Source organism: Erinaceus europaeus, chromosome 15 (genome assembly GCF_950295315.1).
Source record: "Erinaceus europaeus chromosome 15, mEriEur2.1, whole genome shotgun sequence".
Lineage (NCBI taxonomy): Eukaryota > Metazoa > Chordata > Mammalia > Eulipotyphla > Erinaceidae > Erinaceus > Erinaceus europaeus.
In genome coordinates this window covers 49,954,224-50,026,312 of record NC_080176.1, presented here as the reverse complement: position 1 = coordinate 50,026,312, position 72,089 = coordinate 49,954,224, and positions in this window count along the sequence as shown.

Below are 72,089 nucleotides of genomic sequence, written 5' to 3'. Positions count from 1 at the left end.
CCACCAGGTTTCAGATGCTAACATGATGCCAACCAGACTTCCCTGGACAGATGACCCCACCAATGTGTCCTGGAGCTCCAATTCTCCAGGACCCCACCCCATGAGGGAAAGAGAAAGGCAGGCTGGGAGTATGGATTGACTGACCTGTCAATACCCATGTTCAATGGGGAAGCAATTACAGAAGCCAGACCTTCCACCTTCTGCATCCCACAACGACCTTGAGTCCATACTCCCAGAGGGATAAAGAATAAGAAAGCTATCAAGGGAGGGGATGGGATAAGGAGTTCTGGTGGTGTGAATTGTGTGGAATTGTACCTCTCTTATCCTATGGTTTTGTTGGTGTTTCCTTTTTATAAATAAATAAATAAGATTTATTTTTTCAAGAGCCAGCTATATGTTTTAAGAGATGCACACTAACTATAAAGTCATATATTGCAACAAACGAGTTTAAAGTTACATGCTCTGCCAACTTTAGTCTTAACAAAAGTGGTCATAATGAACTGATATGGACATATTAACAACAAAGAAAGTATACTCCAAGACAAGCATTATTTCATAATCATAAATTTACAGCCAGCTTCATAATGATAAATTCCACAACATGAGATAATCTTAAATACATGATTCAAATGATACACCATAACATATAAAGAAATACATAAAGTAAAAATTGGTAGAACCAAACAAATCCTTTATCTTAATTAGATACCTCAAAATTCTTCTCAGGAACTTCTAGAACAAACGTTAAGTCATCAATAAAGATATAGAATGACACTGTCCAGCAAGTTTACCTAACTGACATTTATAGAAACTCCACACAACAAAGCACAATTTTTTATTGCAGTCAAGGTCTCCTCTATGTGTGATCTGACTACTACGAGATCACTTCATTATTTAGCAAGAGAGAGAGAGAGAGAGAAGAAACACAACAGCACCAGAGTTTCTCCTAGGGGCATAGCACCTTCCACAAGGTGCTAGAGGTCAAGCATGGGCTGTGCACAGGACAAGGCACGTGCCTTACCTTTTCCAAGAATATATTTAATGTTCACCAATACAAACCAAATGTCAGATCATCAAAGAAGTCAACACAATGCAAGAACTATTACCACGCACTACACAATGTTTTCTGACCTATGAAATGAAGTTGAAAATCAATCTTGTAAAATAAAAAAGTTTTTTACAAATCAGCATAGTTTCTTTACATCTAGAAATAGTGACTCAAATGCTAATTCTCCACTCTCTGGTAATCTGATATCCTCCTCTTTTTTAGGAAGCTCAGAGAAACAGAATGTGCAATATATATACACAGATATACACTACACACACGAAGAGAAGGAGAGAGAGAGAGAGAATGTGATTTTAAAAACTTGAGTCACAGGGGCTGGGTGGTGGTACACCTGATTTAGTGCATGTGTTGCAGAGCACAAGGACCCAGGTTCAAACCCCCAGTTTCCACCTGCAGAGGAAAGCTTTGCAAGTGGTAAAACAGAGCTGCAGGTGTCTCTCTTGCTCTCTTCTTCTCTATCACCCCCTTTCTTCTCAATTTCTGGCTGTCTCTACGCAATAAATAAATAAATATATATTTTAAATAGTTGAGTCATAATGTGATAAATGTGGATAAATCCAAAATCTACTGGCTGGCAATATAAACAGGACATGAGCTCAAATCCAGAGGTAATTGTTAGATGCAGTAGTTTTAAAGTATTAAGTATAGTTGCTTTTCTGCTTAGTGTGAGATGGAAAATTCCTTGCCCTTTCCTCTAGAAAGGACCTAATCATTAAGCCACCGGTTGTTTACCAAGCATCAGTAAGCCACCGGTTGTTTACCAAGACCCTGCAAACAGGCAAGGCTTATCAGGGCCTTTGCACAAGGAAATTATTTTCTAGGAAGGGGCAGCTGATGGCAGGAGGATGTGGTGACCCTACCTGGCTAGATTCTATTGGTTGTGTGATTTGGCAATGTTTGAAACTAGCCCGCGCTTTGCTTTGAATGGATCATGCTTTTGCTAAGTTTGAAATGATTGGATTTTGAGTTTTCTATAGCCTGTTATTGGATATAGGTTGATAAGGTGATGTGTTCCCCCTCCCTGAGTATAGTCTGAATTCCTATAAATTGTGTGGTTTGAGCCTTGTTCGGGGTCGAGCTGGTGGACTGCTGACAGTCACCACTCGGCCGGATTCGAATTCGTGAATAAACATCTTTTGCTTCCTTGCAGTGGATGGTGGTTTGATTTTAGCTCACTAACAGTAATTTGCTAGCAGAATTCTTTCTGGCTCAGTTGTTATATTAACAACTTCAACTAGGGTCCAGGTGGTGGTGCACCTGGTTGAATGCACATGTTACAATGCACAAGGACCTGAGTTCAAACTCCTGGTCCCCACCTGCAGGGGGAAAGCTTTGCAAGTGGTGAAGCAATGTTGTAGGTGTCTCTGTCTGTCTTGCTCCCCCTCTATGATTCCCCTTCCCTCTGGATTTCTGGCTGTCTCTATCCAATAAATAAATAAAGGGGTTGGGTGCACGTGGCATGAAATGCAAGGACCAGTGTAGGGATCCCAGTTCGAGCCGCTGGCTCCCCACCTGCAGGGGAATCACTTCACAAGCCATGAAGCAGGTCTACAGGTGTCTATCTTTCTTTCCCCGTCTTCCCCTCCTCTCTCCATTTCTCTCTGTCCTATCCAACAACGACTACATCAACAATAATAACTACAACAATAAAATAACAACAAGGGCAACAAAAGGGAATAAATAAATAAATTTTAAATAAAAAAGATAACAAAAAATTTTTTAAAAATTTCTGTAAAGAAATTATATGAATAAATGAAGTTCAGCTCACACTATGGAGTGTAATTTGCTTTGCTAGAAGACCACCTGTTTAAATGTTAAGCTAATTAAAAAAACTTTTTATTTTGAAGAATATTCCAGAATGCTAGTCAGCTATCTATACATTGTAGTGCAGTCAAACTGACACACAAAATCAATTATCACAGGAAACTAGAGGTGATTCTGCTTAGTGAAGTAAGGAAAGAATTGAAAGTCAACTGCAGGAATGCAGGGAATTCACACACACACACACACACACACAGACAGACACACACACACACACACACACACACACACACACGGGCTGAGCAATGGTACACCCAATACAGTGTACAGGTTACTTTGCACAAGCCCCTGGACTTAAACCCCAGTCCCTAACCACCAGGTGGGAGGACTTCAGTGGTGGTGAAGCAGTATAGCAAGTGTCTCTCTATCTCCCCTTTCTTTCTCAATTTCTCTCTGTCTCTATCAACATAAGAAAATAAATAAATTAATTAATTAAAAAGATACAGCCACCAGGGGTGGTGGATTTGTCATTCAGGACTAAGCCCCAACAATAACCCTGATGGTAAAAAAAAAAAAAAAAAAAAAAAAAAAAAAGGAGGGGGGGAAAACTATCTATTAGACTTTGTGAGAAATGTGATGATTATCATAAGAGTTCAGGGTTGGGGGGTGGTCACAGAACTTTGGTGGTGGATACAGTGTGGAACTACAGTCTTATGATCTTATAATCTTGTAAATCACTACTATATCATTAATAAAAAAAACTCTTAACCAACCACTATGATTTTCTGAAAAGTATGAGTAATCCTATGGTCTCCAGAATAATATTTCTCCTATATTAATCCAACCTACAAACTATCAAGACCTCTCACAAGTGCTGTCCACCCCATTCCAGGAAAAAGTAATGAACAGAATCCCAGTCCCATAAGTTTTTGTGGATATTGAAGATGCTAGTGAATATTAAACAAGACAGGGTGTTTTTTTTGTTTGTTTTAGCAACACAACCTCAAAATGCAAAATAAAACACCATTTTGACCCACTGTTTACTCAGCCCAATTTACTGTGTACTTCTAATAATCAGCAATCTAGAGAGTCCTATTGCTTCCTTTATGTTTAACAAACTGAACCTCCAGAACTTCATTTTTCATTCTGAGGTATTTTTCTAACAACAACACCTAAGAGGAATCTCAAGCCAGCTGTAGGCCATCAGTTCATCTGAAGCCTCTCAACAACCTGCTTTCACCTTCAGTCTTGGCTTCAACTGTCTCTCATTTTATTCTGTCCCCTTCCACATCATTCAAAAGAAAGAAGGAGAAAATAGGACGCCATTTACATTTAAAAACTACTGGGTTATTGAAAAAGGCCTGATGCATTTTTGCAAAGAAAAATACTTCTGAGCTTCTTTCCACACAAAGACCCCTAGTTTTATTTGCTCTATTCCCACCTTTGGGTGCCTATTTATTGAACAATTTGCTTTATATCATACTGCCTTTCAGCCACCAAGTTGCAGATGCTACCATGACACCATCCTGACCAACCCAGACTTCAACAATGTGTCCCAAAGTCTCACCTTTGAGACCCCTCCCCTACTAGAGAAAGACAGAAACAGGCTGGGGGTATGGATCAACTTGCCAATGTCCATGTTCAGCAGAGAAGCAATTACTGAAGTCAGACCTCCCATCTTCTGCACCCCATAAAGAATTTTGGTCCACACTCCCTGAGGGATAAAGAATAGGGAAGTTTCCAATGGAGGGGAAGGGACACAGGACTCTGGTGGTGGGAACCGTATGGAATTGTACCCCCTCTTATCCCACAATCTTGTTAATCATTATTAAATCACTAATAAAAATTATTTTTAAAAAATAGAGAAATACTTCATGACAATTCCAATAACCCAATGCTACAGCGTCAGGAAGAAGGCAGATGAAGACCACAAAACATTCATGTCTGAGGTCCAATAGGTGGTAGGTTCAGTCCCTGTCACTACCATATGACAGAGCTGATTTATGCCCTGGTATCTCTTTTCATAGAAAAAGAAATCTTGAAAACAAAAACAATAAAATTAAAATAAAAACTAGTACTTCGAGGTTCCAGGTTCAATCCCCCACACCTCCATAAGTCATAGCTGAGCAATGTTCTAGTAAAAATAATAAATCTGTAACTATGACATAAACTCTTTAAAAAAAAACATGAAAAAACTAGTAACTACATATATATAGAGAGAGAGAGAGAAGAGAGAAAACACTTCAAGCCCATGAGCATCATCAGCAGGTAGAGAGAGAGAGAGGGAATGAAAGGTGGCGTTGCCTACATAAGACTGGAGGCAGGTGTGGGAGATTCTCGCCAGATGACCAAGCAGCCTGAAGTTGGTGGGTACTGGCTAAAGCCACTCTGCCCCAGGGGGGCAGGTATTTGCAAAAAAAAAAAAAAAGTGGCCCCACACTGACCCCATCTATGAAAGCACAGAGGTCCCCTACTGGCCCCAACTTCCTGCCCCAGTGCCCAAACTGACTGGCTGATACAACAGTGGAAAAAGCGCGCACCCCCACCTCTGTGGGAATCTTCCCGACAGAAATTCACAATCTGATTTCACTTCGCCCTGGAGTCCCTGTCATGTTGGAAGCTAAAGTGATCAATGAGACCCGGCTGAAGCCTGCAGTGGTTTAATCTACCAGTTTGCAGAAAACACCCACATTTTAACTGGGCATCGTCTAAAAAAAAAAAAAAAAGTTTATTGTCCTGACAAGAATGCAGATCTGTCTGGCGGTGGCATTCCCCACCAGTACTCTCCTTCCTGGACATAGGTGGTGAAGAACAGAGTGTCCACAAAGTTCAGCGTAAGTGGACTGTGAAAGCAATTTGAGGTGAAGTAAGCCCTGCACGGACGCTGACCAGGGACTAAAAAAGGGGTGGGTGGCGGCTGTCACAGGCCACCCTGGCCGGCGTTGCACCTACCTCCTGCCCAGGCAGGGCCTACATGTGGTCCCTGGGTGTTCCCCCTGTGTAGAGTCCGGAGTCCCGGAGTCCCCGAGTCTTCAAGTCCCAGCAAGTTGGCGGTGCAGGCTCTGCTGTGGACCTGCGCCCCTCCGGCTGCAACACAAGACACGAGGGGTCGGAGCAGCGCCCGGGTCCCGTGTTGTAGCCCGAGGTCTCACGCCGTGTCATGGTGAGCCTGGCCTGCGCGAACCAGTCCGCTGCCTCTTCCAGATGGACCACACAGCTCGGGGAACCCGATTTGCTGCTGTGCTTCAGGGCTTGCGAGCAAATAGACGTGGACTAGAGAACAAGGCTGTGCTCTCATTTGCAGAAGGACAAGCCACTGGCAAAGGGCGGCAAGGAGCTTCTAGCACTAGCGGTGCATGGGAGCTACGTGGGGGCCACGTGCTCCAGGTCACCTGCACCAGGTGAGCCCTGAGCCTGCTGGATAAGCTCAGGGAACAGACAGGCACCCACCTATGGAACTGCCCACCTGCCTTTTCCTTCAAAGAATGAATTGCAGCTGTTTGCAAGTCACTAATTACAGTTTAGTACAGTAATACTTCCCAGGAAAGGGGCTGTTACTCTTACTCTATGATGAGAATTTTGTAAATGTCAAAGGCTTCCAATGAATTGCCCTGGTTTATAATAAATATCTGTGCTTTGGGAGGAAGGCAGTAAACACAACATTACTGCTATCCATCTCCACTGGGCTCCTGGAGGATTTATCACTTACTTATGACTTCTTTTTATTCAGAAACTCCTACATATCACTTTTATGTAGATTCTTTGTGGTGAGTCATTTCTGAGTTTCCTTACAAAATAAAACAAAGCCTTTTCAGAATTAAAAAAAAAGAAAGAAAGAAAGAAAGAAAGTGTCCCACCTTAGTTTCTCCAGAGGTGAGCTATTGCCATTTCTCCTCCAGATTCCCAGTCAGCTAAACAATGTGTGTATGCACTGGCTTCAGGCCTGAACCTGAAGCCTTCTCTCAGCTACCAGCTCCACTTAAGCCGATCTGTTAGTTTTGTTCAACCAGTTTTTTTCAAAAAGGCAGTTGACTTCAAGGACAGATTAGACATTAAATGAAATTACAGAAATTAAATTCCACCCAGTTTCTTCCCAATGCAAGAAGACAAGAATTCTACTGACACGGAACAGGACAAAGAGGGGTAGCAATCATATGCTTACACAAAAACTTAAGAGTTTAGAGCATACACTTCACCACACACCAAGTCTAAGGTTCAAGCCCCCAGTCCCCACCTGCAGGGCAGACAGAGCAGTGCTGCAGGTGTCTTGCCTTCTCTCTCTGTCTCTCTACTTCAGTATTTCTCTTTGTCTATCCCCCTCTATCAAAAAGATAGAAAAAGGACAAAAATGGCCACCAGGAACAGTAACAGTAAACATGATAAGTCTTAAAAATTGAACAATTTAGGAGGCCAGGTGGTGGTGCACCCAGTTGAGCACATATGTTACAATGTGCAAGGACCTGTGTTCAAGCCCCTAGTCCCCATCTTCATGGGAAAAGATTCACAAGTGGTAAAGCAGTGCAGCAGGTGTCTCCCTGTCCTCTCTCTCCCTCTCCCCGCCTTTCCTCCAGGATTATCGCTGGGGCTTGGCGCCAGCTCTGTGAATCCACTGCTCCTGGTGGCCATTTTTTCCATTTTTATTTGATAGTATGGAGAGAAGTTGAGAGGGGAGGAGAAGGCAGAGAGGAAGAGAAAGATAGACACCTGCAGACCTGCTTCCTCACTCATGAAGTGTCTCCTTGTGGGTGGGGAGCCAGGGGCTCGAACCTTGATCCTTGTGCAGGTCCTTGTGCTCCCTTCATACTATGCGCACTTAACTAGGTGAGTCACTGCCCATCTCCCCCTACCACCACACCCCTCCCTGGTTTTTATACCTCCTTCCTCTTGATTTCTGGCTGACTATATCCAATAAATAGATAAATGCAGATAATTTTAAAGTTTTTATATTGGACAATTCAGAAAAAAGGAAATCATTCCTTCTCTTGCCTGATATGACCTAGGAGGTTTTTCAGAGGGTCTTCTCTGATGACCTGAATAATCACCACTGTATCTGAGTGTGTTCAGTGCTTTGCAGGCCTGTGCTTCCTCAAAAAGTAATTTTCTCCTCCTCCTCCTCCTCCTCCTCCTCCTCCTCCTCCTCCTTCTTCTTCTCCTCCTCCTCCTCCTTCTTTTATGTGACTAGACAGAAATTAAGAGGGGGAGGGGAGATAAACAGGAAGAGACAGAGAGACACCTGCAGCACTGCTTCACTGCTCAGGAAGCTTCACTATGTGCAGAAGTGGGAGAGCTTGAACCCGTGTCCTTGCTCATGCTAACATGTTCACTCAACCAGGTGCACCACAGTTTGGCCCCCAAATTTTCCCTACACTCCTTTCAAAGCCCAGACAAGGAGGTCAAGAGAGAGCTCCCCAAATAAAGCACACACTTTGCCATGTGTGAGGACCCAGGTTGGAGCCCCCAGCCAACTCACAGGAGCATCTGCTCAGTGAGCAATAGAAAGGTGCTATGAGTCTCTCCTCATCTCTCTCTCTCTCTCTCTTTCTCGTGTGTTTCTCACTGTCTCTAAAAAAGGAAAGAAAGTCATCCAGAAGTAAAGGAAGTATGCAGGTATACAGTCCCAGCTATAACCCTGGTGGCAAAAATAATAACCCATATAAGTCTATGAATCTAGGACCACACTGAGTCCCAAGGAAGTAGGAGGAGGACACACAGTGGTTCAGGTGCTGCTGCCCATCATCCCATGTTACCACCTTGCATGCTCTCCAGCAGAGCCTGATTGGTTCTCAGTGGCCATGCCCCAGCATTCCTTGCAGCTAGTATCTTGAGAAGAAGGGGTTGAGCTTTTCTTTTTCTGTTGCCATGAGGGCATGACACATGACAGCACATACTTCCTTTACTTCTTTCTTTCTCCCTTCCTTCTTTTCTTTCTTTCTTTCTTTCCTTTTTTAGAGACAGTGAGAAACACATGAGAGAAACACATGACAGCAGTAAGCATAAGCTTCTTGTGTATTAGCTTTCACCTTCTTCCTCTCCATGTATGGATGGGTTGCCTGGAGGCCAGCTTGTGAGGTAGAAAGCAGCCTCTGTCCTCAGAGGACCATCCACCATTTCTGACTCCCCCACTTCCGTGCTTCTTGGTACATTCCCGCAGTCATCAAACAAGAGTACCACACTGGCTCTGATAGCCTGCATTCTAGATGCTGAGGATAATTCAGAAGCAAGTCAAAGACCCCATCCTTACAAAGGTTGTATTCTAGGAAGACAGATAGTATACATATAAAGAAGCAAACATGATGAAAGTGGGGAGTGCTCAAGAGGAAAGTTAAGTGGGACAAAGGGTTAAGGTGTTCACAGCAGGGGTGGAGCTGTGGAAAACATCACAGAAACTAAGGCCTGGCATGAGTGTCATCTGCCACTAGGGGGTAGGGGGGAGAACAAGTCGCCTCCAATTGCAAAAATCTGTGGGATTAGTAGAGACTGGGGGGTTAGTGTCTTCTTTTCTAAACTGAGCCCTCATGTGCTAAGTAGCATTGCACTGGACTGTACAGAACAGAGAGATGAACCCCCGTGACTTAAATAATCAAGGGGCTCTTTTCCTCACTGCCACACATGCCCATTCTGTAATGCTTTCTCTCCTCCCTGCCCACCTCCTTTGGGGAAGCTCCCCTGACCTTGCCTTCCTCAAGCTCCTGAATGAAGGGGTGTCAGTCCTCAAGGTTGTGTGTGAGTTTCCCAGAATCTAGACTTTGGTTTATTCTCAGGCTCAGGACAGGACCTCTGAGAAAGGAGAACCCGTCACAGAGTCACCAGGCAGAAGCTGACTTCTGGCTGCTAGATGAAGCTCTCCACTCCCCAGACTCTCTGCCTCAGAAGCCCAGCTATCTGATGTTACCCATGTCTAAGCAGCTAGATTCATGGGGCTGACCCATGCTGACAAACCCAGAAGATGAAATTCTGTACATGCTTATCTTGCCTTTGAGAAAGAGCAGGTTTGCCTTACTGTAAGGTTCTTTTGTTTGATTTTTTTTTTTCTGCCAGGATTATCTCTGGGGCCCAGTGCCTGTATAATGAATCCATCACTCCCATCAGTCTTTCCCCACCCCCTTATTTATTATTATTTGACAGGACAAAGAGATATTGATAGGAGAGAGAGAGCTAGAGAAGGAGAAAGAGTAGCACCTGCAGACCTGCTTCACAACTCTTGAAACTGTGGTGGGGAGCAGGGGCTTGAAGCCAGGTCCTTGTACATAGTAACATGTGTGCTTAAATGGATGCTTCATGGCCCAGCCCCCTGAGAGCTTTCTAAGAAAGTGGAGGCATCCCAGTACATAGCAGCAACTTCTGGCTGTGATACCCTATGGGGTATGTTGGAGAGCTAAGGGCTGCAGAGTAGAAAGCCCCACAGTAATACAAGAGCATAGAGGCTCCAAAGCTGACCCTGGCCAGACAGCAGCATGGAGTGAGGCCAGGATGAGCCAACCCCAGAAAGAGACTCATAGGACCCACATGCCCACACTGCCTAATGGAGCCACGCTTAGAGTTTTGCCCCAGGATTGCCATCCCTAGAGCTCTAAAAGCTATAATCTGACTGAACAGAGTAGAGCCTCAACCTGGCACACTCTAAGTGCTGTAGCTCAGGCCTTCTACCCTGTCAGGGGCTGGCTCACTGGGGTTCTCAAATAGAATAGCAGAGTAGTGGTGGCAGCCCCTCGTGAATGGTCTGTCAGAGCAGAGAGGACAGCGAGCCCAAGAGGAAGTGGGACCAGGCTGGAAAGCAAAGACAGAGTCTCATGTTGCTACCTAAGCCATCTCTCCCCAATCCTACTGCTCATGGTCCATCTCCTCCATTTCTACTCTGAGGAAGGTTGGCACAAAGCTTTGGTGGGAGGGGCAGTGACACACCCTGTATAGGTTAGATCTAACACTATACCTCTGAAATGTCATAATTTTATAAAGCACTGTAAATCACTAGTTATAAACACTTAATAATAGTGATGATGATGATGATGATGATGGGGTTTTCTAGCTTGTTTGTGGTGACAAAGGGTCAGAGTGAATGTTGGTATGCTTCTAAAAACCCCTTCTGTTTCATTAGTTTAATCCCCCCTGCTTAACACTATTCTATTTACATAACCACTTCATTCTATTTACATAACCGCTGTTAACAAGCACCACCCTCCCTCCAGGGCATTGGTGGTTCAGTGGTAGAATTCTTGCCTGCTCCGCCCCCTCTCCTTGTCACACCCTGATTTTCACCAGTCACTTTTCTCTCCACCTTCTCTATGTCACATCCTGTTCACACCCTACTTGGGAAGTATATATAAGACAACATTGTTCGTTTTAGTTTTAGTTTAGCTTAGCTCAGCTTAGATTGTGCTGTGTCCTGCATGAATAAAGAGATACTGCGTACAACCCAGCCATGAGTCCCGGGTCGTCTGTTACCCGCCCGTGAAGCCAGCTCAGTTAAAACAACAAGTGAAGAGAAAATGGGAATCAAAAAGAAAAACTAAGGGGTCTCTGGGGCAGTGGTGTACCCACTAGAGCACATGGGTTGCCATGCACGAGGACCCAGAAGGAAAGCTTCACAAGTGCCGTAGTGGTGCTGTAGGTGTCTCTCCTCTCTCTCCCTCTCTTCTCCTCTCTGTCTCTGTCAGAAAGGAGGAGGAGTGGGGGGAGGAAGAAGACTAGGAGAAGCAATGGTCACAGGGAGCAGTGGATTCATCATGCAGGCTCCAAGCCGCAGTGATAAACCTGATGACAGGAAAAAAAAAAAAAGAAAAAGAAAAGAACTTTTAAAAAGAAATAAAAGCCTAAAGCAAAACCCCAAATTTTATAGAGCTTACCTGAGGTAAGTAATAATAATGAGAGGCAGGGCACAGCAGGCTAAGAACAAAGGAGAAAAGGGATGTTTCAGTCGTTAGGTCAAATAGCATTCTATAGGCTGGGCAGATGACGTGAAGAGAGCACACAGAACTTGCAACATGCTTGTGAGAGGTCCTATGTTTGACCCTTGGCAACACCAATAGACACATCTGAGTGGTGCCAGGTGGGGGGAGGGAGGGGGCTACAATAGGAGTTTCTTGTGTTAATAGAGGGCCAGGCCGATCCTTAAGAATGATGCGATGCATCAGCTGGGGCCCTATTCAGGGAGACATGATGGGCCTAGACTTCCAATAAATCCCTCTCTCCATTGTTACCGGTCATTTCTATCAGGAACAACAAAATAGACCCCTTTGTGGGCCCCGCATAGGACCTTGCCCTCAACTTGGATCAACAATGGTAGAGAATGTTCCATCCTCCGAAGGGAGGATGGACAACATACTCTGTGCTACACCTGAAATTGGGGCAGCTTGGAATGGTCCTACTCATGACTACAGAATGTGAACTCACATCTACAGGGATGCAAAGGTCACATAGGCTCCTAAGCTGAATATAGGCCCCAGAGCAAATAAAATCAATAGGGTTTATAGTCAACAATATTTATACACATTTCCCATATTAGGGAACTACTCTCTTCTCTGATCCAGCCTTCTGTTCCTTTTCCAGCCATGACATCATCTCCCCAGACAATAACTTGTATCCACCTGCGTATCAGATTTCAGGCTCAGGGGGAAAAAAAAAAAAACAGTATAGCTACAGACCCTTTGAAATATAACTAAAATATGCCTACTAGCTATCTACAAAATGGAGGACCCCCCCCCCCAACACTTCATCTGCACTATTCCAGCTTTTAGGTCCATTATTATTCAACAATTTGTTTGGCTTTGTATGTTAACTCTCTTTTCAGCCACCAGGTTCCAGATGCTAGCATGATGCCAACCAGACTTCCCTGGACAGATGACCCCACCAATGTGTACTGGAGCTCTGATTCCCCAGAGACTCACCCTACTAGGGAAAGAGAGAGGCAGGCTGGGAGTATGGATCGACCAGTCAATGCTCATGTTCAGCAGGGAAGCAATTAGAGAAGCCAAACCTTCCACCTTCTGCATCCCACAGTGACCTTGGGTCCATACTCCCAGAGGGATAAAGAATAGGAAAGCTATCAGGGGAGGGGATGGGATATGGAGATCTAGTGTTGGGAATTGTGTGGAGTTGTACCCCTCTTATCCTATGGCTTTGTTAATGTCTCCTTTTTAAATAAATTTTAAAAAGTTAATAAAAAAAAAATAATGATGGGGGGATGGTGAGATCTGGAGTGGGCCAGGCAAGGGAACATCAGGAGAAAATGTTCTAGGGGAGAAGAGACTGCATAATGATTATGCAAAAGGATTTCATGCCTGAGGCTCTGAAGTCTCAAGTTTAATCCTTTGCTTCACCATAAGCAATAGTTGAGCAGTGGTGTATCTCTCTCTCCCCTCTCCCCCCCTCTCCATTCCTCACATTAAAATTAAATAAATCAAATATTTTTAAAAATAATAATGAGATAAAATGTACTTATTGGTGATCACTGGCTTTGGTGAAGTGTAGCTGGACTTCAGAACAGAAATGAACCCACACAAAATGTCCTCACTAGGAAGGGAGGGTTAAAAGGCAGCTGGGCTGACTGACTGGAGCCTGAAGTACAGCAGGGGAAACTGAGGTCACTGGACAAAACCCTTCCACTGGGCTGTTTGTTTGGGGAGTGTTCCCCTACAGAGGGAGAACTCATGACAGCCTGCCTGGAGATTTGGCCCAGAACAGAGTTCGTCGGAGATCAGAGCTCCTGAAGGGTCCTGATGTGTGAGTATGAGAGGAAGTGTGTCTTCCCTGAGAACTGGCCCTTCACAGGGCTGTCCACATGTCTTGAGCTGAACACAAAGACCATTCTAGTTCAGCAACCTGGCAGACAGAGGGAGCTCTGAGCAGCTGTGGCCATTGCCCTCACACAACACGCCCAGCGTCTAACTTTGGGGGAGAACCACAGATACTCAAGGGAGATGCTGAAGACTAGGCCCACTGGTGTGAAGGAAGGGAAGAGCAGAATACAGGCACTCTCCACTTGCTGGGTGTTGCAGACACCTCCTGAGACTGGTGACTTGAGTGAGAAGCTGTAGAGCTACTTGAACAATGCTGAGGTAGAAAACCTTAAAAATGGCCAGCATTATGCAGAAAGGCGGGTTGCAGCAGACCAATGAAACAGGCCCATTTGCCTTCCATTTGCTGCAAGTTTCTATTGTACTCTATCTTCCTCTGTTTACTTTTACACCCTACAAAAATGGGGGGGGTGAAAACCTATACATTGAATAGTCACCTTTCATTCATTTGCAATTCTCTCCCCTCGGGGGCACCATAAATTTTCTGTTATATCATTATCATATTAGGGAGCCTAATACATTCTCTCCAAGCCTTCAGAACCTGAGATGTTTTCCAAAGCAATACAGAGATCCAGCAGGGAAGTGGAGATAGGAGATACCGGTTTGTGGCATTTCATAGCCCATGTTAAAAATCTCTGTAGTCATTTTGGGAAGAAAACTAGTGAGGAAAGCATGTATGTATTTCTGCTTCTACTATTGAGAAGAGATATAGCAACAAAGAGAGGTGCTAGCCTCACAGTCAGAAAAAAAAAAAATAATAAGACCTGAAATTCTGTACTGAGATGTCCTTCCCCTGTGGCTGCAGTCAAGTCACGTAAACTGTCTAAGCCTCTGTTATCTCCTCTGCAAAATGGGAATGTAAAAGCCTGCTCTAGCATCTGCATGGGTCTTCTCTGTTACCCCCAGAAATAGGAATATATGCTGACAGTAAAATAATAGACTGGGTAACGTGAATGCTCAGTCTCATGTGCCACTACCCAGCCCCCTAAGAAGAGATACGCATGGCCCACAAGCACAAGAAGAAATGCTCCACTACAGTTATCACTAGAGAAATGTAAATTTAAACTACACTGAGATTTCATTTCACACCTGTAAGAATGGTCTACATCAACAAAACAGGAAATGAGAGGCTTTGGAGAGGTGAGGAGGAAAAGGAATTCTGCCACACCACTGGTGGGAATGCAAACTGGTGCAGCCCCTTTGGAAGACTGTATGGAAAGTCGCTAAACATATAAAATTGGAATTACTTTATGATCCAGCAGTACCACTCTTGGGCATTTGTCCAAAGAACGTAAAAACACTAATTCAAAAGGGCACATGCACCCTGTGTTTCTAGCTGAGTGATTCACAATAGACAAAGAGTGGAAGCAGCCTAAATGTCCATCAACAGATGACTAGCTAAAGAAGTTAGGAGATCCTGGATAAGGGCAAGAGACTGGATCACTTAATGATGACCTCTTTGGTCAATACCAGGCCACCCCATCATCTGGGGCCCTAGTCAGGGAATCCTTGTATTGTCATATAGATATGATGGACAATATTTTTAGTCCATCTAAATGTTAGCTATCAAGTGAAAGCAAAAATTGCTAAAAGTCCCCTAGTAACATACCTAAAATAGATATAACATACCTAGCTTCTTTTCTAACATCAAGTTCTTATTCTTATCTGCTCCATTCCTACTTTTTTTTTTTAACCTGCTGTGCTACCGCCTGGCCCCCATTCCCCTTCCTTCTCTCTTTTTATATTTATTTATTTATTTATTTTCTCTTTTGTTGCCCTTGTTTTTTGTTGTTATAGTTATTATTGTTGTTACTGATGTTGTCATTGTTGGATAGGACAGAGAGAAATGGAGAGAGGAGGGGAAGACAGAGGGGGAAGAGAAAGACAGACACCTGCAGACCTGCTTCACTGCTTGTGAAGCGACTACCCTGCAGGTGGGGAGCCAGGAGGCTCAAATTGGGATCCTTTTTTTTTTTATTTCTTTATTGGGGAATTAATGTTTTACATTTGATAATAAATACAGTATTTTGCACATGCATAACATTTCTCAGTTTTCCATATAACAATACAACCCCCACTAGGTCCTCTGTCATCCTTCTTGGACCATTCCTACTTTTTTGATTCCTGTTTATTATACATTTTGTCCTGCTCTGTACCTTACTACCTTTCAGCCACCAAGCTGCGGATGCTACTATGATTCCATTCTGACTTGCCTGGGCAGATGACCTCACCAATGTATACCAGAACCTCACCTCTCCAGAGTCCTGTCCCACTAGAGAAAGATAGAAACAGGCTAGGTATATGGACTGACCTACCAACACCCATGTTCAGTGGAGAAGCAATTACAGAAGCCAGGCCTTCCACCTTCTGCACCCCAAAAAAGAATTTTGGTCCATACCCCCAGAGGGGAAGAAATATTAGGGGAAGATGACCAGAGGTCTTTGAACTCCAATTCCTTGAGACCCAGAGAGAAAAGAGGAAAAAGTAGAAGGACATTTCAGAGTAGAAACAGGTGTAGGTGTGACTTAGAAAGGAAGAGAAGGCAGAATCATAGAAAAAAAATGGGCAAGTATATATTTAAATATGGATAGTTATAGAAATAATAGTCATCCTATTTTAGTTATATTCCAAAGAGCCCATGACTATACTACTTTTTTTTCCTTAGCCTGACATCTGATATGCAGGTAGATCCAAGTTATTGTCTGGGGAGATGATGTCATGGCTGGAAAAAGGACCAGAAAGATGGATCAGGGAAGAGAGTAGCTTCCAAATATGGGAAAGGTGTATAAATATTGCTGACTGTAAACCCCATCGATCTGATGTGACCTGGGGCCCATATTCAGCTTAGGAGCCTAAGTGACCTCTGTATCCCTGTTGATCTGAGCTCACATTCTATGGTCATGAGTAGGAATGTTTCAAGCTGCTCCAATTTCAGGACCCAGCTTCCTCAGTTGGAAGATAGAGTATGTTGTCCAGCCTCCCTTCGGAGGATGGAACATTCTCTACCACTGTTGATCCAAGTTGAGGGCAAGGTCCTATGGGGCCCACAAAGGGGTCTGTTTTGTTGTTCCTGATAGAAATGACTGGTAACAAGGGAAAGAAGGATTATTGGAGGTCTAAGCCCATCATGTCTGTTTGGGAATCTCAAGACTCCCCGACTAGGGCCCCAGCTGCTGGGGTGGCCTCATAGTGACTAAAGAGTCACTGTTAAAGTATGCCAGTCTCTTGCCCTTATTCAGCTTTTGCAGTCTTTACTTTGATAAGGTTAGCTTTGGAGTGAGTGAGGGAAATATAATAGAAAGTAGGTGAGGAGAGTATCTAAGTGTAAGTAGATACTATTTCATTAGGAACTGTATATTTTCTTTTTAAGACTTTCTACTTGCTTGATGCATATACTGATTCACTGAAAGCTATTGTGTACTTTTGCTTTCAGGTATATAGTTTGCCCTAGTTTATGGATTCATGTGAACATATGCCCTATCTCATGGGACCTGATCTATATCTAGATTTTGGGACTTTGTTAGGAAGTGAACCACCTGAGATGGAATTAGAGAAATCCTATGAAAGTTAAGATCTCACCCGAGTTATGAGGCTGTAGGGTTGACATTCCATGCCTGACGTCTCTGGACACAGTCTGAAGTGAAGCATGCTGACTGAGGTGGTACTCATTGTGTTGATTAGGTTGGGATCAGCAGATGCAATATCATTTGGTATGAACTGAGAGAAGCATGCAGGAAAGTGAGCCCCACTCTAGAAGTTCTAGGTCTGGGGAAATACAGGCTCTACAGAGGAAGTGGGAGGTTTCTGCTGTCTTGGGGTTTAAGAAGGCAGTAGATAGTTATTGCTGTAAGCAAATTATTTGGCAATTGGGTTAACTTTGAAAATCCCTTTGTTAGGGTTTGCTGTATCATCTACAGCCAAACCACCCTGAACATGCCCAATCTCGTCTGATCTCGGAAGCTAAGCAGGGTCGAGCCTGGTTAGTACTTGAATGGGAGGATTTGCTGTATCATACATAACATCACCATAATTTATGTCCTTTGACATTATTTGTACATATCTATGTCTTATAAAGTAATGCCACCGGTTGCTTCTGTTCTCCCTGGTCTAAGCTTTTACTACTATCTACAAAATGGATAGCCCCAAATCTTCATATGAACTATTCCCGCCTTTAGGTTCATTATTATTCAACAATTTGTTTGGCTTTATATGTTAACTTTTTTTTCAGCCACCAGGTTCCAGATGCTAACATGATACCAACCAGATTTCCCTGGATAGACAACCCCACCAATGTGTCCTGGAGCTCCGATTCCCCAGAACCCCATCCTACTAGGGAAAGAGAGAGAGAGGCAGGCTGGGAGTATGGATTGACCGACCTGTCAACACCCATGTTCAATGGTGTTAAAGAATAGGAAAGCTATCAAGGGAGGGGATGGGATACAGAGTTCTGGTGGTGAGAATTGTGTGGAGTTGTACCTCTCTTATCCTATGGCTTTTGTCAGTGTTTGCTTTTTATAATTAAAATAATAATAATAATAATAGTCAACCCATATCGGTGACCTTGGGAAAACTACTGCAGCTACCAATGGAAGGAATGAGGACACAGAACTCTGGTAGTGGAAGCAATGTGGAAGTATACCCCTGTTATCTCATAATTTTGTAAATCAATATTAAACCACTAATAAAATAAAGACATTATAAGATATACATACATATATAAATATATTCATGGGATACTATGCAAAAAAAATGCTATTGTGTCTTTGGGACAAAATGGATGGAACTAGTATTGATGATGCCTAAAGAAGTGAGTAAAGAGATGAAAGACAACTACCAGATGGCTTCACTCGTGGAATCTAAAGAACTGACACACATGAGCTTGCGAAAGAAAGAAAGGAAGGAAGGAAGGGAGGGAGGGAGGGAGGGAGGAAGAAAGAGAAAGAAAGAAAGAAAGAAAGAAAGAAAGAAAGAGAGTCGGGCAGTAGCGCAGCAGGTTAACCACATGTGGTGCAAAGCGCAAGGACCAGTGTAAGGATGACAGTTCGAGCCCCCGGCTTCCCACCTGCAGTGGAGTCACTTCACAAGCAATGAAGCAGGTCTGCAGGTGTCTATCTTTCTCTCCCCTCTCTGTCTTCCCCTCCTCTCTCCATTCCTCTCCGTCCTATCCAACAACGGCAACAGCAATAACAACTACAACAATAAACAACAAGGGCAACAAAAGGGAATAAATAAATAAATATTAAGAAAGAAAGAAAGAAAGAAAGAAAGAAAGAAAGAAAGAAAGAAAGAAAGAAAGAAAGAGCAGAATCGCAGTGTTTCTAAGACTGAGAACTCTCTTTGGGAGGTGGGATGGGAGGGTGCAGATATAGAACTTCGGTGGTAAGTTTGGATTGGAACTCCATACAACCTGAATCTAACAATCTTGTGACCTGCTATTAATCACAAATTTAAAATATGGGGGAAAATGTCAGACTAATGCAAGGTTTCAATACAAATATTATTGTTTAAGGAATTGATACACTTTGTACTCAATTAATTCACTGAGTCTTCAGTGGCCCTGTGTTAAGCACAAGAAATAAGGTGGCAAACACTTTCAAGTTCATGCTCATGTGGCCAAGTGCTGTTAGCTGCAGTCAAATGCAATCCTGTTTCACGCCTGAGTGACAACAGAGATGTTAAGGGTATGGGCTGAAGCAGGGCCTAAGTTTAGAAGCCAAATGTTCTGGGTTCAAATACACCTGTAAAACCTAGGGAATGTCACATAGTCCCTTACAATAATTTTTTCCATCTGTATGAGGGGCTCACAACTATGTCACATTTTCAGGACCACTATAGAGAGGATGTGGTTTAATGGCATGAAGAATTTGGGTCTAACCCACTAGGGACAGATATAAACAGGCTGGGGGGGTAGGGACTGACCTTCCAATGCCCTTGTCCAGCAGAGAAGCAACTACAGAAGCCAGACCCCCCACCTTCTGCAACTCAAAAAAAAATTATGGTCCATACTCCCAATGGGGGAGAAATGATAAAGGGAAGATGACCAGAGGACTCTCAACTCCAACTCCATCAGGACCTGTTGAGAGAAAAGGAAAAAGGGAGGGACATTTGGATGTAATAACAGGTGTAAGTGTGACTTGGAAAGGAAGAGAAGATGGGACCTTAAAAAAAGGAGGGAGGGAGTCAAGTGGTAGCACAGCAGGATAAGCACAGGTGGTGCAAAGCACAAGGACCAGTGTAAGGATCCCAGTTCGAGCCCCCGGCTCCCCACCTGCAGGGGAGTCACTTCACAGGTGGTAAAGCAGGTCTGCAGGTGTCTATCTTTCTCTCCTCTCTTGTCTTCCCCTCCTCTTTCCATTTCTCTCTGTCCTATCCAACAGTGACAACATCAGTAACAACAATAATAACTACAACAATAAAACAACAAGGGCAACAAAAGGGAATGAACAAATAAGTATTAAAAGGGGAAGGGGCAAATATAAACAAATCTATATTTGTTTATATGTACAGATAGCTGTAGAAATCATAGTTAACCCATATCTGCAACCTTGGGAGAACTGCTGTAGCTTCCAATAGGGATTGGAGCTCCAGAACTTTGGTGGTGGGGACAGTGTGGAGTTGTACCCCTGTTATCTTGTAATTCTGTAAATCACTAATAAAATAGATAAGTAAACTTGGATCACGGTGCCTGGCATGGACCCCGTATGCAATAGCTATTATTGGTGCTAAATGCATCAGTACCGGAGCATCCATCACAGTAATAACTTCAGCATTGGCATGACAGCTTTCTCTCCAGGTCCCTCACCTGCTCCTTGCCGGCATTTGAAACAGACCCCACCCCGCAGGTGAACCTCCAGTTCCTTCACCTCCTGGCAGAGAACCTGCTCATGAGGCAAACCCAGTGTGTGCCACTATCCTCCTGGCACAGGACTTCAGAGCAGGGCAGAGGTGCTATGGTTGACAGGAACAGAGGGAGCCTGGTTCCTTGCACATAGTAGGGCTCAGCATGCCCAGTCGAATGATGAATAGACCAATAGAGACCGAGTTTGAAGAGAACGATAGTTGTGAACTTCTGCCTCCATTGTGCACACACTAAGCTCCACATACACACTTGGCGTGTGGGAAGGGTCTTGCCCAGCTCCAGTCTTCAGTCAGGGGCTCACTGCCATGTGTGGATTACCTGCTGGGAAGAGGCAGGGTGCTTCTCATGAAACTGCATGACTGGGGGAAGCTGCAAAATTGCCCCATGTCAACCTGCAGATAAGACAGATGTAACAAATTAGTTGCCAAACACTGAAGCCAGGGGAGCTCTTCCAGACAGAAAAGGTCTGAGAGGCAAGTCCCTTTCCCTGTGTAACCCCCACAGCTTCCCAGATACTTTACACAAGACTAGGTAGCGGTGTAAGTGACTTGTTCCAACCTGCTATCTTTTGTCCAAGAGTGAGGCTTAGCCTCCATTGGACAGTCCTCAATGAAGCCTTGCTAGGCGCTCTGAAACTATTTAAAATCTCCTATTTCTGATAAAAGAGATAGCTCACCAGGTACAGCTTGTGCATTGCCGTGGGTGTCACCCTAGTCTGAGCCCAGGCACGAAGACATGGAAAGTATGATAGCCCTAGTACTGTGGTGTCTCTCTGAAGGGAAAAATGGCCCAAAAGGACTGGAAAACTAGCTCACAGGAATAGTGTGCTGCTTTGTCATGTGTGTAACCCAGATTCAAGTCCAGTTCCTTCCACGCTGATGGAAGCTTCAGCACTACGGTCTCAGTCTCTCCATCTCCCCCCCCCCCATTGGTCTCCCCCTTCCTCTTGCTCTATCTCTGTTTCTATCTGAAAAAAAATCATTGGAACAGTGAACCCCTAGAGATGACTAAAAATAAGTGATTCCAGCTCTGCTTAAAAAAAAAAAATCATAAACTGTAGTTTTTCTGTGGGTTGATAGAAAAAAAAAAAAAAGGAAATAGGGCTAGAAAAATGGATCATGGAAGAGAGTACCACCCAAATATGGGAAAAGAAAAAAAAAATCAAGGGGCCAAGTGGTCTGGTTGAGAGTACTTGTTACAATACACAAGGACTCAGGTTCGAGCCCCTGGTCCCCACCTGCAGGGGAAAAGCAGTGTTGCAGGTGTCTATGTGTCTCTCTCCCTATCACCTCCCCCTCTTAATTTCTGGCTGTCCCTATCCAATAAATAAATAAAAATAATAAAAAATTTAAAAAATATATTTATCAGTTAACCCAATTGCCAAATAATGTCATTATACCAATAACTATCTACTGCCTTCTTAAACCCTAAGACAGCAGAAACCTCCCACTTCCTCTGTAGAGCCTATATTTCCCCAGACCTAGAACCTCTAGAGTGGGGCTCACTTTCCTGCATGCTTCTCTCAATTCATACCAAATGATATTGCATCTGCTGATCCTAACCTAATCAACACAATGAGTACCACCTCAGTCAGCATGCTTCACTTCAAACTGTGTCCAGAGACGTCAGGCATGGAATGTCAACCCTACAGCCTCATAACTCAGGTGAGATCTTAACTTTCAAAGGATTCTCTAATTCCATCCCAGGTGGTTCACTTCCTAACAAAGTCCCAAAATCTAGATATAGATCAGGTCTCATGAGATATGGCATATGTTCACATGTATCCATAAATTAGGGCAAACTATATACCTGAAAGTAAATGTGCACAATAGTCTGCAGTGAGTCAGTATGAAGTTCCTAATGAAATAATATCTAGGGAGTCGGGCTGTAGCGCAGTGGGTTAAGAGCAGGTGGCGCAAAGCACAAGGACCAGCATAAGGATCCCGGTTCGAACCCCGGCTCCCCACCTGCAGGGGAGTCGCTTCACAGGCGGTGAAGCAGGTCTGCAGGTGTCTATCTTTCTCTCCTCCTCTCTGTCTTCCCCTCCTCTCTCCATTTCTCTCTGTCCTATCCAACAACGACAACAATAATAACTACAACAATAAAACAACAAGGGCAACAAAAGGGAATAAATAAATAAAATAAATATTAAAAAAAAAGAAATAGTATCTAATACTCTCCTCACCTACTTCCTATTATACTTCCCTCACTCACTTCAAAGCTAACCTTATCAAAGCAAGGACTGCAAAAGCTAAATAAGGGCCAGAGACTGGCATACTTTAGTCACTATGAGGCCACCCCAGCAGCTGGGGCCCTAGTCAGGGAATCCTGAGATTCCCAAACAGACATGATGGGCCTAGACCTCCAATAAATCCCTCTCTCCATTGTTACTGGTCATCTCTATCAGAAACAACACAACAGACCCCTTTGTGGGCCCCCACAGGACCTTGCCCTCAAATTGGATCAACAAAGGTAGAGAATGTTCCATCCTCCGAAGGGAGGCTGGACAACATACTCTATCTTCCACCTAAGGAAGATGGGTCCTGAAATTGGAGCAGCTTGGAACGTTCCTACTCATGACCACAGAATGTGAGCTCAGATCTACAGGGATACAGAGGTCACATAGGCTCCTAAGCTGAATGTGGGCCCCAGATCACATCAAATCAATGGGGTTTACAGTCAACAATATTTATACACCTTTCCCATATTTGGAAGCTACTCTCTTCCCTGATCCAACTTTCTGGTCCTTTTTCCAGCCATGACATCATCTCCCCAGACAATAACTTGGATCCACCTGCATATCAGATTTCAGGCTCACGGAAAAAAAAACAACTAGTATAATCACAGGCCCTTTGGAATATAACTAAAATATGCCCACTAGCTATCTAAAAAACAGAGACACCCCCCCCCAAACTCTTCATCTGCACTACTCCAGCCTTTAGGTTCATGATTAGTCAACAACTTGTTTGGCTTTATATGTTAACTCTCTTTTCAGCCACCAGGTTTCAGATGCTAACATGATGCCAACCAGACTTCCCTGGAAAAACAAGTCCACCAATGTTTCCTAGAGCTCCGATTCCTCAGAATCCTACCCAACTAGGGAAAGAGAGAGCCAGGCTGGAAGCATGGACTGACTGACTTGTCAACACCCATGTTCAATGAGGAAGCAATTATAGAAGCCAGATCTTCCACCTTCTGCACTCCACAATGACCTTGGGTCCATATTCCCAGAGGGTTAAAGAATAGGAAAGCTATCAATGGAGGGGATGGGATATGGAATTCTGATGGTGGGAACTGTGTGGAGTTGTACCCCTCTTATCCTATGGTTTTGTCAGTGTTTCCTTTTTTTTTTTTAATTTCTTTATTGGGGAATTAATGTTTCATATGTTTCCTTTTATAAATAAAATAAAATAAAAAGATATTTATTTAAAAAACTAAATAAATAAAGAAATTTTGCTATTTCTCTTCTCTAGGCCTTCTACCTGGAGTCTGCAATGATGTTTGAATTGGAAACAATTGTAAATCCCTCCTTTAAAAAAATTTTTTTAACTTTATTTGTTGGATAGAGACAGCCAGAAATCAAGAGGGAAGGGGGTGATAGAAAGGGAGAGAGACAAAGAGAGACACTTGCAGTCCTGCTTCACCACTCATAAAACCTTCCCCTTGTAGGTGGGGACCAGGGGCTAGAACCAGGGTCTTTGAGCATTGTAATACATGCGCTCAACCAAGTGTGCCACCACCTGGCCCCCTTGTAAATAAATCCCTTCTAACAGGCCTCCTTTGATCCTCTGCTAGTGACCTCACCTCCCAAAGGATGACACTTAACTCCTTAGCCTCCTATTCAGAATGCTGTACCATCAGCTCTCTGCCCTTGTCCAGCTAATCCTCTGCAGTATTTCATAGGCCAAGAAGCTTCCCCGCCTTCCTCTGCCCACATATCCCCTCCCCGGGACATGCTTCCCTACTCCTGCCAGGGGCAGTTCAGGAGTACCTTCTCATTAGACACCTTGCTTCTAACTTCCTCACGTGCTGACACTAACTCCATTTTTTGACACTTCTTTATAGAGTAGTCCTTTTAAACAATAAATCTTTTTTAAACTCCTGAGTTGTAAGCTCCATCAGATTAAAAACTGAATCAACTATGACTCTCTGTATCCTATAGTCCCTAATAAAATATCTTGTATATTGAGCATAGGTAACAAATAATTGCTGGGCTATTTAATATTTAATTACTTCATAAAAGTCCCACCTATTTATCATAAAAATGTACTTTTTCTTCCATCACCACATAATACGACGACTCAGTATTTCAGAAGCTTTGCTGATAACACTTTCTTGAGCACAGTTATTAATGATTTGTCTGAAAGTGCTCATTTAAGTGCCCGACATGAAGATGAGAGGGCTGCTTTTCTGTTGAGACTCATAGCTCAGCCGTAATTATCTGTCATAAGAGGCATGAAGAGGTGTGAAGATGAAAGCTCAGGAGGTCGGAAGGGCCACCTCAAAGTCCTGAAATGGAGAAGCAATTATCAGCAGCCTTGAGTGCTGGGGCACGATTAACCATGTGTGAGGACATTTGTTCTGAACATGGTAGAATTCAGCCTCTTGACCCCATCCCGTACACAAGGGGGGGGGGGGGGAGAAGGAGATTCTTTTCTTTTCCCACTGGAAAAGCTGCCTACAAGTAAAAGCAACCAAAATGTGTTTACTCAAGAGTCAGAAGTCAAGGGAGCCTGGTGGTGGCACACCTGGTTGAGTGCATATGTTATAATGCACAAGGATCCAGATTCGAGCCAGGTCCCCACCTGCATGGGGAAAGTTTTGTGAGCGGTGAAGCAGGGTGGCAGGTATCTCTCTGTCTCTCCTCCTCTCTATAGCCCCTCCCCTTTTGATTTCTGACTGTCTCTATCTAAAAAATAAATAAAGGTTATTTAAAAAGTTTTTTAAAAAAGAAACTACTCATAAAAAAAACTTAAAAAAAAAAGTCAGAAGTCAAAACCAGATGAGTCCATGTAGTCCCATCTAGTCTTCTAGCTATGAGATTCTAAGCCAGATCTCATCTTTCTTCCATTGCTCAGGGTCATTAGTGTGAAAATGTATAGAGCTGTGCAGTCATACAGTGAATTTCCACTCAACAGCTAAAACACTTGGTTTTTGTTTCTGCTTTTCATAATTTTCCAATCTCACCATGACTGTCAGATTCTTTGTTGGAATTTCATGAGAAGACAGCCTGCAGAAGCAGTCCTCCACCTGTTTTATTAGGGAAATAATGATTTACAAGACAGTTGTTATTACCTGGGTACAATTTCTCACCCTTCCATAATAAGTATCTGCACAGCAATCCCACCAACCACTTGGATCCTCCTCTCCCGGTGTGTATAGGGTCTCTAGTGCCTCCTACCCTCCTGCCCTGCCCCTGGCCCCATGTCCTTGGCTTTGCTGCAATAGACCTTTTCTAGTTGAAGTTTCTCCCTCTGTTTTGCCTTTCCTTGTTTCTTGAGAATATAGATTAGTTCAATATCTGTGAAAGACAGAAGACACCTCCAATTATTAGAAGTAGACATGCCCTCCTTCCTCGAAGTCTGTCTACAGAAAACAAAAACACCTGTTTAAAGAGATCTGTGCTCTCCGACATCACTAGTCACTTCCATCAGGAACGTCATCATAAGCCCTCTTGTGGGTCTCTCCAGGACCTAGAGCAGCAATGGCAGGGACTGCCCCACTCTCTGAATGGAGGCTGAGCCAGCCTACTATGCCACGCAAGGAAAACTAGTCCTGAAATACAGCCTAGAATGTTCCCAGCTGTGACCATGAACTGCAAACACAGACTGGCAGGGACTCAGAGGTTACACAGGCTTCTGTGCTAAATGTGAATATATATGGGCCCTATGTCAGATCGATGGGATTTACAGTTAGTGATATTTATATACCTTCTTCATATATGGGAGCTACTTTCTGCCCTAATTCAGCTTTCTAGTCCTTTTTCAACTCTGACATCACCTTCCCAGACAACACTTTTAATCCACCTGCATGTTGGCTATCAGGTTCAGGCAAAAATTACCAAAGTCATGGGCCCCAAGGAACATAACCTAAAATAGACTTCCTAGCTTCTTCCCGCATGAAGACCCCTATTTCTACCTTTGGGTTCTTGCTTACTAAACAATTTGTCCTGCTTTATACCTTATCACTTTCAGCCATTAAGTTTCAGATGCTACCATGATGCCATTCTGACTCCCTTGGGCAGGCAACCCCACCAATATGTCCTGGAACCCCACCTCCCCAGAGCCCTATCCCACTAGGGAAAGACAGAAACAGGCTGGGAGTATGACTCTACCTGCCAATGTCCATGTATAGCGAAGAAGCAATTATAGAAGCCAGAACTCCCACCCTCTGTACCCCATAAAGAATTTTGGTCCATACTCCCAGAGTGATAAAGAATAGGGAAGCTTCCAATGGAGGGGATAGGACATGGAACTCTGGTGGTGGGAACTGTGCAGAACTGTACCCGTTATTATACAATCTTGTTAATCATTATTAAATCACTAATAAAATTAAAACTAAATAAATAAAGAGATCTGTGTACATCTATGTTCACATCAGCACTACTTGGGACAATCCAACCCTGTTTCTAAACCCAGGAAACTAGATATTAAAAATGTCAGGACTGTATCTAAACAAGACACATGGGACTCAGGTAGAGATCCAGTGAATTCCTTAAATTTATCCTAAAAGTTCTGAGGCTTTTTTCTACTTGCTCCTGTTTCCTTAGGAAGTTCCTGTTGTAAGGGAAAAAATTCCAGTTACAAGGGCCAGGAGGAGGCACACCTGGTTAAGCACTCACCTTACAGTGTAAGGACCCAGGTTTTAGCCCCTGGTCCCCACTTGCAGGGGGAAAGCTTCACGATTGCTGGAACAGGGCTGCAGGAGTCTCTCTGTCTCTTTCCCTCTCTACCTCCCCCTCCCTTTTTAATTTCTCTCTGCCTCTATCCAATAATAAATAAGTAGATAGAAATATTTTTTTAAAGATTTAAAGAAAACCCTTACAAAATAACAAAAAAAGGAAGGATGAGAGAAAGGAAGGAAGGAAGGAAGGAAAGAAGAAAGACAAATAAATTCCAGTTCCCTTTTTCTTCTTTTTTTTTTAACCAGAGCACTGATCAGCTCTGGATTATGGTGGAATCGGGGATTGAACCTGGGATTTTGGAGCCTCAGGCGCCAAAAGTCTGTTTGCATAACCATTATGCTACCTCCCCCATCAAACTCCAGTTCCTAGTGAAGATAGTGAGCTAGCTCAGCAGCAGTGTTAGTACAATCACAACTTTGTGATCAGCAATTCAGTTCCAGCACAATAGCAGCTTGCTTGTCACACTGAATAAATGCCACTGATTTGACTTTTACTGGTTTGGGAAGGTTTTTCTGTTTGTTTGTTTGTTTGTTTGTTTTCCTTACTTTACTCAGTGTAAAGTCTGTTTTGGCTTTTTAGCTATATGTGAATTTAAATGTATTTAGTAGTATCAGAGTAATAAAGTCATCTCTGGGGTTTTACAAGCATTTTTCTCAATTCTGCCTTGCAAAATCTTGCCCAATTTGTACTAGGCCTGCTCACTAGGGAGGCTTGTCCTTGACTCTGTTCTCACTTAGTTGTTATTGCTTGGTGCTAAGTGACTGGGAATCAACATTCAAGACAAAGAAAACATTGATGAGCCACTGGGGAATGAAGTTATAAGACTATGAAAAGATCACCCAGATTATTCAGAATGTACCAGTACTTGCATTCCTACTACTATCTCCAGACATGCACAGCTGTAAGCAGAGGACTCAATTCTCATCAGCCTTAGTGAGAAGAGGCATTCTCTCTATAGGCAGGAATAGACTTGATAATGATGATAATCCCGTATAGACTCACCATAGACTCACATCTTCTTTGACAAAAATGAATCGTATCAGAATCTGTAATGAATCCTGGAATATAACGTGATGGCTATGGTGATTATATAGATTGGCGTGATGACTATGGTGGTTATATAGATTGAAAGTTGCACCCCATGATCATAGCGACTTTATTCACAACAGCAAAAGCTTTGGAAACAAACAAAATGCCCATCAATAGACAACTGGATAAAAAAGTTATGGGACATACACTCAATAGAATATTACTCAGCAATAAAAAAGATTATATTATGTCCTTTGGGGTAAAGTGGATGGAATTAGAGAAGATATGCCAAGTAAAGCAAGTAAGGAGGTGAAGGACAACTATAGAATGGCTTCATTTATATGCAGACTATTGAGAATTTAACATATAAATGTGGGGGGGGAGAGAAAGTGAACCTATATCTAAGACTGAGAGAACTATAGTGGTTATCTATGGGAGTAGGGTGGGGACCTTTGCTGACAGGAGTGGTGAGCAGAAAAAAAGGAGATCAAGTGAAATTATCCACAATATTCTTCAGTATTAATTGTATTTTAGCAGTAATTTTTGAAACATAAAAAAATGTAAGTAAAAGTGGTCTGGGAGGTTGTGCAATGGATAAAGCATCGGGCTCTCAAGCATGAGTCCTGAGTTCAATCCCCAGCAGCACATGTACCAGAGTGATGTCTGGTTATTTCTCTCTCTCCTCCAATCTTTCTAATAAATAAAATCTTTTTTAAAAAAATGTAAGTAAAAGATACACTTTAAATAATGCAAAAAATGTTTTTGCTTGTGTAAAGGCTTTTTGTTAGTAAAAAAAACTTTGCACATGTAGAAATATATGTGATTTATTTCTTATGTGCATTTATTGGTTATTGTCAAGCTGTGATCTCCTGAAAAAAAATAGATAAATAAATTTAAAGCAAGAGAAGAAGAGAAAAGGAAAGGGAAAAAAAGAAAAGAAAAATGACCTCCTTGTATCGCACCAAAGTAAAAGACTCTGGGGTGGGTGGGTGGGGAGAATACAGGTTTAAGAAGTATGACAGAGGACCTAGTGGTGGTTGTATTGTTATATGGGAAACTGGGGGATGTTATGCATGTTCAAAATATTGTATTTACTGTTGAATGTAAAAAATTAATTCCCCAATAAAGAAATTTAAAAAATGGCCTCCAGAAGTAGTGGATTCATTGTGCAGGCACCAAGCCCCAGCAATAAAAAATAAGACTTTCCTGTATGTTCAAACATGTCCTGATAACAATAATAAGCTCTATGATGTGGGCCATGAATTACCCCCACACTGAGGGCATCTCTGAATCACATGGGCTTTGTACCTCAGCACCTCAGATCACCCCACAGCCCATTTAAATACATCTGACACAGCTTGTCCTGATGAAAGCTGTAGCTTCCAGTGCAATAAAAATCATTCAGCCATGCTTGAGAAAATAACACTAACTACAAATTATGCCAAATGGATACTACTATATTGGAAACCCAGTGGTGGCACACCTCACTGAGTGCACATGTTACCATACACAAGGACCTGGTCCTTGTCCATGTTACCATACACAAGGACCTGGTTCAAGTCCCTGGTCCCCACCTACAGGAAAGAAGTTCCATGAGTGGTAAAGCAGTACTTCAGGTGTCTGCCTTTCTCTCTTCTTCTCTATTTCCCCTTCCCCTCTCAATTTCTCTCTGACCTATCAAAAATAAAGTTTATATTTAAAAAATATGGAATGGGGCGAGGTTAGATAGCATAATGGTTATGCAAACAGAATCTCATGCCTGAGGCTCTATAGTCCCAGATTCAATCCCCTGCACCACCATAGCCAGAGCTAAGCAGTACTCTGGTAAAAAAAAAAAAAAAAAGTAAAAAAAAAAACAGAATATGATAAATGATCAAAGAATATATAGCCACACCCCAGACAACAACTTGGATCCACTTGCATATCAGATTTCAGGCTCAGGGGGAAAAAATGAAAAAAGAAAAAAAACTAGTACAGCCACAGGCCCTGTGGAATATAACTAAAATATGCCCACTAGCTATCTACAAAACAGAGCCCCCCCCCAACTCTTCATCTACACTATTCCAGCCTTTAAGTTCATAATTGATAAACAATTTGTTTGGCTTTGTATGTTAACTCTCTTTTCAGCCACAAGATTCCAGATGCTAGCATGATGCCAACCAGACTTCCCTAGACAAACAACCCCACCAATATGTCCTGGAGCTCCGATTCCCCAGAACCCCGCCCCACTAGGAAAAGAGAGAGGCAGGCTGGGAGTATGGACTGACTGACCTGTCAATGCCCATGTTCAATGGGGAAGCAATTACAGAAGCCAGACCTTCCACCATCTGCATCCCATAATGACCTTGAGTCCATACTCCCAAAGGGTTAAAGAATAGGAAAGCTGGTCTCACCTCTCCTTTCCTCTCCTCTCCCGGATCAACTAGGAGACCACCTGGGACTGAAACAAGAGAGGACTAGAACGACTTCAGGAACACACCAAATCACCGGTGAGTGCAAACACATGTGGCTGGTGGACAGACAGAAACCTAGGGAGAGATTAAGTGGCTGGTAACAGTCCGGCAGTTTATCAGTTGAGACACCACCTCCAGTCTGTTCCAACAACAAGGGGATGGCTGAAGGGAGGAGAGGACTCCCCTGAGACTCACAAAGCGCAACTCTGAGTCTCCATTGCTACTGCCCTCAGAATCTGGAGCAGCGGCAGGGAGGCCCTGGACTGAAACCAGGGGACAGAGATCTAACCAGGAAACTCAGAAGAAGACCTATACCTCTGTGGCATAGCAGTGGGACTGTGAAAGTCTCTTTGCATAACCACTGGATTATCTCTGCCACACCCTGCTTTATCTCTTGGTCAGGAGTCAATGATTAAGCTAAGAAGCCTATTGACAGTTTAAAAGCCCTCAGGCTCCCATAGCCTACAGGGAAGAAAAAGCACAAAAGAGGATTTTAAGCCACTGAGCTCCAAATCAAGAATTAAAATGCTATTGAAACAACTGTTAACTTCCACAACTGTGAACACTTTAATTACACTACTTAGACACAGTCAATCCAGGCAACAGTGATCAGTAATTTGAAAAGTACTGAGAGAGGTAACTCATAACATAATATATAAAATGGTTAAACCGGGGAATTGGGCAGTAGTCCAGCGGGTTAAGCGCATGTGGTGCAAAGAGTAAGGACCAGCGTAAGGACCCTGGTTCGAACCCCCAGCTCCCCACCTGCAGGGGAGTTACTTCACAGGCGGTGAAGCAGGTCTGCAGTTGTCTATCTTTCTCTCACTCTCTCTGTCTTTCCCTCCTCTCTCCATTTCTCTCTGTACTAACAACAACGACATCAATAACAACAATAATAACTACAACAACAATGAAAAACAACAAAGGCAATAAAAGGGAAAATAAATAAATATAAAAAATAATGTAAAATTTTTAAATGCTTAGACCAACAAAAGAAATATTGGAGAAATGAACCAGGACAAGAGTCCAGCTAAAATCCCCCCAAAGGGTGAAGCACAAAATAATGAGGTCAACATCCAAACACTAGCTAAGGAAATAATCACAGGAGTGAGTAAAGAGTTTGAAAGAATTATCATCAGAAATACAGAAACAACAAATGAGACTCTGGAAGAAAACACCAATGTTATTAGAGAGCTGAAACCTGAAATAGCTGAGCTAAGAACAAAACTAGCTGAACAAGTTAAAACAGTATCGGAACAGGGTAACAAAATAGATGAACTGCAGAAAACAGTAGAGGGGAGAGAGAATAGAATCAATGAGGCTGAAGACAGAATTAGCAAGATCAAGGACAAATTAGAGACAACTGAAAAATAAGTAAGAGATCTCAAAAAGAGATTAAGAGATGCTGAAAACAACAACAGAGACCTATGGGATGACTTCAAAAGACACTATATACGAATTATTGGCTTACCAGAGGAAGAAAGAGAGGGAGAGGAAGAAACCATTCTTTAAGCCATAATAGCTGAAAACTTCTCTAGTCTAGACAACATCAAAGACATAAAGATTCAAGAAGCCCAGAGGGTCCCAAAAGAATTACCCAGACTTAAAGACACCAAGACACATCATATTTAGAATGGAAAGGAATAAGGATAAAGAAAGGATCCTGAAGGCTGCGAGAGAAAAACAAAGAGTCACCTACAGAGGAAAACCCATAAGATTAGCAGCAGACTTCTCCACACAAACACTACAGGGCAGAAGAGAATGATAAGATATCTACGGAGTACTCAATGAGAAAGGCTTTCAACCAAGACTACTGTATCCTGCTACACTGTCATTCAGACTAGATGGAAGTATCAAAACCTTCTCAGACAAGCAACAGTTGAAGGAATCAACTATCACCAAGCCTGCCCTGAAAGAAGTTCTGAAAGGTCTCCTATAAACAACCAGACCACCATAAATAGGCCATATATCAGAACACTCTAAAACTCTACAAGAATGGTGTTAAAATATCTTTAGTCTTTGAAATCAATAAATGTCAATGGCCTGAATTCACCTATTAAAAGGCACAGAGTAGGAAGATGGATCAGAAAACACAATCCAACAACATGTTGTCTACAGGAAACCCACCTAACTCAACAAGACAAACACAGACTCAAAGTGAAAGGATGGAAAACTATCATACAAGCCAATGGCCCACAAAAAAGGGCAGGAGGGAGTTCGGCGGTAGCTCAGTGAGTTAAACACAGGTGGCACAAAGTGCAAGAACTGGCAGAAGGATCCCGGTTCAAGTACCCAGCTCCCCACATGCAGGGGAGTTGCTTCATAAGTGGTGAAGCAGGTCTGCAAGTGTCTATCTTTCTCTCCCCCTCTATGTCTTCCCCTCCTCTCTCCATTTCTCTCTATCCTTTCCAACAACGCCATCAATCACTACAACAATAAAGGAACAAGGGCAACAAAAGGGAACAAATTTTAAAATAATTAAAAAAATAAACGGCAGGAACAGGTATTCTCATATCTGACACGATAGACTTTAAAATAGATAAGATTTAAAAAGATAGGAATGGATACTACTTAATGCTCAGAGGATCAGTCAGTCAAGAGGACTTAACAATTATTAACAACTATGCACCCATTGAGAAGCCATCTAAATACATCAAACGACTACTGAAAGAGCTACAGCAATATATTAACAGCAACACAGTCATAGTAGGGGAATTCAAGACCCCACTCTCTCAATTTGACAGATCATCCAGGCAGAAAATCAATAAAGACATAAGGGAGCTAAATGAAGAGAAATATAAACTAGAACTATTGGACATCTTCAGAGTCATTCATCCCAAGAAACTGGAATACACATTTTACTCAAGTCCACATGGGTCATTCTCAAGGATAGACCATATGTTAGGCCACAAAGACAGCATCAGCAAATTCAAGAGCATTGAAATCATCCCAAGCATCTTCTCAGACCAGAGGAATTAAACTAACACTTAACAATCAACAAAAGATTAGTAATAGTCCCAAAATGTGGAAGCTCAAGAGTACACTCCTTAACAACTACTGGGTCAAAGAGGAAATAAAGGAAGAAATCAAAATGTTTCAAGACTTCAATGAAAATGAAGACACAAGCTATCAGAATATTTGGGACACAGGTAAGGCAGTACTGAGACAGAAGTTCATAGCCATACAAGCACACATTAGGAAACAAGAAAAAGCACAAATAAACAGCCTGATTGCACATCTTAAAGGCCTAGAATAAGAAGAACAAAAGAACCCTAAAGCAACCAGAAAGACAGAAATCACTAAAGTTAGGGCAGGAATCAGTAACATTGAAAATAAGAAAACCATACAAAAGATCAGCGAAAGTAAATGTTGGTTTTCTAAGAGTGAACAAAATCAACAAACTTTTAGCCAGACTCACAAAACAAAAAAGGGAGAAGACCCAAATAAATGGGATCTTAAATGAAAGAGGAGAAATCACAACAGACACCGCAGAAATTCAACGTATCATGCGAGGCTTCTATGAACAACTATATGCCACCAAGCTAGAGAACCTGGAAGAAATGAATGATTTCCTAGATACCTACCAACTTCCAAAACTAAGTAAAGAGGAAGTGGATAACATGAACAGGCCCATCACAGCTAATGAAATTGAAACAGTTATCAAAAATCTTCCTAAGAATAAAAGTTCTATAGAACCTTCAAAGAAGAACTAATACCTCTACTTTTAAAAGTCTTCCAGAAGATTGAAGACACTGGAATACTCCCTTCCAGCTTCTATGAAGCCAACATAACTTTGATACCAAAAGCAGACAGGGACACAACCAAAAAAGGAAACTACAGACCAACACAGATGCTAAATTATTGAACAAAATTCTAGCCAACCGGGTATAGCAGTATATTAAAAAGATCGTTCATCATGACCACGTGCAGCTTATCCCAGACATGCAAAGTTGGTTTAATATATGCAAATCAATCAACATGATCCAGCACATCAACAAAAACAAGACCAAAAACCACATGGTCATAGCAATAGATGCAGAGAAAGCCATTGACAAAATAAAACATCCCTTTATGATCAAAACACTACAAAAAATGGGAATAGATGGAGAACTCCTCAAGATAGTGGAATCTATATATAGCAAACCTACAGCCAACATCATATTCAATGGTGAAAAACTGGAAGCATTTCCACTCAGATCAGGTACTAGACAGGGATGCCCACTATCACCATTACTATTCAACATAGTGTTGGAAGGTCTTGCCATTAGCAATCAGGCAGGAGTAAAGAATTAAAGGGATACAGATTGGAAAAGAAGAAGTTAAACTCTCCCTATTTGCAGATGACATGATAGTATACATAGAAAAAAAAAACCTAAGGAATCCAGCAAGAAGCTTTTGGATATCATCAGGCAATACAGTAAGGTGTCAGGCTACAAAATTAACATTCAAAAGTCAGTGGCATTCCTCTATGCAAACACTAAGTTGGAAGAAATTGAAATCCAGAAATCAATTCCTTTTACTATAGCAACAAAAACAATAAAATATCTAGGAGTAAACCTAACCAAAGAAGTGAAAGACTTGTATACTGAAAATTATGAGTCCCTACTCAAAGAAATTGAAAAAGACACAAAGAAGTGGAAAGATATTCCATGTTCATGGGTTGGAAGAATTAACATCATCTAAATGAATATATTACCCAGAGCCATCTACAAATTTAATGCTATCCCCATCAAGATCCCAAGCACACTTTTTAGGAGAATAGAACAAATGCTACAGATGTTTATCTGGAAACAGAAAAGACCTAGAATTGCCAAAACAATCTTAAGAAGAAAGAACAGAACTGGAGGCATCACATTCCCAGATCTCAAATTGTATTATAGGGCCATTGTCATCAAAACTGCTTGGTACTCGAACATGAACACTGACCAGTGGAATAGTATTGAGAGCCCAGAAGTAAGCCCCCACACCTATGGACATCTAATCTTTGACAAAGGGGCCCAGATTATTAAATGGGGAAAGCAGAGTCTCTTCAACAAATGGTGTTGGAAAAAAATGGGTTGAAACATGCAGAAGAATGAAACTGAACCACTGTATTTCACCAAATACAAAAGTAAGTTCCAAGTGGATCAAGGACTTGGATGTTAGACCACAAACTATCAGATACTTAGAGGAAACTATTGGCAGAACTCTTTTCTGCATAAATTTTAAAGACATCTTCAATGAAATGAATCCAATTACAAAGAAGACTAAGGCAAGTATAAACCTATGGGACTACATCAAATTAAAAAGCTTCTTCACAGCAAAAGAAACTACTACCCAAACCAAGAGACCCCTCATAGAATGGGAGAAGATCTCTACATGCCATACATCAGACAAGAGACTAATAACCAGAATATATAAAGAACTTGCAAATCTCAACAATAAGAAAATGGGGGGAGGTCATGGACAGAATATTCACCACCGAAGAGATCCAAAAGGCCAAGAAACACATGAAAAAATGCTCCAAGTCTCTGATTGTCAGAGAAATGCAAATCAAGACAACAATGAGGTATCACTTCACTCCTGTGAGAATGTCATACATCAGAAAAGGTAACAGCAGCAAATGCTGGAGAGGGTGTGGGGTCAAAGGAACCCTCCTGCACTGCTGGTGGGATTGTCAATTGGTCCAACCTCTGTGGAAAACAGTCTGGAGAACTCTCCGAAGGCTAGAAATGGACCTACCCTATGATCCTGCAATTCCTCTCCTAGGGATTTATCCTAAGGAACCCAACACATCCATCCAAAAAGATCTATGTACACATATGTTCTTGGCAGCACAATTTGTAATAGCCAAAACCTGGAAGCAACCCAGGTGTCCAACAACAGATGAGTAGCTGAGCAAGTTATAGTATATATATATACAATGGAATACTACCCAGCTATTAAAAATGGTGACTTCACCATTTTCAGCCAATCTTGGATGGACCTTGAAAAATTCAAGTTAAGTGAAGTAAGTCAGAAACAGAAGGATGAATATGGGATGATCTCACTCTCAGGCAGAAGTTGATAAACAAGATCGGAAGAGAAAACACAAGTAGAACCTGAACTGGAATTGGCAGGTGGGTGGGGAGAAACAGATCCAAGAAGGATGACAGAGGACCTCGTGGGGGTTGTATTGTTATATGGGAAACTGGGAAATGTTATGCATGTACAAACTATTGTATTTACTGTTGAATGTAAAACATTAATTCCCCAATAAAGAAATTTTTAAAAATTTTAATTAAAAAAATAAAAAACAGGCAAAGAAAAAAAAAAAGAATAGGAAAGGTGGGAGTCAGGTGGTAGCACAGCAGGTTAAGTGCACGTGGCGCAAAGCGCAAGGACTGGCGTAAGGATCCCGGTTCGAGCCCCCAGCTCCCCACCTGCAGGGGGGTCACCTCACAAGCAATGAAGCATGTCTGTAGGTGTCTTTCTCCCCCCCTCTGTCTTCCCCTCCTCTCTCCATTTCTCTTTTTCCTATCCAACAATGACAACATCAATAACAACAACAATAATAACTACAGCAATAAAACAACAAGGGCAACAAAAGGAAATAAATAAATATTTTAAAAATTTAAAAAGAATAGGAAAGCTATCAGGGGAAGGGATGGGATACGGAGTTCCGGTGGTGGGAATTGTGTAGAGTTGTACCCCTTTTATCCTATGGTTTTGTCAGTGTTTCCTTTTTATAAATAAAAGGAAAGGAAAGGAAAGGAAAGGAAAGGAAAGGAAAAGAAAAGAAAAGAGAATATCTAGCCACAAAAAAAGAAAGGGACAGAAAGGTATACCAAGATACCATTATTTGGTCATTGAGGTTCTAGAGATTAGGATGTAGACATCTTTGGAAGTCATGAAGCTGCCTACCGTAACATCCAAGATGTTGTGTGACCCTACCCAAAATGTCTACCTCTCTGAGTCTGTCTCATCTGGTATATCATGAAGAGTTGAACTAATCAATATCACTTAAGCTCTAACATTCTGATTCTATGATTCAAGGTCCACCATGTGAAATGGGCACTCAGATCAAGTGCCATCTCTCTGGGTGAGAATGTCTCCATGGAAGACAAACAGCCTAGAGCTGAGCCCAGTGCCTGTGGCCTGTCACTGTGTTCCCTGCCCAGATAAGTGTTGTATATTAAACTGTGTTCTAAAGAAACTTGGAGGAACATCCAAAATATTTTTAGGAAATTAAGTTTTCTGCTTTTTTATCTCACTTCATCTTGAGTAAAGCTGTCTCAGGAAGCAAAGATAACTCTGTGCTATTCCTCATGAATTTAGCTTTGCAAATTCAGTCCTCAAAATATTGTGAGGTTTTTTCTTCCCCCTTTAAATTCTTCACTAAGCACTAACAAAGCACGTTGTGCTCTCTCATATCTATTGCCTTCAGCTACCTCAATGCAGTGGCTCTGTGTCCTCCCTCAATACTATTCTGGTAGAGTTCAGTCCACTACACAGCCTCTAGCAAAGTTCCTTTCTCTTTATTTGGCCAGACTCCCTTGAGGCATCAGTAGTGGGGAGGGGTCCACATGGAGCCTTAACCTCCTCCCTCCTTCCCCTGGGTTGCCTCAGCTAGAGGAATGTTGAACAGAAGTTGAGAAATAGAAACAACAGAAAGGGAAAAAGACAAAGTAGAATTTGGACTGAGTTTGGTATATTGCACCAAAGTAAAGGACTCTGCGGAGGGGTGGGGGGAGTTCAGGTATTAGTACTGATGGTGAAGGAGGACCTAGGCTGGGGTTGAGAGTGTTTTGCAGAAAATGGGGAAATTTTACAGATATATCAAATACCGTATTTAATGTAAACCATTAATTCCCATAATAAAATTTAAAAATAAAGAAATAAACAAGTCACCTCTTCTGTTCAATAAATAAATAAATAAGGTATCCAAGCTATCTTTATGACTTTGGCAGAACTATGCTGGTTATTGGGAATATTCGGCACAGAACTTGGGTGGTGGGTGTAGTATGTAACTATTCCCCTGTAATCTATAACTTATAAACCATTATTAAATAACTAATGAAAAAATGTTAAATAAATAATAAAAGTGGCTATGGAGTAGCAGCAGACTTGCTTTTCTCTCTCCAGTGAACTAGAAAAAGCAACGAAAATCACCTGAAAACTCAACAAAATAAGACCAGGATTTCTTCAGAAACTCACCAAGTCACAGGTGAGTACACACACACACGTGGTTCATGGACAGAAAGGGGTGAGGGAAACAGTCCCAGGACTAAAGGCCAGACTTAGGGTTGGCTGGCACCAAATTGGGAGATTGGCAGCTAGGGCTTACCACTTCCAGGTCCAAGGAAGAAAGGGGAAAGAGAAGACATGTGGCTTGTGGACAGAAAGGGGTTGAGGGATTCCCAGGTCTAAAAAGCGGTGCTCAGGGACAGTTGTCACCAAACTGGAAGATTGGCATCTGAGGCGTACTATTCCTGGGTCCGAATTTACACAACAACAACAAAAAAAAAACAGTTAAAAAGAAAAAAACATCACCTAAAAACTCATCAATTTACAACTGTGGCTTCTTGAGTTTCCAGTACTGTTGCTCCACAGAGTCCAGAACAGTAGTGGGAGACCCTATGTTGACATCAAGGTCACTGAACTGGCTGGTGACTCAGGATAAAATCTCCCCTCCCTGACCAAGATATATAAACAGGGAAATTGTGCATCTTAGTCACAGAGCCTCCTGCTGGCATGACAATGAAAGCAACACTAAATGTAGAAATTGAGAAATACACAGACAGCAATGACAGAAACTCCTAATGACTAGACAGACACAGATGGCAGACATAGAGTTCAGAAAACTCATGAAACCAATTCAAGAAACTAAACTTAATATTCAACAGCTCAGTGATCATTTTACCAAAGAATACAAAGTACAGGAAAAAGAAGAAGGAGGAGGAGGAGGAGGAGGAGGAGGAGGAGGAGGAGGAGGAGGAGGCTGGGTGGTGGTGCACCTGGTTACCAGAGCACATGTTACAGTGCACAAGGAACCATGTGCAGGGGAAAAGCTTTGCAAGTGGTATGGCAGTGTTGCAGGTGTCTCTCTGTCTCTCTTCCTCTCTATCTCCCCCTTCCCTCTTGATTTCTGACTGTCTCTAGCCAATAAATAAATAAAGATAATTCTTTAAAAAAAATTTCAGGGAGTCAGGCAGGAGTGCAGCAGGTTAAGCACACATAGTGCAAGGACCAGCATAAGGATTCCAGTTCGAGCTCCCTGCTCCCCTCCTGCAGTGGAATCGCTTCACAAGCGGTGAAGCAGGTCTGCAGGTGTCTATCTTTCTCTCCCCCTCTGTGTTCCCCTCCTTTCTCCATTTCTCTCTGTCCTATCCAACAATGATGACACCAATAACAACAATAATAACTACAATAATAGAACAACAAGGGCAACAAAAGGGAATAAATAAATAAAATTGTTTTTAAAAAATTCCAAACAGAACTGCAGACCCAAAAGGACACTTTGAGTGCAGTTCAGGTTGAGGTCAGAGACTTTTAAGTAGACTTAATCAGGTGGAAGAAAGAATATCAACACTAGAAGACACAACCACCACACTGTTAATTTAAAACTCTTGGAGAGGAAAAGCTTAGGAAAATTAAACACTTCTCTATAAAACAGCAGATCCCATCAGAAAAACAAACACCACTGTTATTGATATCCCTGTGGAATAAGAGAGGAGCAGAGAGCATATTCAAAGAAATTTTAGCAGAAAACTTTCCATACCTGAGCAATATTTAAAACATAGAGATTGAAGAAGGTGAATGCATACCTAAATTCTTGAATCCAAAACAACACACAAGGTACATCACTGTAAAATTATCCAAAACCAGAGACAAGGAAAATATATTGCAGGCTGCAAGGAGAAGAAAGAAAGTCACATAAAAAGTCAGAACAATGAGATTTTCATCAGTATTCTCATCATAAAGCTTAGAGGCAAGGATGGAGTAGAATGGTGTATATACAAAGTATTAAAAAATAATAATTGCCAGCCATGAATACTGTATCCTGCTAAATTATCCTTTAAATATGAGAAAGATCTTTTCAAACATTAAGAAATTGAAGGAATTTGCCACTGCCAATCCTGCCTTATAAGAATTACTGAGAGGACAATCGGAAGCTAACTTTGTCAGACAAGGTAAGGAATACAAAAGATGGATAAGGTCAAGAGGCTAGCATACCTGAATGATGACTCTTTGGTAACTATACCAGACCACCCTATCACCTGGGGCCCTAGTCAGGGATTCTTGGGATTCCCACACAGACATGATGGACCTAGACTTCTAACAGATCCCTCTCACCACTGTCACTGGTCATCTCCATCAGGAACAATATAATGGACCCCTTTGAGGGCCCTCAGAGGACCTTGCCCTCAATGTGGATCAACAATGGTAGGGAATGTTCCATTCTCCAAAGGGAAGTTGAGCAATATACTCTACCACTCAAGGAAGATGGGTCCTGAAATTAATGCAGCCTGGAATGTCCCTAACCATGACTACAGAATGCGAGCTCAGACCAACAGGGATGCAGATATTACATAGGCTCCTGTGCTGAATATGGGCCCCATATCAAACCAATAGGGTTTACAGTTAAAAATACTTATACACTTTTCCCTTATTTGGGAGCTACTCTCTTCCCTGATCCAGCTTTCTAGTCCTTTTTCCAACTATGACATCATCTCCCCAGATAATACCTTGGGTCCACCTGCATGTTAGCTGTCAGACTCAGGAAAAAACTAGTTGGGTCATGGGTCCCTCAGACTATACCTAAAATAGACCTACTAGCTTTTTCCAAAATGGAAACCCCCACATCTTCATCAGCAATATTCTTGCCTTTAGGTTCATGATTAGTCAACAATTTGTTCAACTTTAGATCTTAACTCTTTTTCAGCCACCATGTTCCAGGTGCTAACATGATGCCAACCTGACTTCCCTGGGCAGAGGACCCCACCAATGTGTCCTGGAGCCCTGCCTCCTCAGAGCCCTGCCCCACTAAGGAAAGAGAGAGATCAGTGAGGGGAGAATATGTACCTTAAGTGGGAATGCATAATAGTCTGCAATGACTCAATTAAGTGCAGCAAGCAAGTAGAGGGACCTAGAAAAGACACCATAAAGTACTTAATCAAGTGTTTCCTACTTAGACATAGATACCCTACTTAGACATAGATACCCTCCTTACCCACTTCCTATTTCACTTCCTTCAATCACTCTAAGTCCAGCTATGTCAGATAAAGTAAAGACTAGAAAAGCTGGGTAAGGGCAAGAGACTAGCACACTTTAATGATGGCCCTTTTGATCACTACCAGGCCACCCCATCATCCAGGGTCCTAGTCAAGGAATCCTGGGATTCCCACATAGATATATGATGGGCTTAGTCCTCTAACAGATCCCTCTCTCCACCATCACTGATTATTTCCTTCGGGAACAATATCATAAACCCTCTTGTAAGCCTCTACAGGACCTTGTCCTCAATGTATAACAATGGTAGAAACTCTCTGAAGGGAGGTTGGGTCAACATTCAAGAAAGACTGGTCCTAAAATGAGTGCAGGCTAGACTGTTCCTAGTGATGACCATGGAATCTGAGCTCAGACTAACAAGGATGCAGAGGTTACACAGGCTCCTGTGCTGAATATGATTAGATATGGGCCACAGATCAGATCAGTGGGGTTTACAGTTAACGGTATTTATATACTTTTCCCATATTTGGTCTCTACTCTCTTCCCTGACCCAGCTTTTTAGTCCTATTTCCAACTCTGACACCTTCTCCCCCAGATAATACCTTTGGCCCACCTGCATGTTAGTACTGGTCTCAGGCAAAAATTAGTAAAGTCGGTAGTCGGGCAGTGCACGTGGTGCAAAGTGCAAGGACCAGCATAAGGATCCCAGTTCGAACCCCCAGCTCCCCCACCTGCAGGGGAGTCACTTCACAGGTGGTGAAGCAGGTCTGCAGGTGTCTATCTTTCTCTTCCCCTCTCTGTCTTCCCCTCCTCTCACCATTTCTCTCTTCTCTTATCTAACAACGACGACATCAAGAACAACAATAATAACTACAACAACAATTAAAAAAAACAAGGGCAAAAAAGAGAAAATAAATAAATAAATATTAAAAATTATTTTAAAAATTAGTAAAGTCATGGGCTCCTTGGAATATACCTAAAATAGACTTCCTAGCTTCTTCCAACATGAAGACCCCAAATCTCATATGCTATATTCTTACCTTTAAGTTCCTGATTATTAAAATTTTGTTCTGCTTTATATCTTAATGCTTTTTCTTCTTAAAAAATATTTATTTATTCCCTTATGTTACCCTTGTTGTTTTTTATTGTTGTAGCTATTATTGTTGCTATTACTGATATCATTGTTGCTGGATAGAACAGAGAGAAATGGAGAGAGGGGGAGAGAAAGACAGACACCTGAAAACCTGCTTCACCGCCTGTGAAGCAACTCCTCTGCAGGTGGGGGAGCCTCAGGTTCAAACTGGGATTCTTATGCTGGTCCTTGCACTTTGTGCCACCTGCACTTAACCCGCTGTGCTACCACCCAACTCCCATCTTAATGCTTTTTCACCCACCAAGTTGCAGATGCTACCATGACACCAACCTGATTTCCCTGGGCAGACAACTTCAGCAACGTGTCCTAGAACCCCACCTCCCCAGAGCCCTACTGCACTAGGGAGAGGTGGGAACAGGCTGGGAATATGGAATAACCTGTCAACACCCATGTCCAGTGGAGAAGCAATTACAGAAGCCAGACCTCCCACTTTCTGCACCCTATAATGATCCTGGGTCCATTCTCCCAGAGGAATAAAGAATAAGAAAGCTTCCAATGGAGGGGAGGAGATACAGAACTCTGGTGATGGGAACTTTATGTAATTATCTTATGTAAAAATCTTGTCAATCATTATTAAATCACTAATAAAAAATAAAATAAAAAGATAATAACAGGTAACATGGAAGTAGTGACATGTACACACATCTGTCTAAACATTGTCAGGAAAGCTCCACAGCCCTCCAGCTACCCGAAAGTTTGAACCTTCAAGTCAACTAATGATTTTGAGCTGATCCTTTCCCAGGCTGTGTGAAAAGATGATTAATAGTCAACAACTGTTTCATTTATTAAATTATGACTACCAACTGTTATATTTTATGGAACTGAACATAGCGCCCACACACACACACAAAAATGGTCAAATTGTTTTGTGTTTTTACTTTACCCCAGGAGCAGGGCAGGAGCTGTGTTTGCAAAACATTCCCTGTTTCATCAGCACATAAAACTGTTCAGACAAAAAAAAAAAACTGTTCAGACAGAAAGTAGATGAGTGTTTGCCTAGGCCTGGAGATAAGAATGAGGTGTGAATACAAATGAAAAGTAGTTTCTTTGGGGGGTGATGGAAATTTTCTAAAATTAGACTGTGGCATCTATTTATACCTCTCTAAATATACTAACACCATTGTGTTGCGACACTTAGAACAGGTGAATTGGGGGGGCTGGGCAGTGGCACACCAGGTGAAGCACACATAGTACAAAGCACAAGGGTCCTGACTTGAGCTTCCAGCTCCCCACCTGCAGGAGGGGTCACTTCACAAACAGTGAAGCAGGTCTGCAGGTGTCTATCTTTCTCCACTCTCTATCTTCCCCTCCCCTCTCAATTTTTCTCTGTCCTATCCAAAAAAAAATTTTTTTTTAAATGGACACAGGAGTGGCAGTGCAGGCACTGAAAATAAAAGGTAAATTTGATGCTCTATAAATTACTCCTTGATTCGACTTCCGGAGGCGGAGCTACGAGCAGCAGATCGCTTTCTCTCCTCTCCTCTCCTCTCCTCTCCCGGATCAACTAGGAATACCAAAGGAGACCACCTGGACCGAAACAAGACAGGACTAGAATGACCACAGGAACCCAGTAAATCACCCGTGAGTACAAACACGCGTGTCTGGTGACAGAGAGGAGAGAGGAGCCTAAGGAGAGATTAAGTGACTGCTAACAGTTCAGCAGTTTATCAGTGGAGACACCAGCTCCAGTCTGCTCCACAACAAGGGGACAGCTGAAGGGAGGAAAGGACTCCACAGAGACTCACCAAGTGCAACTCTGAGTCTCCATTGCTACTACCCTCAGAATCTGGAGCAGCAACAGGGAGGGACACCAGGGTACAGAGATCTAACCGGGAAACTCAGGAGAAGACCTATACCTCCTCGGCATAGCTGAGAGGCTGTGAAAGTCTCTTTGCATAACCACTGGATTATCTCTGCCACACCCTGCTTTATCTCTTGGTCAGGAGTCACTGATTAAGCTAAGAAGCCTATTGACAGTTTAAAAGCCCTCAGGCACCCATAGCCTACAGGGAAGAAAAAAAAGAGGCTTTTACACCACTGAGCTCCAACTCAGGAATTGAAAAAAAACTGTTAACTTCCACCACGGTAAACCCTTTAATTAAATTACTTAGACACAAGTCAATCCAGGCAATAGTGATCAATAATTTGAAAAGTACTAATAAAGGGAACTCATAACATAATATATAAAATGGTTAAAACAACAAGAAAAAATATTGGAGACTCGAACCAGGACAAGAGTCCAGCTAAAAGTCCTCCAGAGGGTGAAGCACAAAACAACGAGTTCAACATCCAAAAATTAGCTAAGGAAATAATAACAGGAGTGAGTAAAGAATTTGAAAAAATTGTAATCAGAAATGCAGGAACAACAAATGAGAATATGGAAGAAAATTCTAATTATCTCACGGTTATTAGAGAGCTGAAAGCTGAAATCGCTGAGCTAAGAAGGCAACTAGCTGAACAAACTAAAACAGTATCAGAGCAGGGCAACAAAATAGATGACCTCCAGAAAACAGTAGAGGGGAGAGAGAATAGAATCTATGAGGCTGAAGACAGAATTAGCAAGATTGAGGATGAATTAGAGACAACTAAAAAAGAAGTAAGAGATCTCAAAAAGAGATTAAGAGATGCTGAAAACAACAACAGAGTCCTATGGGAAGACTACAAAAGAAACAATATAGACATTATTGGCTTACCAGAGGAAGAAAGAGAAGGAGAGGAAGAAAGCATTCTCCAGGCCATAATAGCTGAAAATTTCTCTAGTCTAGACAATACCAAAGACATAAAGATTCAAGAAGCCCAGAGGGTCCCAAACAGAATTAACCCAGACCTAAAACACCAAGACATGTCATACTTAGAATGGAAAGGAATAAGGATAAAGAAAGGATCCTCAAGGCTGCAAGAGAAAAACAAAGAGTCACCTACAAAGGAAAACCCATAAGATTAGCAGCAGACTTCTCCATACAAACACTACAGGCCAGAAGAGAATGGCAAGATATCTGTCGAGTGCTCAATGAGAAAGGCTTTCAGCCAAGAATACTATATCCTGCTAGATTGTCATTCAGACTAGATGGAAGCATCAGAACCTTCTCAGACAAGCAACAGTTGAAGGAATCAACCATCACCAAGCCTGCCCTGAAAGAAGTTCTGAAAGGTCTCCTATAAACAACCAGACCACCAAAAATAGGACATATATCAAAACACTCTAAAACTCTACAAGAATGGCATTAAAATATCTTCAATCTTTGATATCAATAAATGTCAATGGCCTGAATTCACCTATTAAAAGACACAGAGTAGGAAGATGGATCAGAAAATACAACCCAACAATATGTTGTCTACAGGAAACTCACCTAACGCAACAAGACAAACACAGACTTAAAGTAAAAGGATGGAAAACTATCATTCAAGCCAATGGCCCACAAAAAAGGGCAGGAACAGCTATTCTCATATCAGACATGATAGACTTCAAAATAGATAAGATTAAAAAAGATAGGAATGGACACTACTTAATGCTCAGAGGATCAGTCAATCAAGAGGACTTAACAATTATTAACCTCTATGCACCCAATGAAAAGCCATCTAAATACATCAAACTTCTACTGAAAGAGCTACAGCAATATATTAACAGTAACACAATCATAGTAGGGGACTTCAACACCCTACTCTCTCAACTTGACAGATCATCCAGGAAGAAAATCAGTAAAGACATAAGGGAGCTAAATGAAGAGATAGATAAACTAGAACTACTGGACATTTTCAGAGTCATTCATCCCAAGAAACTGGAATACACATTTTACTCAAATCCACATGGATCATTCTCAAGGATAGACCATATGTTAGGCCACAAAGACAGCATCAGCCTATTCAAGAGCACTGAAATCATCCCAAGCATCTTCTCAGACCACAGTGGAATTAAACTAACACTTAACAATCAACAAAAGATTAGTAACAGTGCCAAAATGTGGAAGCTCAACAGTACACTTCTTAACAACTTCTGGGTCAAAGAGGAAATCAAGGAAGAAATCAAAATGTTTCGAGAGTTCAATGAAAATGAAGACACAAGCTATCAAAATATTTGGGACACAGCTAAAGCAGTCCTAAGAGGGAAGTTCATAGCTATACAAGCACACATTAGGAAACAAGAAAAGGCACAAATAAACAGCCTGACTGCACATCTTAAAGACCTAGAAGAAGAACAACAAAGGAATCCTAAAGCAACCAGAAGGACAGAAATTACTAAAGTTAGGGCAGAAATAAATAACATTGAGAATAGGAAAACCATACAAAAGATCAACGAAAGTAAATGTTGGTTCTTCGAAAGAGTAAACAAAATTGACAAACCTTTAGCCAGACTCACAAAACAAAAAAGGGAGAAGACCCAAATAAATCGGATAGTAAATGAAAGAGGAGAAATCACAACAGACACTGCAGAAATTCAACATATCATGCGAGGCTTCTATGAACAACTATATGCCACCAAGCTAGAGAATCTGGAAGAAATGAATGATTTCCTAGATACCTACCAACTTCCAAAACTAAGTAAAGAGGAAGTGGATAACATGAACAGGCCCATCACAGCTAATGAAATTGAAACAGTTATCAAAAATCTTCCCAAAAATAAAAGTCCTGGACCAGATGGTTTTACAAATGAATTCTACAAAACCTTCCAAGAAGAACTAATACCTCTACTTTTAAAAGTCTTCCAGAAGATTGAAGACACTGGAATACTCCCTGCCAGCTTCTATGAAGCCAACATCACCCTGATACCAAAAGCAGACAGGGACACAACCAAAAAAGAAAACTACAGACCAATATCTCTGATGAACATAGATGCGAAAATATTGAACAAAATTCTAGCCAACTGGATACAGCAGTATATCAAAAAGATTGTTCATCATGACCAAGTGGGGTTTATCCCAGGCATGCAAGGTTGGTTTAATATACGTAAATCAATCAATGTGATCCACCACATCAACAAAAGCAAGACCAAAAACCACATGGTCATATCAATAGATGCAGAGAAAGCCTTTGACAAAATACAACATCCCTTTATGATCAAAACACTACAAAAAATGGGAATAGATGGAAAATTCCTGAAGATAGTGGAGTCTATATATAGCAAACCTACAGCCAACATCATACTCAATGGTGAAAAACTGGAAGCATTTCCACTCAGATCAGGTACTAGACAGGGATGCCCACTATCACCATTACTATTCAACATAGTGTTGGAAGTTCTTGCCATAGCAATCAGGCAGGAGCAAGGAATTAAAGGCATACAGACTGGAAGAGAAGAAGTCAAACTCTACTTATTTGCAGATGACATGATAGTATACATGGAAAAACCTAAGGAATCCAGCAAGAAGCTTTTGGAAATCATCAGGCAATACAGTAATGTGTCAGGCTATAAAATTAACATTCAAAAGTCAGTGGCATTCCTCTATGCAAACACTAAGTTAGAAGAAATTGAAATCCAGAAATCAGTTCCTTTTTCTATAGCAACAAAAACAATAAAATATCTAGGAGTAAACCTAACCAAAGAAGTGAAACACTTGTATACTGAAAATTATGAGTCCCTACTCAAAGAAATTGAAAAAGACACAAAGAAGTGGAAAGATATTCCATGTTCATGGGTTGGAAGAATTAACATCATCAAAATGAATATATTACCCAGAGCCATCTACAAATTTAATGCTATCCCCATCAAGATCCCAAGCACATTTTTTAGGAGAATAGAAAAAATGCTACAAATGTTTATCTGGAACCAGAAAAGACCTAGAATTGCCAAAACAATCTTGAGAAAAAAGAACAGAACTGGAGGCATCACACTGCCAGATCTCAAACTGTATTATAGGGCCATTGTCATCAAAATTGCTTGGTACTGGGACATGAACAGACACACTGACCAGTGGAATAGAATTGAGAGCCCAGAAATGAGGCCCCACACGTATGGACATCTAATCTTTGACAAAGGGGCCCAGACTATTATATGGGAGAAGCAGAGTCTCTTCAACAAATGGTGTTGGAAACAATGGGTTGAAACATGCAGAAGAATGAAACTGAATCACTGTATTTCACCAAATACAAAAGTAAATTCCAAGTGGATCAAGGACTTGGATGTTAGACCAGAAACTATCAGATACTTAGAGGAAAATATTGGCAGAACTCTTTTCCGCATAAATTTTAAAGACATTTTCAATGAAACAAATCCAATTACAAAGAAGACTAAGGCAAGTATAAACCTATGGGTCTACATCAAATTAAAAAGCTTCTTCACAGCAAAAGAAACCACTACCCAAATCAAGAGACCCCTCACAGAATGGGAGAAGATCTTTACATGCCATACATCAGATAAGAGTTTAATAACCAACATATATAAAGAGCTTGCCAGACTCAACAACAAGACAACAAATAACCCCATCCAAAAATGGGGGGAGGACTTGGACAGAATATTCACCACAGAAGAGACCCAAAAGGCCAAGAAACACATTAAAAAATGCTCCAAGTCTCTGATTGTCAGAGAAATGCAAATCAAGACAACAATGAGATATCACTTCACTCCTGTGAGAATGTCACACATCAGAAAAGGTAACAGCAACAAATGTTGGAGAGGGTGTGGGGTCAAAGGAACCCTCCTGCACTGCTGGTGGGAATGTCAATTGGTCCAACCTCTCTGGAGAACAGTCTGGAGAACTCTCAGAAGGCTAGAAATGGACCTACCCTATGACCCTGCAATTCCCCTCCTGGGGATATATCCTAAGGAACCCAACACATCCATCCAAAAAGATCTGTGTACACATATGTTCTTGGCAGCACAATTTGTAATAGCCAAAACCTGGAAGCAACCCAGGTGTCCAACAACAGATGAGTGGCTGAGCAAGTTGTGGTATATATACACAATGGAATACTACTCAGCTGTAAAAAATGGTGACTTCACCGTTTTCAGCCGATCTTGGATGGACCTTGAAAAAATCATGTTGAGTGAAATAAGTCAGAAACAGAAGGATGAATACGGGATGATCTCACTCTCAGGCCGAAGTTGAAAAACAAGATTAGAAAAGAAAACACAAGTCGAACCTGAAATGGAATTGGAGTATTACATCAAAGTAAAAGACTCTGGGGTGGGTGGGTGGGTGGGGAGAATACAGGTCCATGAAAAATGATGAATGAAATAGTGGGGTTGTATTGTTAAATGGGAATCTGGGGAATGTTATGCATGTAAAAAAAAAAAAAAAAGAAGTAGAAACGCAAAGCAGAAATTAACTGAGTTTGGAGTATGGCACCAAAGTAAGAAAGCAGAAGTACACTAGAGTTTGCAGTGAGTACCCCCCTAACACTTCCTCTCCACTATTCCAAGCTTTGGGTCCAAGATTGCTCAACAATTTGTTTGGCTTTGTATGTTAACTCTCTTTTCAGTCACCAGGTTCCAGATGCCATCAGGATGCTAGCCAGGCTTCCGTGGATTGAAGACCCCACCAATGTGTCCTGGAGCTCAGCTTCCCCAGAGACCCACCCTACCTCCCTCTCTCCTCCTTCCCTCTCTCCTCCCTCTCTCCCTCCCTCCCTCCCTCCCTCTCTCTTTGCCCCCATTCCATCTTGCCGTCTTGATTTCTGGCTGTCTATATCCAATAAATAAAGAAAGAAAAATTTTATTAAAAAGTTTTAAAAACAACTGATCCAAGGAGGTCATCAAAGTCAATAAGCAGAAATCAGAGCTCTGTCCCATGCACAGCCAAGAACTCTGTATGTGTGTGTTTGTGTGGTTTCAACCAATCATTACTTGACCAAGAGTCTATGAATATGTTGATCAGTTAGTAAGTTTTGCATGCTAAGTACTGAACAGAATTAGTCTCTGAAAGCTTGAAGGAATCATGTTAAGTGACATAAGCCAGAAAGAGAAAGATGAAGGTGGGATTATCTCACTCACGGACAGAAGTTGAGAAATAGGAGCAGAAAGGGGAAATACAAAGCAGAACTTGGGCTGGGTTTGGTGTATTGTATTGTATTGTATTGTATTGTATTGTATTGTATTGTATTGTATTGTATTGTAAAAGACTTGCAGGCAGAGGGGTGAGGAGGGGTGGAGAAGAAGGAGGCTTTCAGGTTCTGGGGCATGATGGTGGAAGAGGACCTAAGCAGGGAGATCAGAGTGTTTTGCAGAAAACTGAGAAATTTTACACATTAACCAACAACTGTATTTACTATTTACTGTAAAACTATCAACCTGCCAATGTCCACATCCAGTGGAGAAGCAATTAAAGAAGTCAGACCTTCCACCTTCTGCACCCCATAATGATGCTGGGTGCATGCTCCCAGAGGGATAAAGAATAGGAAAGCTTCCAATAGAGGAGATGGGATGTGGAACTCTGGTGGTAGGAATTGTGTGGAATTTTATATATATATATATATATTCTCTTTTGTTGCCCTTGTTGTTTTATTGTAGTTATTGATGTCATTGTTGTTGGATAGGACAGAGAGAAATGAAGAGAGGAGGGGAAGACAGAGGGGGAGAGAAAGACAGACACCTGCAGACCTGCTTCACCGCTTGTGAAGCAACTTCCCTGCAGGTAGGGAGCCAGGGGCTCGAACCTGGATCCTTATGCCAGTCCTTGCGTTTTGCGCCACCTGTGCTCAACCCGATGCGCTACCACTCGACTCCTAATTGTGTGGAATTGTACCTCTCTTATTCAATGGACTTGTCTAACATTATTAAGCCAATCAATCAATCAATAAAGTTTTAAAATAAGAATTTTAAAAAAAGAAGTAGTCTCCAGAGATAAATAGGTGGTGTTCCCAAGGAAGAACCAAGGCTGAGCTCATCCAGCTAAGTTTGCAGGGCTCACACTTTTCAGGACTCACAACATTCTTCAGATTCCATAGATTCCCATTTTCTCCCTTACAGCCTAGTTTAGTGGTCTAACAGGCTTACTCCTGGATGTCTCAGGAACTTTAAATTACTGTCCCAAACCTTTGGCCCCCATAAGGTCTCTTTCTTCTTCTAGCGTTTGCCCTTCTTCCGTAGCCAGTCAACAGCATCAGATTGAGCCTGATGTAAAGTTTCGAGACCTCCTTTGAATCTGGAGAGGTGGCAGTCATTGACTATGTGGGTCATAGTCTGTCTGTAGCCGCAGGGGCAGTTCGGGTCGTCTCTGTCTCCCCAGCGATGGAACATAGCGGCGCATCGGCCATGGCCTGTTCGATAGCGATTGAGAAGGGCCCAATCATAACGTGCTAGGTCAAAGCCGGGTTGACGCCTGCAGGGGTCTGTGATGAGGTGTTTCTTCTTTACCTCAGCTGACTGCCAACTCTGTTTCCAAGAGTCTGGAACAGAAAAGTTCAGTGTAGGCATAGGGGACCAGATTGGGTGACGAGACGTCAAGCGTTGGACAGGGTGGGCCAAGATATCCGCGTATATTGGCAGGTCCGGTCGAGCGTAGACGTGGGAAGTGAACTTAGATGATGCCGCATCCCGACGAATATCTGGCGGGGCGATGTTGCTAAGAACTGGCAGCCATGGAACCGGGGTGGAATGGATGGTTCCAGAAATTATCCTCATGGAGGAATATAATTTGGAATCGACCAAGTAGACATGGGGGCTGCGAACCATAGTGGGGCACAGTATTCTGCAGTGGAATAGCATAATGCCAGAGATGATGATCGTAATGTGGAAGCGCTCGCGCAACATGAGGAGCTGGCCAGTCTTGCAATGATGTGATTCCTCGCGCCCACCTTTGCTGCAGTTTTTATGAGATGTTTGTGAAATGACAGGGTGCAATCGAGAGTAACGCCAAGATAGACTGGCTGGGCTTCATGCCAGATTCTCGTACCGCCAAGCTGCACATTAAGCTCACGCGAGGCCGAGGCATGGTGTAGATGGAAAACAGATGATACCGTTTTTGCAGTGCTAGGGATTAGTCGCCATTTTTTACAGTAATCAGATATCAGAGACATGTCTTTCGTGAGTGTTTCCTCGAGGAAACCTCCTGTATCTCCAAACTCAGTGGCCAGTCACCTAACTCAAGTTGGACGTGCTAAGATCGACCCAGTCTGGAAAAGAGAAATTTCCCATGAGTGGTCATCCCACTTCCGGTTATCTTGTCCATCTCCAAAACTCTCTCCCTTTACACTGTCTGAACTGGAAGACGCTTTGAAGAGGGTTAAACTAGGAACAGCTGCTGGCTATGATAACATCACCCCAGAACTCATTCTTAACCTGGGTCCCGCGGCAAAGTGGCTCGCTTCATTCCTGTCCCACATCTTGGAATCTGAGTCTATGCCCAAAGTTTGGTGTCGTGCGAAGATTATAGCGGTTTTGAAACCAAAGAAAGACCCAACACTGGCCGCCAGCTATAGACCAATTTCTCTCCTCTCCGTGTGTTACAAACTCCTTGAGAGGCTGCTTCTGTCATGTATTTCTCATCTTACAGAGAAATTCCTATCACCCGCCCAAGCTGGTTTCTGCCCAGGAAGATCTACCTGCGAACAAGCCCTGGCCCTCTCAACTTACATTGAAAATGGATTCCAGAAGAATTTAAAGACGGGTGCTGTCTTTGTTGATCTCACAGCATCCTATGACACGGTCTGGCACTCTCAAGATGCCTGCCTCCATGGGTGGCCAACACTCTATCGTTTCTTCTCCAAAACAGAAGATTCCGGGTGCATCTGGGTGACAAGTCTAGCAGATGGAGACCTGTCTCAAGTGGCCTCCCCCAGGGCTCTGTTCTGGCTCCTACGCTATTTAATATTTACATCAATGACCTCCCAGAAACTTCTTCAAGGAAGTTCATCTACGCCAATGACATCTGCTGTGCAACTCAGGCATCAAAGTTCGACATAAGGTCTCTAATAGGATGAAAATCCACCTCTTGGGCTACAGGGCACTGATCTTGACACACTGGACCCCACACTGGAGTGGGTCCTCTCTCAGCCCTGAACTTCTAAAGACAAGAGCAAAAAAAATGCCTGGTCAGCTCTTTCACTAATTATTCCAGCCTTGCAAACCTCACAAATATAACCACCTTCGATATAGCACAGAGGTTCATAATGACCTGAATATGTACAGTTTCTTGACCAGAAGATAGCAGACCTACGTGGGACCTTGATTCTTTGGGTAAGTCTTGTCTCCCTCTGGTTCAAAGTGATACATCATTTTCTTTTTTTCTTTCTTTTTTTTTTTTAATTGCTACCAGGGCTGTCACTGAGGCTTACTACCAGCACAATGAGCCCACTACTCCTGCTCCTGGCAACTTTTTGTTTTTTAAAGAGACAGTAAGAAATTGAAAGGGAATGAGGGAGGGGATAAAGGGGGAAAGAGAAAGAGAGATACCTACAGCACTGTGTCACTGCTCACAAAGTCTCCCTGCTACAGGTGGGGACTGGGGGCTTGAACTTGGGTCCTAGTTTATGGTAATGTGAACGCATTACCAGGGCCCAGTTGTAGATCTTCTGAACTGACCCCTGTCTTGTCCCCAGCCTTAGGACCTCGCTCATCTATGGCTGTTATGCCACTTACGTCTCACCCTTCACTTACCTGTTCCCTACCTTCTGCTCACTGCATTTCACACCATCATTATCACACCATCTAAGCAGTCAAACAGAGGCTCCAATCCAGTCTTGTCTCATTTATTGAGAACCTTGAGCAAGTGACTTTCTCCATCGACGTTTCAGTGCCTTTGTCTGTTGTGAGAACTGAAAGGGTTAACATAAGGGAAGTATTTATTAGCATGGTCAGTAAGTATACAGTCATGATCAGCTCTTCCACAGTCAGTGAACCATCCCACTACAATAGCTTCTGGGGGAGCTTTAAGTTTGGAGCACTTTCTTGCTAGCATCGCTAAAGCTGTTTTGGCCCAAGGATTGCCATTTTGCTGTCAGAGATCCTTCTTTCTTCCATAAATGCTGTTGCTGAAGTTTAAAGATTGCTGGGCTGCCAACTCTAGATAGCAAACATGCTTTCTGTGGCTATCTGCACTTCTAAGAAGGCAAGCTGGAAGCAGAGCAGCCTTGGTCCCTGCCAGCAGGGACTGCAAGAAGCCCTCCCCATCCCTCATTGTCCTTGGCTCCCTGTCCCCTGACAGAAGCAGAAAGAAATGCTGTGTAGCAAGCATCCACTTCTGTCTCTGCAAAACCCTGTCCTCTGTAGAGAGTCACTCTCCCTTCCCAGCCCTGATTCTTTGCCCTTTTAAACCAGAGATGAAACAAATATAGAGGTATTAAAATGGAATCAGAAATCAGGAACTGTTTGGGGGCAAGGAGTACCTGGAGGGTGAAAATAGTAGTAGTTACAGGTGTGGCTTGGAAAAGTGGAGGCGGGGCTTCGGTTTTATAAGCAAGATCCATGATCTTGCATATTCTCTCTCTGCCCAGACCATCATGCCATCATATAAGTGGTAACTTGGTCTTCTCTCTCTCTCTCTCTCTCTCTCTCTCTTTCTCTCATGCCCTAAATGTGAATGTTCTCAATTTTCCCAAATAAAGTTTAAAGTACCTAAATAATCATGCTCTCTGCTCGGTTCTTTGTTGAGATAATGTGTGACAAACTTTTTAATGTTGGGGGAACAAACACCAGCCTTCCCTTTCCCCCATAACAGAATCAGTATGTAACAAGACAAATACAATAAAATTCAAAGCTCGTGTTTAATACTCACAGTTGGCTTTAAGAAACTTCCATCACAAAGAGGAAAAGCTTACCTGGCTCCAAGTGTCCTTAAGATAAAAATAAGTCTCATGCCGAGAAGTGCCAGTTTCCTGTTCTTCAAGTAGGTCACATTTCTCCTGAGAGTGCCCATAAAACAAAGACAGTGTCACGCAGTGAATATCCTCATCAGTTTCAGGGCAATGGCCTAGCCTGGTGACTGCAGTCAGGCAGAAGCAATTTTGCAAGCCTCCAGACCTACTTAGGTTCCTGGAACTACCATCCCTAGTTTAACCTCTAGTTTATTTAACCTCTAGCTGGGCAGGTAGGGCTACGGATGTATTCCATAAGCTTTGTGAGTCTTCTTCTAGGCTTTTGCTTAAGGCAGACTATAGTATGCTTGAAATTGCTTCCCCAGGTAAATGTCTCTACCTAAAGCATAGGTACCAACCATAGTACCTGACCCATGTGTCTTAACTAATGATCAAGGCACAGGGAAGAAAGACATCTCTCCACACTCTCAGTGGGGGAGAAATGATAGGGGAGAGATGATCAGAGGGCTCTGAACTCCAACTCCATCAGCTTGCAGAGAGAGAAGAGGAAAAAAGGAAGGATATTCAGAAGTAGTAATAGGTATAGGTGTGACTTGAAAAACAATAGAAGACAGGACCATGGGAAACTAACAAAAAAGGCAAATATACATAATATAGACAGATAGTTATAGAAATAATAGTCAACCGATACCTGTGACCTTGGGAGAACTACTGTAGCTTCAAATGAAAGGAATGGGGATACAGAACTCCAGTGATGGAAACAGTGAGGAATTATACTCCTATTATCTTATAATTTTTGTAAATCAATATTAACATAATAAAACTGAAATAAAAAAAAGAAAAAGAATGAGAATGTCCCTTAGCTCTGCCACTTGGAAGTCATGTCCACTGCAAGAATGAAAGTGTATAAGGAAATGCAAATGCCATGCTAAATTTCGAACTAATACTTCCTATGGATACTAAAGGCCTTACCTGTGCTGGAACAATAGTTTATAGGTCCAAAGAGAAGGAGAGGAAATTGGCAGTTCAGCTGGGAACTAGAAATGTACTCAACTTTGGAGGCTTCCTTCCCAGAGGTCCACAAGAGAGGAAAGGTTAACCTCTCATTCCTTGGCACTTGGCACTTGGTGAAAAACTAGAAGATGAGGAACACATGCAGAATGGAATGCAAATCCTAAGTATCTATTTTAATGAATTTTCACAAAAAAAAAAAAAAAAAAGAAAGAAAGAGGAAGGAAGGAAGGAAGGAAGGAAGGAAGGAAGGAAGGAAGGAAGGGTCACCAGGATTGGAGAGATACCTTACCTGGCAGGGTACCTGAACTACCATGTATATATGACCCAGACTCAAGTCTCAGCACCACACAGAAGGGGCTGTGGCTTCGGAGGAAGCTTTAGTGCTATGGGAGATCTCCCTTTGTGTGTCTCTCTTTGTCACTGTTTATCTGTCTCTAATGGAATGAAAAAATGCCCCTGAGCTGTGAAGTTACACATGTACAAGGCCCCAATTCCATAAAAAAAAAAAAAAAAAAAACTAGCACCTGGTTCAAGAAACAGAATCCTATTCATTCAGCTGCTTGTCCCCCTCCAAAAGTAACCACTAACACCACAGATTCTGTTTCCCTGTTTTTGAATCTGATGTTCACTGGAACAGACAGTAGGTAGTATTTCATGTCTTTTATAAGTATTTATTTTCTTATATATATATTGATCTTATTATCTACAGAGAGAGAACCAAAGCATCCTCTGGCACATGCAATGCTGGGGATTGAACCTGGAACCTCACGCTTGAAAGTCCAGTGCTTGAGGCTGGATGGTGACACACTGGTTGAGCACACATGTTATAATGCACAAGAGCCCAGGTTCAAGCCCCTAGACCCCATCTGCAGGGGGAAAGCTTTGCAAGTGGTGAAGCAGGCATGCAGATGTCTCTGTTTTTCTCCCTCACTGCTCCCCCTACTCTTTATTTCTGGCTATCTCTATGGAGTTGATTAATTAATTAATTAAAATTTTAAAGAGAGAGTCCAATGCTTTATCCACTATGCCACTTCTCAGGCAGCATGTCTCAGTGATTATTTTTCAAGAAGAATCCACAGTTGCAAGTAGGTATATTCTATTCAGTTCAACCTTGCTGTTGGATACTACTTCTTTGTTTGAAGATATCCATCGTTTGGATAAACTCAATTCTTTTTTTTCTTTTTTTGTTTATTCTTTTTGTTGCCCTTGTTGTTGTTTTTTTATTGTTGTAGTTATTATTGATATCATTGTTGTTGGATAGGACAGAGAGAAATGGAGAGAGGAGGGGAAGACAGAGAGGGGGAGAGAAAGACAGACACCTGCAGACCTGCTTCACCGCCTGTGAAGTGACTCCCCTGCAGGTGGGGAGCCGGGGGCTCGAACCGGGATCCTTCCGCTGGTCCTTGTGCTTAGCGCCACCTGCGCTTAACCCGCTGCGCTACCGCCCGACTCCCTACACTCAATTATTTTTATGGAAGTTTGAGTTGTTCCTAGCTTAGGACAACTGTAGATAATACTGACCTGCATTTATAATGTTTGCATTCAACCAAGTGTACCACCACCCAGCCCCTTGTACACATACATCTTGGTAGACATAGAAAATACTCTCTTGGGAGTCCGACGGTAATGCAGCGGGTTAAGCACATGTGGCACAAAGCACAAAGACCGGCATAAGGATCCCGATTCGAGCCCCCAGCTCCCCACCTGCAGGGGAGTCACTTCACAAGCGGTGAAGCAGGTCTGCAGGTGTCTATCTTTCTCTCCCCCTCTTTGTCTTCCCTTCCTCTCTCCATTTCCCTCTGTTCTATCCAACAATGACAACATCAATAACAACAATAACTACAACAATAAAAAACAACAAGGGCAACAAAAGGGAATAAACAAATAATTTTTTTAAAAGAAATCATTCTCTTGAGTATATACAAAATAGTGAAGTGAGGGTGGGGGTAGATAGCGTAATGGTTATGCAAACAGCCTCTCATTCCTGAGACACCAAAGTCCCAGGTTCAGTTCCCTGCTACACCATAAGCCAGAGCTGAGCAGTGCTCTGGTAAAATAAAATTAAATTAAAAAAAAAATGAAATTACTAGCTTGTAAGATATTGCTTTAATAGATGGCACCATAGTTATTTAACACCCCCCCACCCCTGTGTTTCACTTTATTCATTTATCTAAAGAAAAGTTATAGTGTCCCAAGCTGCAGAACTTGTGAGAGACTGGGTCTCAATAGATAAGTTTCTGTTAAGTACTGTGTGTTGGAATCTGAGGCTGGAGTAGGAAGGTTGGAACCTTCTCACTGGTGAGTGAGTGCCTTTCCCTATGGATACCAGTAGACTACTCCATGTCTTTGTACAAATTGTTTATTTAAATGCCCTGTGTGGGGGCTGGGTGGTGGAGCATCTGCCTGAGCACACATGGCACAATGAACAAGAACCCAAGTTCAAGCCCCCAGACCCCATCGGTAAGGGGAAAGCTTTGCAAGTAGTAAAGCGGTGTCTCTCTGTCTCTCTCCCCATCACCTCCTTCCCTCTTTATTTCTGGCTGTCTCTAACCAATAAATAAATAAAATGCCTTCTGCATACACCAGACCCAAGGACTTGACTTGGGCAGACAATGTTTGAATTTCAGCTTTTGCTTCTCCCTCAGTGAGGGGACTTAAGTGCAACACAAAAATGGTGCTGTATGCAGAATCTCTCTGAGTTTTTGCCTAAACAAGGGCCTAGAAACACTGCTGCCTACTCACTGCATAATGGACCAGAGTTCAGCTTCTTTCAAACCAGCCCAAACTAGGGCAGAGCCTATATGCAGGGCCTTCCTTGCAGTCACTAGCAACCTGAAACCGGACTAGCCACTCATAGCATCACCACATGTGTATCAAGAGTAAGTCTTTCAGGGGCCCAGTGGTGGTGCACCAGGTTAAGTGCATATAGTACAAAGTGCAAGGATGGCACAAGGATCCAGTCTGAGCCCCTGGCTCCCCATCTGCAGGGGGGTCGCCTCACAAGCAGCAAAGCAGGTCAGCAGATGTCTATGTTTTTCTCCCCCTCTCTCTCTTCTCTTCTCCCCCTCAATTCTCTCTGTCCTACCCAACAACAATGGAAAAAAGATGGCCTCCAGGGACAGTGGATTCATAGTCCAGGTACTGAGCCCCAGAGATAACCCTGGAGGCAAAAAAAAAAAAAATTCTTTTAAGTAAGTCTTTCTAAAAACCCAAATGTTTACGCATTCACATGATAAGGCTTCTGCCTCAGCACCTGTGTCAATGGGCTGGATCCCAAGAACCAGAGCCTCCACCCAAAGTCAGTCATGTCCCATCTGGATCAATCCAGAGGAGCCCATACCTCTTTGACTCTGTTTTTTTTTTTTTTTTTAATTTTTTTTTATATTTATTTTATTTATTTATTCCCTTTTGTTGCCCTTGTTGTTTTATTGTTGTAGTTATTATTGATGTTGTCGTTGTTGGATAGGACAGAGAGAAATGGAGAGAGGAGGGGAAGACGGAGAGGGGGAGAGAAAGACAGAAACCTGCAGGCCTGCTTCACCGCCTCTGAAGCGACTCCCCTGCAGGTGGGGAGCCGGGGCTCGAACCGGGATCCTTATGCCGGTCCTTGTGCTTTGCGCCACCTGCACTTAACCCGCTACGCTACAGCCCTACTCCCTTGACTCTGTTTTTGAATGGGAGATGACTCCCTGTATGGAGAAACTCTGTATGTAGTTGCTTTGGTCTCCTAGATCTACCTGTCCTTCCTAGTCCTCCCTTTGTCCTCCTCAGCACCCTGCAGGCTAATTCCACATAAGCACCTGCATGCATCTCCACTAACTGGCTCCAGTTGAATGGGACTCTGCATGAGTGACATGAGGGTGCAGCAGCCCCAGCCAAGATAAGAAACTGTCCTGATGCTACCATGACATCATCCTGACTTCCCTGGGCAGATGAGTTCATCGATGTGTCCTGGAGTCTCACCTCTCCAGAGCCCTACCCCACTAGAGAAAGACAGAAACAGGCTGGGGGTGAGGATCAACCTGCCAATGTCCATGTTCAGTGGAGAAGCAATTACGGAAGCCAGACCTCCCACCTTCAGCACCCCGTAATGATCCTGGGTCCATGCTCCCAGAGGGATAAAGAATAGGAAAGTTTCCAGTGGAGGGGATGGGACCATGGAACTCTGATGGTGGTAACTGTATGGAATTGTCCCCCTGTTATCTTATAATATTGTCAATCATTATTAAATCGCTAATTAAAAAAAGGAAGAGAGGGAGGGAGAAAGGAAGGGAGGAAGGAAAGAAGGAAAAAAGGAAGGAAGGAAAGAAAAAAAAAAAGAAAGGGGAGTGGGGAGGGGATGAAGGGTTGGTAGGGCAACAGGTTAAGCGCACATAGTGTGAAGCACAGGGATCCAAGCAAGGATCCTAGTTCCCGCCCCTGCTCCCCACCTGCAGGAGGGTCACTTCACAAGTGATGAAGCACATTTGAAGGTGTCTGTATTTCCCTGTCCCTCTCTATCTTCCCCTCCTCTCTCAATTTCTATCTGTCCTATTCAAAGAAAAGAAAAGGAGAGGAGAGGAGAGGAGAGGAGAGGAGAGGAGAGGAGAGGAGAGGAGAGGAGAGGACAGGAGAGGACAGGAGAGGACAGGAGAGGACAGGAGAGGACAGGAGAGGGGAGGGGAGGGGAGGGGAGGGGAGGGAAGGGGAGGGGAGGGGAGAGGAGAAAGCAAAGGCGAAGGGAAGGCGAAGGCAAAGGCGAAGGGAAGGGAAGGGAAGAGAGAAGAGAAGAGAAGGAAGAGATAGAGGGCTAGCAGGTAGCACAGCGGGTTAAGCGCGAGGACTGGCATAAGGATCCCAGTTTGAATCCCCGGCTCCCCACCTGGAGGGTTCGCCTCACAAGTGGTGAAGCAGGTCTGCAAGTGTCTTTCTCATCTCTCGATTTCTCTCTGTCCTATCCAATAACAACAACAAGGGCAACAAAACTGGGAAAAATGACCTCTAGGAGCAGTGGATTTGTAGTGCAGGTACTAAGACCTGGTAATAACCCCGGAGACAAAAAAGAAAGGATAAAAGACAGACAGAGAGAGAGAGAGAAATGGTCCTGGTTCTCCCAGTTGTCTTATGCCATCAACCAAACACCCAGTGCATCTATCTAGAAAATGGCCTTTTTCATTTCCTCACTCCTGCTTTTTTTAGGTAGAAGTGAAGACAAATGGAGCGAGGTGTTAAACAGCTGAGAGTAATTATGGGAAAGATGCCAACAGCACACCTTTGCTGACAGAGAGGGCCCCGGGCCACCTTGGCCTGGTTTCCACACTGAGGACAAAGCCACCAAGGTTCCCACTTCTGCTCTCAGTCTCAGTGAGAAGCAAACACCCTGACTCAACCTGGCAGCAGTGAATGGGATCTCAGGACACAGAGGTCACAGAAATGGCCAGCTGTCTCCTGGAGAATGAGCCACCCCACCCAGCTAGTGTGGCCATTTTTCCATGCTGGTTACTGTACTCTTGAAGCCCATACAAGCTGCTGCTCTACAAGGGGACTTAAAAGGCCAGCATTCCTCCAGGAGAGGACAGCTGACAGAGGCCACTGTCCAACTTACAGTCCAGAAGGGGAAAAGATAACAGTACTAAAGAGAGCAGATAACCTGTGAGTCTGTGTCTCTTTGTGTGTAGGCACACTCAAGAGAGTTGTTGTTCTTTGTTGTTGTTTTTCCTTAAAGTCTGATACCCCTCTATTAAATTCTTGCTTCAGACAAATTATAACCAGACACAGCAAATACAAAAGGTTATTTTCTTTAAAAAAATTTAGAATATTTTATGATTAATTAAGAGGGAAAGACATCCTAACTTGACCTGTTTTCAGCACTGTTTGTAGAAGTGTATTAGGGGTGGGGTAAGATAGCGTAATGGTTATGCAAAGAGATTCTCATGCCTAAGGCTCCAAAGTCCCAGGTTCAATCCCCCGAACCACCATAGACCAGAGCTAAGCTGGTTAAAAAAAGAAGTGTATTAGTGTCTCTGAGGATCTGACTGTAAAGCAATCTAGTGGATATATTGAGTCAAACACCTGTCTGCTCCCTAAGTTTGTGGAACCCCCTCTCCTCTTGTGACACTAAACTCAAATCTCAAAAGTGACTGGCAGTTGCTGGCAGGCCCCTACAAAACTGCAAAGTTTAGTACAGAAAATATTACAAGTAACGAAACTGCGAAAAGCTTTCTTTTGGGGGCTAAGTAGTTGCCCCTGGTTAAACACATATACTAGCAAGCCTGAAGTTCCCAGGTTCGTACCCCCATTCCCCATCTGCAGAGATTCTGTTTCACAAGCAGTGAAGCAGGTCTGCAAGTGTCTACCTTTCACTCTTTCTCTCTATCTCCTCATCCTTTCTCAATTTCCCTCTGTCCTATCTAATTAAAAAAAATTAGAAGAAAGAAAAAGGGAAAAAATGGCCACAGAGAGCAATGGATTTGTAGTAGCAGCACTGAGCCCCAGGGATAACCCTGGTGGCAAGGAAGAAAGAAAGAGAGAGAAAGAAAGAAAGAAGAAAAGAAAGAAAGGAAGGAAGGAAGGAAGGAAGAGCTTTCTTTTTACTTATATTATTTTTTATTTTGCCATTAGGACAATCACTGAGACTCAGTACCTGGACTATGAATCCACCACTCCCAGCAGCCATTCCCCTCCCCCAGTCTCCCCCCCCCCCCATAGGGCAGGAAGAAAATGAGAGGGGAATAAGAGATAGAGAGGGGAAGAGAAAGACAGACACCTGTAGATCTGCTTCACTGCTCATGAAGACCCAGGTCCACACACATGATAAAGTGTGCACTCAGGCAAATATGCTACCACCCGGCCCCCTACAGAGAGCTTTCTATCTACCCTACTCTAGAGAAATCCCAAAACAAATTACCTCTAAAGTGCAGAGAGAGAGAGAGAGAGAAGAGATGTTTTGACTGATTTTATGAGGCTCAACAAGGAAACAGCTGGTGTTGTTTATCCCAAATAAATATATGACACATGGTTTTATCATAGCTCTCCTGGGGCTAGCTAGTGACACATAACCATATTCAAAGAGTTGAGTTCAAGCCTTTCATTCCCACCTGTAAGAGGGAAGCTTCACACAGTGAAGAAGCAATGCTGCAGGTGTTCTCTCTCCCTCTAAGCTCCCCCTTCCCTCTCAATTTCCATCTCCGTCAACAAAAGCAATAAAATATACATAGTAGCTTTCCTCAGAGCAGGTCACCGCTTCCCTTGTTCTCTTTTCATTAGGCCTCTTGGGTAGAGCGAACAATAACCTCCGGCTACCACCACCACTGCCACCCTCTCATATCCCACTCTCCTCACCCCTACTATGCAAAGCTGGAGGTTTTGCCTAGGGCTGCGGCTGCAGTCAAGAATCTGACAAGTCCAGCCCAATCAGAGTTTGACTCTGCAGGAAGGGCTCTGGTAGAGTATCACTGAGGCAGAGGACAAGGCAGGGCTAACATCAGAAGCAGCTGGTAAGCCTCACCTATCTATGCCCAGGGAAACCAGCCTTGAGAAAAACAAACAGAACAAGAGTCAAGTTAGCAGAAACCAGAAGCAGAGCAAGAAGCAGAACTTGGATCAAACCAAGCACTTGAATTCATGAGTGCCAGTAAATGCTCACTGCTCAAGCTTGTACCCAAGAGAGGATTTTAAATAAGCTACAACCAAAAATACACTAACTGGGGCCTAAGAGGTAGTTCACCTGGTAGAGTGCACATATGACTGACCATCTGTAAGGACCTGGGTTCAGGCCCCTAACCACCATATTGGAGCATCTGCAGAGGAACTTTATAAGAGGTGGAGCAGTGCTGTGATGTCTCTCCTTCTCTCTGCACCTCTCTCCATCAAAATAAGAAAGTCAAAGTACTACACATCTTAATTATTAGTCAGTTCATAGGTTTCAAACTACCATCATCTTTAAAAGGTGTTCTGTCTCAGAAATGACTGAACAACCAACGTTGACGATGCCTTCATGGGAACAATGACTTCTCTGTCAGAGATTTTTTTTATTAGTGATGTAATACTGATTTACAAAATTACAAGATAACAGGGGTGCAACTCCACACCTTCTCCACCACCAGAGTTCTGTGTCCTCACTCTCTTCACTGGAAACTGCAGTAATTTCCCCAAAATTACAGAAATGAGCTAACCATTATTTCTATAACTATCTATATATTTATATGTATTTGACCATTTTTCCTATGTTCCTACCTTCTCTTCCTTTCTAAGTCACACTTATTCCTCCTGAGTGTTTTTCCTTTTTCTTTTTCTTTGTTTCCTCTTCTCTCTCTGAGTCCTGATAGAGTTAGAGTTCAACGCCCTCTCTGGCCATCTTCCTCTAACATTTTCCCCCGCTGGAAGTATGGACCACAATCCTTGATGAGGAGCAGAAGATGGAAGGTCTGGCTTCTGTAATTGCTTCTCCGCTGGACATGGGTGTTGACATGCAGATCAACACCCCCAGCCTGTTTCTATCTTTCCCTAGTGGGGCAGGGCTCTGGGGAGGTGAGGTTGATCTGGGTCTCATTGCTGTGCCCATCTGCCCAGAGAGGAACAGTGACTCATGCCTCACATTCTCCTTCTGCACCACTTCTGGGAGGATCTGAGACTACTCTCAATGAAAGGCCTGTATGTTAAGATGATTAAAAATAAGCATTAAATTCCATGGAAAAGAAAGCAATGCCAGAAAACATTGGTGCAGTATAATTTCTATGCTGGGATACACAACTTAACCTCGAGCATCCTGGCAGCCAAAGTTAAATCAATGAAAGAGCCACTTTATTTGTTTTATTTAACCTCGAGCATCCTGGCAGCCAAAGTTAAATCAATGAAAGAGCCACTTTATTTGTTTCACGTGGAAATGAAAATGTCGCCGTTTTCCACGGAGTTGTGACACTATTCTCTAGGAATGGTTGTAGCCAATCTGGAAAGTTTAGATTCCTGAATGCTGGCATTATCTGAGCCATTTCTGTTTATCTGTGCTGAGAAGGTCATCAAAAGGGTCACCATTAATCTAAATACTGGCAGCAATAGATTGTCACCAGTTCCTGGCAGGGGAATGTTTACATCAGCACTTGCAAGAAAATGCAATGGTTCTTTTCTTTCTTTTTCTAAAATTATCTTTGTTTATTTATTGGACAGAGACAGCCAGAAATTGAGAGAGAAGAGGGTGACAGAGGAGAGAGCCAGAGAGGCCTCCTACACTGCCTTAGCACTAGCAAAGCTTTCTCCCTGCAGGTGGGGACTCGGGGTTCGAACCTGGGTCTCTGCACATTGTAACGTGTTTTCAACCAGGTACACTACCACACAGCCCTGTGAATTTCTTTTATCTTTATTTATTTTTTTTGTCTACCAGGGTTTTTGTAGATACTCCAAACACGCAATTTCACTGCATCTGGTGGGATTTTTTTTCCAAATAAAAGGTGAGAGATGGAGAGAAACAGAGACAGGAAGACAGACACCACAGCACGACTCATGAAGTTTCCCCTTAGCACAATGCTCCCATGTGGTGGCCAAGGGCTCAAATATATTCAGTAGTAAGTCTGAGCTCTAGCCCATGAGCTAACCCCCAGGACCCTGCAGTACTGTTTTGGAAGCAGTAAATGTGACACCAGCACCACAGGGTTGTAGCCAGAATCAGCAGAAAGGTATACCGAGGGCTTGAGCTCTGCAGCCCCTCTGCACACTGAGAACAGACGGGGTAGGGATGCACAGAAGCAGAGGTATGAAAAGGAGCAACAACATGTTGGGGAATCCTCAGACAGCAGCTATGCCACAAGTTTCTATCTTTGACGTCTGGCGTCTGGAAGCAGAAAAGAGAAGGCAAACTTGTGTGCTGACCCAGAGCGCCATATTTCCTTAAGGAAATGTAGAAGCACAGAACAGTTGCACTCACCTTGAAAGAGAAAGGAATGAACTAGAAAAAATAGCTCACTTGGATAGTGTGCTGCATTGCCATTTGTGCAACACAGGTTTGAGTCCAATCCCCACTGCTTTGAAGAAAGAAAATGTGACCTGTGACAGCACCTCTGGCTTGTGCTGTGTCTTACAGTCCCATTCTACCTGCAGCCCAGAAGTGGAAACACGAAAAAGATTAAGAGCCCAGGGAAGCCTTCAACCAGTGAGCAGTAAGAGTCAAATGCTACGGGCTCTGGCCTTGGAAATTTTCAGGTTTGTGAACTATTCTGACAGAATTCAGCTCCTTGCCCACAGAGATGGCCCCATTCAGACTCAATTTTTCTCTCCCTCTCCCCTGGAACCATGTCCCAAATGAACTGCAACAGGTCTCTACTCAAAAGCAAAATCCGCCAAGAGAAGGCTTTAGTGTCTCTGACATCAGATCAGGAAATACAGCTCATCTCAGTCTCAGCAGGTCCAGACTTTGTATTTAGAAAGTCACTGACCACTGGCCAGCTCTGGAGAGAGGATGCAAAAGAGGAAGTGGTTTCCAGGAAAGATGGGTTCGGTGTTCAGCCAAGGGCAAAAGATTTTCATGAGGGATTTGACTTCTGGAGGCAGAGCTATGAGCAGCAGATCATTTTCTCTCCTCTCCTCTCCTCTCCTCTCCCGGATCAACTAGGAATAACAAAGGAGACCACCCGGAACCGAAACAAGACAGGACTAGAATGACCACAGGAACCCAGTAAATCACCGGTGAGTACAAACACTTGTGGCTGGTGACAGAGAGGAGAGAGGGGCCTAAGGAGAGATTAAGTGACTGCTAACAGTTCAGCAGTTTGTCAGTGGAGACACCACCTCCAGACTGCTCCACCAACAAGGGGACAGCTGAAGGGAGGAGAGGACTCCCCAGAGACTCACCAAGTGCAACTCTGAGTCTCCATTGCTGGAGCAGCAACAGCAACAGGAAGGGACACCAGGGGACAGAGATCTAACCAGGAGACTCAGAAGACCTATACCTCGGTGGCATAACTGAGGGGCTGGAATGTCTCTTTGCATAACCACTGGATTATCTCTACCACACCCTGCTTTATCTCTTGATCAGGAGTCAGTGATTAAGCTAAGAAGCCAACTGATAGTTTAAAAGCCCTCAGGCTCCCATAGCTGACAGGGAAGGAAAAAAAAAAGAAAGAATGAGGATTTAAACCACTGAGCTCCAACTCAGGGATTGAAATAACTGTTAACTTCCACCACTGTGAACCCTTTAATTAACTTACTTAGACACAAGTCAATCCAGGCAATAGTGATCAATAATTTGAAAAGTACTGATAAAGGAAACTCATAACATAATATATAAAATGGTTAAAATAACAAGAAAAAATATTGGAGAATCGAACGAGGACAAGAGTCCAGCTAAAAGTCCTCCAGAGGGTGAAGCACAAAATAACCAGTTCAACATCCAAACATTAGCTAAGGAAATAATAACAGGAGTGAGTAAAGAATTAGAAAAAATTGTAATCAGAAATGCAGGAACAACAAATGAGAATATGGAAGAAAATACTAATTATCTCATGGTTATTAGAGAGCTGAAAGCTGAAATCGCTGAGCTAAGAGGACAACTAGCTGAACAAGCTAAAACAGCATCAGAGCAGAGCAACAAAATAGATAAACTCCAGATAACAGTAGAGGGCAGAGAGAATAGAATCTATGAGGCTGAAGACAGAATTAACAAGATTGAGGATGAATTAGAGACAACTAAAAAAGAAGTAAGAGATCTCAAAAATAGATTAAGAGATGCTGAAAACAACAACAGAGTCCTATGGGATGACTTCAAAAGAAACAATATAGGCATTATTGGCATACCAGAGGAAGAAAGAGAAGGAGAGGAAGAAAGCATTTTCCAGGCCATAGTAGCTGAAAACTTCTCTAGTCTAGACAACATCAAAGACATAAAAATTCAAGAAGCCCAGAGGGTCCCAAACAGACTTAACCCAGACCTAAAGACACCAAGACATATCATACTTAGAATAGAAAGGAATAAGGATAAAGAAAGGATCCTGAAGGTTGCAAGAGAAAAACAAAGATCACCTACAAAGGAAAACCCATAAGATTAGCAGCAGACTTCTCCATACAAACACTACAGGCCAGAAGAGAATGGCAAGATATCTGTCAAGCGCTCAATGAGAAAGGCTTTCAGCCAAGAATACTATATCCTGCTAGACTGTCATTCAGAGTAGATGGAGGCATCACAACCTTCTCCAACAAGCAACAGTTGAAGGAATCAACCATCACCAAGCCTGCCCTGAAAGAAGTTCTGAAAGGTCTCCTATAAACAACCAGACCACCAAAAATAGGACATATATCAAAACACTATAAAACTCTACAAGAATGGCGTTAAAATATCTTCAATCTTTGATATCAATAAATGTCAATGGCCTGAATTCACCTATTAAAAGACACAGAGTAGGAAGATGGATCAGAAAGTACAACCCAACAATATGCTGTCTACAGGAAACCTACCTAACTTAACAAGACAAACACAGACTTAAAGTGAAAGGATGGAAAACTATCATACAAGCCAATGGCCCAAAAAAAGGGCAGGAACAGCTATTCTCATATCGGACATGATAGACTTCAAAATAGATAAGATTAAAAAAGATAGGAATGGACACTACTTAATGCTCAGAGGATCAGTCAGTCAAGAGGACTTAACAATTATTAACCTCTATGCACCCAATGAGAAGCCATCTAAATACATCAAACTTCTACTGAAAGAGCTACAGCAATATATTAACAGTAACACAATCATAGTAGGGGACTTCAACACCCCACTCTCTCAACTTGACAGATCATCCAGGCAGGAAATCAATAAAGACATAAGGGAGCTAAATGAAGAGATAGATAAACTAGAACTACTGGACATTTTCAGAGTCATTCATCCCAAGAAACTGGAATACACCTTTTACTCAAATCCACATGGGTCATTCTCAAGGATAGACCATATGTTAGGCCACAAAGACAGCATCAGCCAATTCAAGAGCATTGAATTCATCCCAAGCATCTTCTCAGACCACAGTGGAATTAAACTAACACTTAATAATCAACAAAAAATTAGTAACAGTGCCAAAATGTGGAAGCTCAACAGTACACTTCTTAACAACTTCTGGGTCAAAGAGGAAATCAAGGAAGAAATCAAAATGTTTCGAGAGTTCAATGAAAATGAAGACACAAGCTATCAAAATATTTGGGACACAGCTAAAGCAGTCCTAAGAGGGAAGTTCATAGCTATACAAGCACACATTAGGAAACCAGAAAAGGTACAAATAAACAGCCTGATTGCACATCTTAAAGACCTAGAAGAAGAACAACAAAGGAACCCTAAAGCAACCAGAAGGACAGTAATCACTAAAGTTAGGGCAGAAATAAATAACATTGAAAATAAGAAAACCATACAAAAGATCAACAAAAGTAAATGTTGGTTCTTCGAAAGAGTAAACAAAATCGACAAACCTTTAGCCAGACTCACAAAACAAAAAAGGGAGAAGACCCAAATAAATCGGATACTAAATGAAAGAGAAGATATCACAACAGACACCGCAGAAATTCAACATATCATGCGAGGCTTCTATGAACAACTATATACCACCAAGCTAGAGAACCTGGAAGAAATGGATGATTTCCTAGATACCTACCAACTTCCAAAACTAAGTAAAGAGGAAGTAGATAACATGAACAGACCCATCACAGCTAATGAAATTGAAATAGTTATCAAAAATCTTCCCAAAAATAAAAGTCCTGGACCAGATGGTTTTACAAATGAATTCTACAAAACCTTCAAAGAAGAACTAATACCTCTACTTTTAAAAGTCTTCCAAAAGATTGAAGACACTGGAATACACCCTGCCAGCTTCTATAAAGCCAACATCACCCTGATACCAAAAGCAGACAGGGACACAACCAAAAAAGAAAACTACAGACCAATATCTCTGATGAACATAGATGCAAAAATATTGAACAAAATTCTAGCCAACCGGATACAGCAGTATATCAAAAAGATTGTTCATCATGACCAAGTGGGGTTTATCCCAGGCATGCAAGGTTGGTTTAATATACGTAAATCAATCCATGTGATCCACCACATCAACAAAAGCAAGACCAAAAACCACATGGTCATATCAATAGATGCAGAGAAAGCCTTTGACAAAATACAACATCCCTTTATGATCAAAACACTACAAAAAATAGGAATAGATGGAAAATTCCTGAAGATAGTGGAGTCTATATATAGCAAACCTACAGCCAACATCATACTCAATGGTGAAAAACTGGAAGAATTTCCCCTCAGATAAGGTACTAGACAGGGATGTCCACTATCACCATTACTATTCAACATAGTGTTGGAAGTTCTTGCCATAGCAATCAGGCAGGAGCAAGGATTTAAAGGCATACAGATTGGAAGAGAAGAAGTCAAAGTCTCCTTATTTGCAGATGACATGATAGTATACATGGAAAAACCTAAGGAATCCAGCAAGAAGCTTTTGGATATCATCAGGCAATACAGTAAGGTGTCAGGCTATAAAATTAACATTCAAAAGTCAGTGGCATTCCTCTATGCAAACACTAAGTTAGAAGAAATTGAAATCCAAAAAACAATTCCTTTTACTATAGCAACAAAAACAATAAAATATCTAGGAGTAAACCTAGCCAAGGAAGTGAAAGACTTGTATACTGAAAATTATGAGTCCCTACTCAAAGAAATTGATAAAGACACAAAGAAGTGGAAAGATATTCCATGTTCATGGGTTGGAAGAATTAACATCATCAAAATGAATATATTACCCAGAGCCATCTACAAATTTAATGCTATCCCCATCAAGATCCCAAGCACATTTTTTAGGAGAATAGAAAAAATGCTACAAATGTTTATCTGGAACCAGAAAAGACCTAGAATCGCCAAAACTATCTTGAGAAAAAAGAACAGAAAAATAAAAAGAGGCATCACACTCCCAGATCTCAAACTATATTATAGGGCCGCTGTCATCAAAACTGCTTGGTACTGGAACATGAATAGACACACTGACCAATGGAATAGAATTGAGAGCCCAGAAATGAGGCCCCACACGTATGGACATCTAATCTGTGACAAAGGGGCCCAGACTATTCAGTGGGGAAAGCAGAGTCTCTTCAATAAATGGTGTTGGAAACAATGGGTTGAAACATGCAGAAAATGAAACTGAATCACTGTATTTCACCAAATACAAAAGTAAATTCCAAGTGGAT